Source organism: Miscanthus floridulus, chromosome 9 (assembly GCF_019320115.1).
Source record: "Miscanthus floridulus cultivar M001 chromosome 9, ASM1932011v1, whole genome shotgun sequence".
NCBI lineage: Eukaryota > Viridiplantae > Streptophyta > Magnoliopsida > Poales > Poaceae > Miscanthus > Miscanthus floridulus.
Window position 1 is genome coordinate 134781752 of NC_089588.1, and position 72089 is coordinate 134853840.

A 72089-nucleotide genomic window follows, 5' to 3' on the forward strand; every position below is an offset into this window, starting at 1 on the left:
GTGTTTGTTGAGATCAGTGTAATCAACGCACATTCTCCATTCATTATTATTTTGCGTACAAGAACCGGGTTGGCTAACCACTCCGGATGATACACTTCTTTGATAAATCTGGCTGCCAAAAGCCGTGTAACTTCTACCCTAATTGCCTCCTTCTTGTCGCGAGCGAACCGTCGTAGGAACTGCTTGATAGGTTTGGCCTTGCTGTTGACATTCAAGGAGTGCTCGATCAAGTTCCGAGGTACACCGGGCATGTCAGCAGGTTTCCATGCGAACACATCCACGTTGCTCCTCAAGAACCTGATGAGCACGTCTTCCTATTTGGGATCCAGGTTGGCCCCGATAAGGGCCGTTTTGCTGGGATCACCGTCGACCAGCTGGATCACCTTGTGCTCCTTGGACTTGATGTTCTTGCGTGGAGCCTCGAGCTCTGGGATCTCCAGGTGGTCGGCTGAGGTCTTCTTGGCGTCGAGTATGGTCTCAGCCATGCGAATAGAGAGGTCGTGAGCCTCTGCTATTTTGAAGTTGTCGTCCTCGTAGGTATAAGCTGCGTATACATTGGCCCCTAAGGGTTAGAACTCCTTTCTCGGTAGGCATCTTGAGCACCAGATACCTGTAATGAGGTATGGCCATGAACTTGGTGAGCGATGGTCGACCAAGGATAGCATGGTAGGTGCTGTCGAAGTCAGCGACCATGAAGTTGACGTAGTCGGTGCGGAAGTGGTCTGGGGTCCCAAATTGCACAGGTAGCGTGATCTACCCGAGAGGTGTAGAGCTCTGTTCGGGGAGAACACCCCAGAACTATGCCTCGTATGGCTTGAGATCCGCCTGGGTTATCTTTAGGGCTAGCAGACTGTTCTTGAATAGTATATCAATGGAGCTGCCGCCATCAATCAGCACTCTGTCGAACTGAACCTTGTTGATACAAGGATCGAGGACCAGAGGAAAACGTCCTGGCTTAGGTATTGCAGCCCATTGGTCCTTTCTGCTGAAGGAGATCTCACGGTGAGACCAAGGAGGGAGCCACGGATCGGTGATGAGGTTGTCGGTGTTGGCCACGTTCAAACAAGCGCGGGCGAGCAACTTGCGTTCTCGTTTGGTCTCGATGGACACTTTGCCTCCGATGATGGTGTGCACGCGATCGGTTGGCTTGACGTACTTGTGACGGGGATCTACGTCTTCATCGTCGTTGTCCTCGTTGCGCTATTCCCCTGTGTCGTTAGGCTTGTCAGATGTATCCGGAGCCTGTTGACGCGTGTAGATAGACTTGAGAACGCAGCAATTCTCCATGGTATGGTTTGACTTGGGATGGAGCTGGCAGGGCCCTTTCAATGCTTTGGCATAGTCATCTTCGTAGTTACGACGTCCGCCACCTTTTTAACGGTGTTGACCTCACCATCGTCTTCCCGAGCACGCTTGCCCTTGTAATCATCACAGCGGTTACGCCGCTGATTACGTTGGTCGCGGTGGTCGCGGTGGTCATGGGAGTCGTTGCGCTAGTTGCGGCGGTCAAAATTGTCGTTCCGACCACAGTTGTCGTGGTAGTCGTCGTGGTGTGGGGGGTGGTCGGAGCGTGGAACCCTTGCTGCTTCTTCGATAATTATCTTTTTAGCGTCGTCGGCGTCCGCATATTTCTTAGCGGTGGCCAGGAGCGCTGTGACTGATTCAGGTCTCTTGCGGAGGAGCTTGTCCCTTAGGGCATCGTGGAAGCGGAGGCCAGTGATGAAAGCCTCGATTGCCTCGTTGTCGGAGATTGATGGGACCTTGATGCGCATCTCCGAGAAACGCCGGACGTACTCGTGCAGTGGCTCATCTTTCCGATCTCGAATCCGTTGCAGATCGTATTTGTTCCTCGGTTGCTCACAAGTTGCAATGAAGTTGTCGATGAAAGCTTGCTCGAGCTCCTGCCAAGAATCGAAGTAGTTCGCCGACAAGCTGACCAGCCATTGGTGGCCTGCATGGCCGACGGCGACTGGGAAGTAATTGGACATGACGTGCTCGTCAGCCATGGCTGATCTGCACGCGGTTTTGTAGAGCATAACCCATAATTCGGGGTTCTCCTTATCGTCGTACTTCTAAAGCTTCTCGAGCTTGAAGTTCTTGGGCCATATGAATTGGCGAAGGTGAGAAGTAAACTGCTTCAAACCCGGAGGGCCGTGGGTAGTATCGTATTCCATACGGCGATGACTTTCGTGGGATGCACGATCGTGGGCTCTCTGGTTGATGCGATCGCGCAGATCGTGTTCTCCGACGTAATGGCGGAGATCGTTATTGCCATCATGGCGATCCCGGATGCCACCCTGGTTAACCCTGCGACCGTGGATATCACGATGATTATCACGGTTGTCTCGGCGGTTGTCGTCCCGGTAGTTGCGGCGGTTGTCGTCCCGACCACCATCACGGCCACCATTTCCGCCTTGACGGTTGTCTGAGGGGCCATCGTTGCGCGAGCCACGTTGGTTGAGTAGCTGTGAGCGACTTGAGTACTGGCGGCTGTGGCTTGACTTGACTGAGACGGATGGAGCCCGAGCTTGATTTACAATCTCTGCGGTCTAAGCCATAGCAGCCGTCAGATAACCTTGTATATCATCGTGAACTGCCTGGGTTTCCGGGGTATTGGGTAGTCGTTGCATTGTCGCCATAGCGATGACTACGTTGGCGCTTGGAGTCCTAAAGACCTATTTGTCCCCCACCCTATCGAAGGCATTGTTGAGGTCGCGTGGCTGGACCCTTATGCGTCGTGCCTCCTCTTCTGCTTTGGCTTCGATTTGTTGGCGATTAAACCGGTCAATATTGCGTGCTTCGCGTGCAAGACTTTCTTGTTCTGTTTCACCAACTGTCGGTGGTTCGTCATTACTGACAACATTGATCAAGTCCCCTCGCCTTGGTGGGAAAGACAGGAATTGTGGGAACCCCGGGGCGTGGTCTGGGATATCCAGATCGTATTCAACGCCTTCATCGTCATGATGCTAGAGCTTGGTGTGGACAGAGGCATTAGATGCAATGCCAGACGAGGAGCTGGAGCACCCTCCTAGACTGTGTGGATGGATCCTTCTCGATAATCCTCAATCCGGACCATGTTGACGAAGTTGCGTAGGCCGTAGGGCTAGGCCTGGTAGTTCTCTGTCGAGGCTTCATACTCGGAGAGCCAGAGACCTATCGTGGAGGCTGGCCGGCGATGAGCGGAGCACCCTTTAAGAGTAGATGTGACCACGAGATCCGTACCGAGTCGTGCAGGACGACTGGCCCGAGCTGGTCGGGTAGATCTATTGTTGGTAGCGGTTACCTGCTCGTTAGGTTGACTTTGAATTGAACTTACCAGAGCTAGGGTTTCAGCAAGTTTGGTGCCGACCCGATCGATGGAGTCGAGCAGGTTGGTGTTGTCGATCTACTTCCCTTTGTAGCGAGGAAGCGGACGACGGGTTGTCAGCGTGGCTGAAGATGATGTGGGCGTGGTCGGAGCCAGATGTACCATGGTTGGAGCCAGATCCACCGTGGCCGGAGTCGTATCCACCGTGGTCGGAGCCGTAGCCGATGCAGGTGAAGCAGTGGTCGATGCAGATTGAATCCGCGCCTCCTCCGTGGTCATGGCGATGAAGTCATCGAAGCCGGTGGTCCAGGTGATCTGACCGACGGTGAACGTGAGGCCGTTCGGCGTAGCCATGGAGCCGGAGATGATGACCATCTTGTTCGCTTGGAGAGAAGTACGCACACCCCCTACCTGGCGCGCCACTGTCGACGAAGTATGGTCGGCAGTCTACCTAGGGGTATGCCCAAGGTAGTAGATTGTCGGCAGACAGATGCGCAAGCCACAAACAAGATGGTGACGCAAGACAGACACGAGGTTTTATCCAGGTTCGGCCGCCGCGAAGGCGTAATACCTACGTCCTGCGTCTGATTGTATTGCTGTATGTCAATGAGAGATGTTTTTTAGAGGGGTCCCCTGCCCGCCTTATATAGTCCGAGGGGCAGGGTTACAGATCTGGAAACTAATCCTAGCCAGTTACAATTGCCATAGGTGGCCGGATAAGGATTCCTATTCTAACCGACTAGGATCTTGCTTGATCTCCAAATCTGCCTTGACTCCTTGCGCGGGACTCCGAACAGGTTGGCCGAGCTATGCGTCGTCTTCTAGTGGACCGGACCCCCTGATCCGGACCGGCCCAAGCCTAGCCGTAAGGGTATAGGGGTTAATACCCCCACACACGGGGAAACATAGCATTGCGTCATCTTGATTTGGCAACTCCGTGGAAGCGCAGCTGCTTTTCAACTGATCAGGGGGGCTAATATTAATGTTGATTCCTAGATCTGATGCCTGCCTTTGGGCACTCATTGCTATTTGCACTTGCTTTATGATTTCGTCCTGTGTTCTAGCTTGCATGTCTTTTTCGCGCTCCTGTGCTTGAAGCAACACCTCCCGTGACTCACGAACCAATTCCTCCAACCTGCTGATCTGCGCTGCATCCTCATCCTTCCTTCTCTGCCGGCTTCTGTAGGTATCTCTGTCGTCAGGGAAACCATGCTCCCAAGAAATGTTCCGTCCTAAACCTCTCGTTCGGCCATTGTGTTCAGCGGTCCCGAGGGCATACGTCAGTTCATCCTTCTCCCTATTGGGCCTGAACGCACCAATATTTTAGCTTGTAGAGCATAAGAAAATCTTTGTGTTGCTCTTTCGAGTTTTGGGCCATGAACCATCTTCCCGGTCTCTAGGTCCAGTCTTCCCCCATGAGCGAAAAAACAATTCTTCACGCGTTTGGGCCAATTGAGTGATTCTGGTGTGATACCCTTGGCAAGAATGTCCACTTCCATTTTTTCCCACTTGGGAATGGCAGTCGCGTAGCCACCTGATCCCATGCCATGGTGGTATACCTTCCATCGGGCATTGTCTTGGTTCCTTCTCATCCGTTCCTCACCCTCTTCCGATGTCTTGTACTATACAAAATCATTCCAGTAGGGCCTCAACTTCGCGAGCGGGCCACTAGTATTGAAATTGGGCATTAGGTTCTTCTTGACGTATTTCATGTATAGGGATTTCTTCCAAGTCTGAAATTGTGTGGCCATCTTCTTCATAGCCCACTTTCAAACTAGTTCCTTCAATTCATCATCGTTGATAGCATCATAATCATCCGCTTGCAACGTGAAATGTTGAAGGATATCATCCCAAATTAAATTCTTATCAAGATCAGAGACAAAACTAACATGAGGCTCGTTGATCTTTTGCTTCCATTCACGGGCACTGATCGGAAGTCTGTCCCTTACAAGGCACCCACAGTGTTGCACAAATTTCTTTGCATGTGGACCAAGTGGTTCGCCTGTCTCTATATTGAATTCCGATATTATGTAGCGCCCCTCCAATGGCTTTTTCGGGCCTCGGTTTTTTTTGCTTTTCGCCGTTGTCGTCGTCGATCCAGAGGGCTACGTATAAAAAAGAATAAATCAATATCATGTGTACACATAATAGATGATAGATATTCAAATATATATATATATATATAATATTCAATTATATATATAAATATATATACCTCGCCAGTATTTTCTTGCACAATATTTTCTTGGTTATCTTCAAGAGCCAGGTATTGACTCCCGTCATCTACATCCTGCTGGTCACCATCGGCAAATTGAGTGCCGGTGTTGATAATATTCATCATTTCTTCATCCATGTTGTCTCTCGGGGCAGCCATCTAGCTTTTACACCACCAGATATATCTATAAAAAATAAAAACTATATCTATAAAATGAACTCCTACAGGACGAGCCACCTCAAGGATAGTAACATTTGTAAAAATCATTTCTGTATCTGTACTAGTGATAGAATCTAGCATAAGCCTTATTTAAGTGCCTAGCTAGTTTGAAGGGGAAATCTTAACTGACAAAGTTTAAAGGTTTCCAGAGCGTTTAACACTACTTTGCTTGCCGAGAAGGTTGCTAGTGTTGTGTCATTGGCATTTTTCGTGGCCGTGGCCATGGTCATTGTGTTCTCGTCTTTTACTGCGGCAGGTAAGTAATTCACATGATATTTCCGCAGGTTAACAGAAGAATGGGAGTGTACACACATAATAATCATTTATCGTTTATATTTATATATATACTACGTTTGGGTACGGTGATTGACAGACTACTACGACGATATCAGGACGTGTGAATAAATAACCATCCGTACGGATTTTCTACAATTTTCTAACTAGTCGTCATAAGCTACCGTGCAAAAAGGAGGAAACGATGAGACACCGGGCCGCACCCGTGCTCCACTGAGCTCGATGGCTCAGCGCAAAATCGCATTACAAGATTGCCGGCACGAGGGCTCGGCAAACGCATCCATCCGATTACAAAAGGTTGGAGCAATTAATCCATCATAAACGCGGTGGCTCACATCCAAGGTGTCAAACGCGAGGTCCAGCTCCTGCAGCCAAAAAACATGTTATAGACTTAGACTTTACTAAAAACATGTTATAGAAGTATGCACCAATTGGAAAGGCTAGAAAATAATTATCTATTTTTCTAATGCAAGCTAGAAGTGCATGTATAATTTTGTTTCAAAATAAATCCAATAACTATGAGTAAGCTAGAAGTGCAGAGAGCAGAAATTGGTGGTCTCAATCCAGATTTCTAAAAGATGGGTTTGTTTTTGGAGAATGTCTTTTGGTTTTGTGGTTCAAGTTTAAATTTCAGTCTATTTACATTCTATGTAGTCTCTGAAGTTTAGCAGTTATGCCACATGCACTTGATATTGGATGCCTGGGAACAATACCATTTGTGTAGCCTCTGAAGTTCAAAAATTTAGCAATGCCTTCTCTTTATTTAGTCATAACATTCCAGAAGACAATCTATACAATTTGCTCTTTATTCAGTCTGAACATTCCAGAAGACAACCTATACAATTTGCTCTGGTTTTCTGTTGCCATACAATCACGATTTCCTAGCACTTTTGCTGCCTAACTGTACAAATTGCTAAAACTTGTGCTTCCTATTCAGTTACTGCATAATTATTAGCAATGGCACAATTCATAGAACACAGTGCAAGCACAATCTGCAGAACACAATGCTTTCAAGCGCAGCAATTCCATTCTCCCAGTCCAAGCTCGATGGCCTCGATGCAACCAGTCCAAGCAACGGTGATCAACGTCAATAAGCTAGAAGTCCAAGCTAGAAAATAACTATGAGGGGATGGACGATGAATCGAAGCGATACATTCATTGATCAACGGTGAACGAGTTGGCCATACAGCAGCAAGAGAGTGCAGAGGAAGAGGGAGACCGGGCCAAACCTAGAGAAGACATGCCGTAATAGAGATGCTGTGGCCTGCTGTGGATCTTGGAGAAGACTGCTTGGGGGCGAGGTGGGCCGGGGACGAGGACGACACGAGGCGTGCGCTGGCCAGCCAGAGAAGAAGCGCACATGCGCATGGGGCCGGTGACAGCGTGCGCGCGTGACGAGGCGAGGCTAGGGTGGTCGCCTGGGGGCGGCGGCGCTGCTGGATCGGATTGTTCTGGTGGAGAAGATGAGGCGACAGAGAAGAAGGCGGCGGAGACAGAGAGGAAGAGAACAAGAGAAGGGAGAAGGGCGGGGTTTATAAAGGGGGACCTTTGGTCCCGGGTGAATCCAGGGCCTGGGACTAAAGGCTCTTTAGTCTCGGGTCATGGTTAGAACCAGGACTAAAGGACTAACCTTTAGTCCCGGGTGTATCCACAACCCGGGAGTAAAGGGGATTTTGGTGGGCCGCGAAAACGCAACCCATCTTTAGTAGTCCCGGGTGATGGTTAGAACCAGGACTAAAGGTTCTTTAGACCCGGTTGATTGTTAGAACCGGGACTAAAGGTCTGACCTTTAGTCCCGGGTGGTTGGTCCGCCCGGGAGTAAAGGTGGGCTGCAGTTTGGCTTCCAGCCACTTTTTAGAAGTTTTTCCTTTTTTATATATTTCTTGTATATAAATATGCAGAGAGTTGTTAATTGCCTAATAAATAAAATATTGTCCAAAAAATTATAAAAAAATTCCTGGACTTGGTTTTGCATTATTATACACAACAAAAAATTATAACCTAAACTCTTTTGTTTTACTGTATAAATATTTGACATAGTGTAAATAATAATTACAATTTGCACCATGCAAAAATATACTACTTAATTAAAATCATTAAAACTATTGCTTTTCGATAGGAAATTAGTTTTCACATCTTATTAACGTTGATCATTTGGTTTTTCATCACACATTCTCCACGGGAAATCCACCGTCTAGCAGAAAATTCATTTAAACCATAGAAAATATGAAAACACGACAAAAAAATCTGAAGTCACAATTATTACATAATAGGTCTAATACATCACTATATATATCAAGGGGGCACAGTAGTGAACTTCTTCTTAATGTATATCCCTTGGTTATGATCGCGCCGTAACCATGAAGTGTCCTCATCATTTAGCTGGATGCTTGGGTCTTTATTCACTGTGAAGGGTGGAATTCGGTCATCCTTTTCATAATCTTCTGATATGTCTGACTTGTCTTCAATTCCAACGATGTTTCTTTTCCCTGTAAGAACTATGTGGCGCTTTGGCTCATTGATTGGGTCGTTGTTGTTTTTCCCTCTCTTCGGTTTTGTCGACATGTCATTGACATAGAACACCTGATTCACATCCTTGGCAAGGACGAACGGTTCGTCTTTGTACCCAATATTGTTGAGGTCCACGGTTGTCATTCCATACTGGTTGTTGACTACTACCCCGCCTCCAGTTGCCTTTACCCATTGGCACTTGAACAAAGGTACCTTAAAAGTAGGTGCATAGTTTAGTTCCCATATCTTCTCTATGCGGCCATAATATGTTTGCTTATTTCCATTAGGGTTGGTGGCATCTATGCGGACACCACTGTTTTGGTTGGTGCTCCTTTTATCTTGGGCTACTATGTAAAGTGTATTCCCATTTATCTCATACCCTTTGTATGTGAGGATATGCCACGATGGCTGCCTAGCCAACAAATACAGTTGCTCATCAATACTCTCATCACCCTGACATTCTTTTCGCAACCAGTCGCTGAAAGTTTCCATGTGCTGACGCGTAATCCAAGCTTCAGACTTCCCTGGAAACTCAGATCGGAGCAACTCTTTATGTGTCTCGATATACGGATCCACCAAGGAGGAGTTTTGCAGAACTGTGTAGTGTGCTTTATTAAAATAATTGTCCTGCGTACCAATATATGTTTTCTTCCCTAGTGTCCCCTTTCCACTTAGTCTCCCCTCGTGTCGTGATTCAGGAACACCAATCGGGTCAAGGTCAGGAATAAAGTCAACACAAAACTCAATGACCTCCTCTGTTCCATAGCCCTTGGCGATGCTTCCTTCTGGCCGAGCACGGTTGTGAACATATTTCTTTTGGACTCCCATGAACCTCTCAAAGGGGAACATGTTGTGCAGGAACACAGGACCGAGAATGCTAATCTCCTTGACCAGATGAACTAGGAGGTGTGTCATGATATTAAAGAAGGAAGGAGGGAACACCAACTCAAAGCTGACAAGACATTGAACCACATCATTCTATAGTTTAGCTAGATCCATTGGATCGATTGCCTTCTGAGAAATTGCATTGAGGAATGCACATAGCTTCACGGTGGCTAGACGTACATTTGGAGGTATAATTCCTCTTAATCCAACTGGAAGCAATTACGTCATGAGCACGTGGCAGTCATGGGACATTATGTTTAGGAATTTCTTCTCTGGCACATTTATTATACCCTTTATATTCGAGAAGAATCCAGATGGTACCTTGATGCTTGCTAGGCATTCAAACATGCTTTCCTTCTCTTCTTTGCTAAGAGTGTAGCTGGCAGGACTTAAGTAATGGCGTCCATCATCTGTCTTCTCTGGATGTAGGTTTTCTCGTTCTTTCAAACATCGCAGGTCATGTCGTGCGTCAAGTGTGTCCTTAGGCTTCCCATACACACCCATGAAGCCTAGCAGGTTCACACAAAGATTCTTCGTCAGGTGCATCACGTCGATCGCGCTACGGACCTCTAGGACTTGCCAATAGGGTAGCTCCCAAAATATGGACTTTTTCTTCCACATGGGTGCATGACCGTCGGCGTCGTTCGGAACAGGTTCGCTGCCATGTGCCTTTTCAAATACTACTTTCACATCCTTGACCATATTGAGTACATCCTCACCAGTTCGGCTGCCCGGCTTGGACTGGTGGTCTGCCTCACCTTTAAAATGCTTGCCTTTCTTTCTTAGGGGGTGATTCGTAGGAAGAAATCGACGATGGCCAAGGTACATGACCTTTCAATATTTTTTCAAGAATATACCTTTAATGTCATCAAAACAGTGCATGCATGCATTATATCCCTTATTTGATTGTCCTGAAAGATTACTTAGACCAAGCCAATCATTGATTGTTACGAACAACAATGCTCGCAGGTCAAAGTGCTCTTGTTTGTGCTCATCCCACACACGTACACATGGTCTGTTCCACAAAAGTAGAAGTTCTTCAACTAGTGGCCTCAGGTACACATCGATGTCGTTGCCAGGTTGCCTTGGGCCTTGGATGAGCACTGTCATCATAATAAACTTATGTTTCATGCATAACCGGGGAGGTAGGTTGTAGATACATAGAGTAACAGGCCAAGTGCTATGACTACTGTACTCTGCTCCCCGAAAGGATTCATACCATCCGTACTTAAAGCAAACCTTAAGTTTCTTGCGTCATTTGCAAACTCCGGGAATTCTCTATCGATTGCTCTCCACTGGGACCCATCAGCAGGGTGTCTCAACATATTGTCTACCTTACGGTCTTTTTTGTGCCATCGCAATAACTTTGCATGGTCTTTGTTTCTAAACAGACGTTTCAAGCGTGGTATTATAGGAGCATACCACATAATCTTGGCAGGGATTTTCTTCATGGGACGTTCGCCCTCAACATCACCAGGGTCATCTCGCCTGATCTTATACCGCGATACATGACATACCGGGTATGCATCTAACTTCTCGTACTCCTCGCCACGGTAGAGGATGTAGTCATTAGGACATGCATGTATCTTCTGGATTTCTAATCTCAAAGGGCAGACTACCTGTTTTGCTTCGTACGTAGTGACAGGCAATTCGTTATCCTTCGGAAGCATCTTCTTTTGGATTTTCAGTAACTCCCCAAATCCCTTGTCAGATACACCATTCTTTGCATTCCATTGCAGCAATTCCAGTGTGGTACCCAACTTTTTATGTCCCGTATCACAAGTTGGGTATAGCAATTTCTTGTGATCCTCTAGCATGCGCTCGAACTTGATCTTCTCCTTTTCACTTTCGCATTCTCTTTGTGCGTCACGAATGGCCTGACCAAGATCATCAGCGGGCTCATCTTCTGCCACTACCTCTTCTTCAGCTTTCCCCATTGCAGTATCATTGAAGGCACCATATTCAGCAATAATGTCATCATCGTCCCATTGTTCTTCTTCACCTTCTTCCATTACAACCCCGGTTTCTCCGTGCTTCGTCCAACAAATATAGTTTGACATGAAACCCGACTTCAACAAGTGTGAATGAAGACTCCTTGAGCTATCATATTCCACAAAAGTCTTACATATGGCACATGGGCAGCACATGAAAGAATGCACGCCCTCAATGAACTCTTGGGAGCAGCGATCAGCATTGTACATCCAATGCCGGCTCATCTGCATTACATGACATACATACCATATTAAAACCTAGAATATAATTAGTTAATTATACGACATGCATGCCACCACACAAGGTATTAATTTATGAAAGTCTCGCTACAATGTAGACAATCCCAACTACCACTAAAAAAACTAAAGCTAAAATGCACTTCAGCAGCATAAGGATTTCACTACCAATCCCAACTAAAACAAACAGATCATGCGTTTGTTCAACATCTATGGGCTTCTTCCACAGGATCACAGCCTCATCAGCTGCCGTAGCCGCCTGTGCAAGAGAGTTTTGCATGTGTTCAACGTACTCTTCCTCCCAGTACCAGCCTAAACATCCAGTGCCATCCCACTGAAATTAAAAGTAAAAATTAAAACTTTAATCACAATCATCATGAAAATAAGTATAAATTAACCATAATCATCAAATGCGACAAAATAACTCGCATTACGATCCAGACACTTGTAGAAGATACGGCCCTTGTTGGGACACTCCTTCCTCACTCGGTACTCCATCACAATCTTCTCCTCACACTTGCCGCATGCAATGAGAGGAAGGTCCGGCCTCAGTCGCTTTGTAACCCGATGAGAGACCGAGGACCCAGAAGCAGTTGCCATCTACTCTCTATACTCATTTTTAATATAATATAAATTTCTCATTTTATAAACAAATAAAATTAAAAAAACTCTAAAATCCTCTATATCTCTAAAGCATGAAGCGTGATATGCATGTTAGAAATGAAAGCTCAATACTAGTTTTGAATAACTACTTTAACCTTCCTTCATCCAAATACGCAAACTTTAAAGTGATTTTGAGCTTAAATGGCTTACAAGTAAAAAAAATCTACCATAAAAAACCACATATATCTAGTCCACAAAATGAAATAAGCTACTGATGAAACATAAGAGTATAAAGTTGGTAACCTTTGAACCGAAGAATCGATGGAGGAATGGAAGAAATCTTGTGATACACCGGTGATGAGGAAGAAGAGAGGCCGGCGATGAAGCAAAAACACTAAGCTCGAAGTGGCTCGGGCTCGGGGAGGAACAAGTGGTATATAGGAGGGGACCTTTAGTCCCGGTTGTAGACAGAAACCGGGACTAAAGGTCCATTTCTAGTCCCGGACGGAGCCTCCTGCCGGGAGTAGACTTTTACTCCCGATTGGAGGGACCAACCGGGAGTAAAAGTTAACCTTTAGTCCCGGTTGGTAGTTCCAACCGGGACTAAAGGTCCCCTGCAGCAAAAGCCTGCCGCAGTAGCCGTTGGGCAGGGACCTTTAGTCCCGGTTGGATCTACAAACCGGGACTAAAGGTCTCTCTAGTCCCGGACGCGAAAAATACCAGGACTAAATCCAAATTTCAAGCTGGATCAAATGTCGTTTCTCTACTGGTGCATCGATCTGTCGCGCAGGAGCGTCGGTCGGCACGTGCTCTCGAGGAGTTTCTAGAATGTGCTGACGTGCTGCCGCAGTGGCGTCTGGCGTACATTCTTGTGTACACGTACAACTTGCATGGGCCATGCACAAATCATTTCCTGGAGGCCCGTAATTAAGATTAGTGACCGCTAATGGCCGGTGCTAATCAGCCCAAATAATCTTCACGAACCCGGCTCTGCATGCTAGCGCAAACCGGGCAAAATAATATACAATTCTTATGCCACAATGAATGTGCATTTGTACACGTATACGCCGGGCAATAGGCTTAATTAACCACACGCTAATTATTTTATCCAAAAGATCTAGGCCTAGAAGTAGAGATGAAAACGGTTGGAAAACCTCTCAACCGTTTTACTTCTACATTTGAATACGAAGACGAAAGCGAAAGCGGTAAAGCCGGACACAAACTTATGGAATATCAAGAATTTTGAAAACGAGCTAATTCGAGCAGAATTACGTCGAACACGGTCAGTATACGAAAAATCAATACGGAATATTGACCCGTAGAATTAAGTGCATAACAATTAACAACGGCATAACCAAGTGAATAACAATTAACAAATCCTAGAACTTCCATAAAAAGTATCTCCATTTCACCATTTGACACTATATAAGAAAGATATGACTTTTCTAAGCCAACAAGCACCTGTACGCGATTAATATACTGTCGAAGCTTTGTTTAATTTTTTTAACATCTTAAAGACCTCAAATGAAGAAACTAAAAACTAGAAAGTTGTAGAGCTCGTCGAGAGCTATAATTTTCATATAAAATCATCTTCATCCGAGAACGTATGAAAAAGATACAATTTTTCTAAGGCTGGACATTTAGGGGGCCAAATTCGGTTTAAATCGAATTTTGAATTTGGGATATTCCGAATTACAAGTAGAAAAGTAGAAAACGGTCGGAAAACGGCTAAACCGTTTTTGTTCCGATTTCAAATTTGATGTTCTAAATTTCAAACCGAATTCGAATTTGTCCGAAAATACGAATTCGATCGGATCAAATATAGAAAATGATGTAGTTCGGTACGGAATATTTCCGTACCGTTTTCATCCCTACCTAGATGTCTCAGCAAGCCACACGTGAGAGAGAACACTTGGATGGGCCATGCATGAGCCCAATATTGTTAATTAGCCATTGTGCTAATTGATGGTTATTAGGCAACTCGTTCATCTTTAAGGCCCAAATGTTTATATAGCCCATATTTCGTAGGCATCACGTAATTGTCAAATTATTTTATAGGTCTCATTCGACTCATGCTAAATAGGCTATGTAATAATATTACAACATGCCAAAATTCCATCATACAGTGGGTTAAAGGGGCGGGCCAGGTGGGTGGCACAGCGAGGCGGCAGGAGTGGGGGCCAGGGAAGGGGCCAAGGCGAGGATGACGCTGGCGGAGCCATCGTGCTGGAGGTTAGGGGAGGCCAGGGTTGAGGGGTGGGGGCGGAGCAAGGACAAGCGCAAGCGCAAGCGTGAGGAGGAAGACAATGGTCGTAGGGTGGAGTCGGGTCGCACGTGCTCCCAGAGCGCGTGACCAATGGCGCTTTATCGCGGTCCTTCTCTAGGACCTCAAAACTACATTCAAACTTTGGTAGAGTGAATACAAGAGAGTTATTTCTTCCTTTTCGTCAGAAGTGACTCTGGGGTAAAGTGGTGAGGGAGTAACACGCGAGGGAAACTACACTTGTGCATATATGGCATAGAAATGGAATAATTGTGAAAAAGACACATGTAACTGCCCAAATTAAAATAAATTCCATGACACGACAGCCGTGACAACGTTCGTCACTACAATTTAAATACATCAATAATACAATAGCCAAGATCATAGCAACGAAGTGAATGAAAGTGCTAGCTTCACCAGTTGGAGAAATTCCACAAAGCAAACTGGACCCCCGATGGAGCTCTTGAAGATGGGCAGGCATGCATGCATGCGGAGGCACACGAAAACCAAATTTAAGCCTCATTTAACATAAACACACATATCATTTATGTTCCAAACATACTCGTAGGTACCCCAACAATAAGTGCTAGAGCAAAATGAAATATACTAAACAACAGGCATGATCGTCGTCGATCACCATTATTAGAGGTTTAAAGCACGCAAAGGTCCATCAAGAGCGCACAGAGATAATGTGACCGTGTAGTAGACTGACACCAACTCCATGCATGCGGCAATATAGGGGACAGCAGACAGGAGTACCAAAATGCTCCGAACGTCCTGAGATCCACCAACTTAAGCCGCAAACTCCTCCCATGGAGGATCAAGAGGCAAAAGGCTGAGTCTCCGAAGACTGAAATAAAAATCGTAAGGAAAAATAATTTTGATTAGCATTATCAGTCTAGCATTGATGATTCGTAAGGTCAATGGAAATGATGGATGAAGTCGGCTAAAACAATCAACGACAGACTATGGTACTTCGAAGTGTGTGTGAACCGTTGTTCTAATAGTAAATTATTACATATTACCTATTCTTATAAGAGGTAATAGAAGAAACACAGAATAAATAGAGAGAACGTCTACTTATTAGATAGATCTAATATACATGCACGCATGATCTAACTTTGGTATTTGATGCAATAATGTGACATGTGGATGAGATATAAAGTATCTTGCTTTACTAACAAGTTCTTTTCTTGTAACTTGACAAATAAAGATCAAGAGTGATATACCTGTAAAATTAATTTATTAAATGTGGAACGACTAACGTTATCCGTAATGATCTTTTCAACAAGAGTAGATCCATTTTTAACAGCAAAATCATGTTGATGGTATACGTGATTTATTTGTCACTAGCCATATATAGCACAACACTTTTAAAACCAACATCATGTTAAAAATTAATGTTCTTGCGTACTCAAACATATAGTCCGTACGTAACAACAGTAACAAGTATATACTTAACTGTATCTATTTTCTGAGAAAAGCAATAATAATTACTTCATATGTACAGTAGCACAGGGAGATGAAATTAAACAAGGAAGCTAGGATGCCCTGGACGAAATTTAATTGTCCTACTAATTCTAAAAATCAAGGGCTATGATTTTCTGGGCATATTTGTTACTATAATAATAATATAGTAATGGAGAAGTAGTAGGTGTTAGTGCCTTAGTGGAATGGGGAATGGAATGTGGTTATTAAACAAGTTAGGCAGCTGGTATACGTACCTCTTCATCGTCGTTGTGTACTGGTCGTGCCATCCTACGTTGATTAATTTTAAATACGTCGAATCTGAGTGCGGAACTATTGGGATGGAGTTGTACTATGCGCCTGAGCTCAGCCTCTGCCTTGTTCACGTCATCAGCCAAGGCATCCTTATAGTCGAGATATGCCCAGACATAGTATAGCGAAGGGAGGCACTCCAAGTCCAAGCCGAGATTGTCAGAGGTAGCGTGCCCATCCTTGTACAAAGCCCTGACTGGGACAGTGAACCCAAGCTCGTGGAGGTTTGGCATCACAACAGGGGCCGGCGCTACTCTGCTACTGCAGCCCGCGTCCTCTGCTTTGGAATCAACTACCATAGCATCCTGTCCTCCCCTCCAGATGCTAAATGAATCACTAGTCGACTCATCGTTGGTCGCCAACTGGACCATCCAGCCATACAACTTGAAGATTCTCAACTTGGGGAAGAAATCATGGGCAGCAATATTAACCACCGCGGCCTGCTTATGAGAAGCCGTCCCATAATCCGCCAGTCGAATATAGAGGTAACAGAGATTTGGCAGCCCACCCAAGGCTCTCAGACCTGCCTCATCCATATGATCCACACACAAGTCCAAGTAGCAAAGGTTGGGGAGAAGCATGGGATCTATGAATGATGGCACACAAGGGAACCTGATGCCTTGTATACGCAGGTGCCTGAGATGTTCCGAAAGCACGGCTTTGTCCCACTCTGTTGAGGCAGGGGTAATTCCAGTGAGCAGATTACAATCCAGATCCAGATGCTCGAGCTCCCGCAGATTGCCTAGTGACTTCAAAAGTTCTGCCTGCATGCTCTCATCCAGCCTGCCTATGCCAATCACACCAAGCACCCTCAGTAGGCTCTGGTTGCCCAGCTCCTTCAAAAATTGAATCTTGGACTCAAAAGACAGCATGCGAACACTTATCTGTAGCTCCTCCAGTGATGTCACCTTCTGGAGGAACCCATCGGGCACCTTCGTGTATTCGTCACATCTTATGCAAACCAACCGTGTTAGTAGGCTAAACGCTCGATGGCAGTTGGACTTGCATACCATATCCTCTGATACATCTTATGTACTCCAGTGTCTGTAGAAGCTTTAGAGCTCCTATCGCCTCGGGGAGCTCTTCGACATCTATACCTCGTAGCCCTAGGTACCTTAGATGAACTAGTTTCCCAAGATGCTCAAGCCAGCGCCTGCCATACTCAGGTGATGTGCGTCTCTCTAAAGCTAGCACACGTAAGAGTTTAAAGCTCGGATGCAAGACAAGACCACGAATATCACACCCATGGGCAACCAATGACCTCAGTTGTGTCATGTCCCTATGACCAGTCAGGATGGGATTGATCCAGTAATATCCTATTCTGGTGTGCTATCCGGCGCACCTTGTGTCGTGATGATGTTCCTCCATCCTCATTTGAGATAGTGATGAAGTTTTCTTCGCTTGCCAGACCACGAATAAGATCAAGGACCATGTCATGAACACGGCAGCAATGTATGATGCCTTCCTCTTCTGACTCTACCCCTTGGATCATGTTTCTGTTTATGAGCTGATAGAAGTATTCCTCTCCCCGCTGAAACAGGCTTGTTCCTGTTTTCTTCTCTATGAAGCCTTCTGCTACCCATTTCCATATCAAAGAATCTTTCTCGATCTCATAGTCTTCGGGATACACACTTAGGTACAGTAAGCAGGTCTTAAGATGAGAAGGCAGATCATAGTAGCTAAGGGACAATATCCACACAGTATCATCTACTTGCTTGTTCTCTCTGCCACGATAGAAACCAGGAGAGCTGCAGACCTCAAACCAATCCTCTCTTGATTTGCCCACCAACAAGCTAGCCATTGTGATGATAGCTAATGGCACACCGCCACATTTGTCCAGAATTTTTTGGGACGCCTCTTCAGGATGATGAGCAGGACATTTGTCTTCACTACCATATAGCCTCATATAAAAGAGCTTCTTTGAGTTATCATGTGAAAGAGGGCCAAGCTGGTAAACTTCATCGCCACAGGCTACTTCAAGATTTCGAGTAGTTTTGACTACTCTACTTCCGTTATTGTTCCGATGCAAAGCTGATCCTATTGGTTGCCAGGAATTTATGTCCCATACGTCGTCAATAACGATGAAGTACCTACCAAAAAGACAGTACAAATGAATAGGCAGAGTTAGTAAACCCTAGAGCATCTATCGTCTATACTATACTATACTGTAGAAAGGAGAAGAAGAAGAGCGGCACTACATCTGTACTATACGAGTATTGAATATGGGTGATGTCTCACTTTTATTTAGTCTTTGAAAATTACATACTAGTGGTACTTTATAGATTTTTAGACAAAGGATGAAAATCCGGATTCCTCTACTCAAGGTAGAATCTGACAGTGGTACTTTATAACTTTGTATTATCAAATATAAATTGCCTAGCAAAAAAGGAGTATTGTGCCACAACTGCAGCTTTGATTCATAATGAAAAAAAACAAACATCTTAGATTTGTTTATCAAATATAAATTCCCTAGCAAGAAGAAGTATTAATTGTACCACAACTGCGTCATCGATACATAATGAGAAAGAAACATCTTCAAATTAAATGGTAAATGTATGTATGCTCCCCAATAGTATGCACACAGCACAAGCAGTGTAGCAGATATATATACATACATATATATACATACATATATATATATATATATATATATATATATATATATATATATATATATATATATATATATATATATTATATATATATAATATATAAATCATAAATTGTGAAACAGAGAACCTATAGGTAATCTGGTGACAACTGATTAATGCATACCTCTTGTTTTCTAGGAATTTTCGGAGTTCGCCAATGAGCAGTTGTAGGTCCTTTACATCACGAATGGCCTGGTACATAATTTGATCGAGACCAAAGAAGATGCTGGTGAAGACTTGCACCAGGTCAGGATTGCGGCCAACCGAAACAAAGGCTCGACAGTCATATCCCGGACTCAGCTCGTCGTACACCACCTTGGCAAGAGTGGTCTTGCCCAGACCACCAGCTCCCACCACAGAAACTATCTTGGTCCGGTTGTTGCTGCTGGAGGCACCAGCATCTCCATGGCCGTGGGTCGATGACTGAAGCATGGCTATGAGCTCCGCCCTCGTCCTCTCGATGCCGATAATCTGTGCTGCCTCTTTGTGCATGTCCACAAGGCGAGGATCCAGTTTGGTGGCCGGCGAAGGCACCGCAACGGGTATGGAGTACCTGTCGCGGCGGGCCCGACACCTCCTGGAGTCGTTTCTTCATGTCCTCGATCGCGCCGGCGATGTCGTGGCGCGCCTTGCTCTTCTTCAACAGCCTGGCCATCTTCTTCTTCAGACGTTTAAGCAAGCCTTTCTTGCTTTTAGTCTCAGCAGGGGCGGCCCCCTCCACGACATCGACGAGGACGGCGTCGAGGATGTCCTCCATGTCGTAGGACGCCTCTCTGACCTCGCGAGCCCAAAGCAGGACCTGTGGACCCAGCTGCTCCGGCGGCCTTTCACCCAAGTTGCGGAGAGCCGTGTGCGCACTCTCGAGCTCATTTTTCAGAAACTCGATTTGCTCCGGCAGGCCCTTCTGCAGCTTGTACTCTGCCTGCAGCAGCTCGCCGAGCTTGGACACGATGCTGCCCACTGCCCCGGCCACAATATCCATGCCAACGCCACGATGGAAGATTGGTGACGTTGAAGACCAAGAGAGACTCCGCACTTGCGGATTTGCGGAAGCTATAGGGTGTGGATGACGAGAGAGACGTGATGGTGCTGTGTAGAGGAGAAGGTGGCGGTATGTCACCTTGCTTGCTAGGAGAGGAAGAAAGCAGAGCTAGGAAGGCAAGCCTGTGTATAAAGCTGTCAGTCTTGACTCTTGAGCGATCCATGCATTCTGGCAGATGTGACACACACAGCTGTCAGTCTTGAGCGATCCATCATATGCCTTGCCAGGACGACATCCATTCGACAAGTGAACTCTTGGATCCTAATCGCAAAAAAAAAAAAGGTCATCTCTTGGCTCCAATAAGAAAATATCTAATAATGCATCATATGTGCTGACATTAATTTTAAATTATATCAGACTTGCTTGCATTTGTGTCCGTTAATTGGCAACTTGGAACTATCATGCTTGGAACTATCATGTTGTAAAGCATCTTGGTTAGGTGTGTTCATTTTAGGTGTAGGCCTGCAAGGTCAAAGTCGTCGAGGGAACTACTAGATTTTTATTTCTTACGAAAGGATGGAAGAAGCATCCAGCGAGTTTGTACAAATTGTCATCATGTCCGATGGTTTGATATGGTTGGTTGTACGTTTAGCCGTCCTGTAAAGGAGAAAAACAGCAGGCTAGGGTTAGATCTAGTAGTTCCCTCATGTGCTCGACTGCTCATATATATGTTGACCATTTGCCTATAATACACACTATTGGGAGCATTTTGTGTCTGCTAATTGGCATCTTTAATGAACTAGGCATTATGTGTAATAATACTCAACTTCAATTTGGCACTATCAAATTGTAAAGCATCTTCGTTTTAAATGTACGTATTACTATCTTGTAAAGTTTTTCTTAGTCTTAGAAATCACCAGGGCAGGGCTTGCTTGTCTCTCGCTGATAATAGCGCATTGACTTGCAAAACTGGCACTGCAACGTTTCTGATGCGATGGATATGATCATGTGCGCGCATTGATCGGCGCATGTGGCTTTGCCGTTAAGTGTGGATCTCTGTCAGGCACGCAAATGGCAGGCATACAATACAACCAACGTTAACGTGCTTCACTGGGTAGTCGTCATCGTTTCCAGTGTATAATACAATGCTTTAATAGATAGGCATATTTCAGGGTTTGAGGTATAATAAAATGAGAAAGAAACGATGACCTACTGCTGCGGCTGCTCTGGTAGTGGTAGGAACTATATTAGGGAACCGACAATGTGCTAAAAAGGTGAAATTAGGCATTTATTGCTGTTACAGGAGTAGACTATAAACATTTGTGCAGCTTCACCACAAGAAACTGACATTTAAAGTTAACCACAAGCTTAAGGTGCATCCATAATAAATAAAATAAAATTTCTTTCTCTTCTTTCACCCATCTTTGCTTCTTCACACGCCCAACCGGTGGTGTTGGCTCCACCGCTAGCTAGGAGCTCACCTGAAGATGCGGTGCGTAGTCGGGCACCGCTGCCCACGGCAATTGAAGAACGAGAACAACAAATCCAGGAGCTTCAGCTGCCGCGGCGGCAACTGCAATGGGTGGAGCCACAAGCTGAAGGATGAGATGCACGGCTCCCTCTGCAGCTCCCACACCCACCACCATATTCCGGCCGCTTGTGATTTGTTTCTCACTATCACACCGGCTAAGTATATCTAAACCAAAACAGTGCGTCTACTACGGCCCTCTCTTGTGGATAGTGAGGATGGTCACCACCCTTTGACTAGGCTAGTACGTGCGGACAAAGGACGCGCCTGATTGCATATGACATGGACCGCAGAAAGTTTCATGTCATCCTTGCCCCTATCATCGATCAAGAGGGCGTCTTCATATGAATAGACCTTACTATTTTTCTTATGTTCCCTTGTTCATGGAGTTATTAGCAAAGTAAAGGTGCATTTATTGTATTTCGTCGTTACGACATTTCTTTGTTTAGGTAGAGAGTTGTCTTGATTCTATATATAGGTCAATTTTGGCTTGGTAACTAAAGTAAGTTTTATATTTTTTTGAGATCTACGACTATGGCTTTGGACATTTCTTCATCCAAGGTTGTTTGAAGAATTTGGATTTCCAATGTGAGAAATTTAAACGTAATTTTGCATGGATAGATAATTTCAAATTAAAAAGCTATCGACTACAAAGTTTTATAACTTTTCACGATCTACATCTTTTATTTTGGTCGTTTCTCCATCTGAGGTCTTTTGAAAAATTTGAATTTCAAACGTATTTTTCCTTGGATAGGTGATTTGAATTGAAAAACATGTCAACTATAAAGTTGTACAACATTTTGTGATCTACAACTTTTGTTTTGGTCGTTTATCCATCCGAGATCATTTAAAAGTTTGAATTTCAAACATGAGAAGTGAGAAATTCAAACATAATTTTCCTTGGAAAGATGATTTCAAATGAAAATATTGTCAGTTACAAAGTTTTATAACTTTTCGAGATCTACAACTTTTGTTTTGGTGGTGTGGGATGGAGCATGCTTTCCGGGGCCGAGGGCGCGAGACTAGCTGGGCCGCTCCTTGTTTTTTTGTTTCGTTTTACAGTTTCGTAGAGTTGTGTATAAGTAGGAACCCTCAACAGAGTGTTCATTGTGTTCTGGAGAGTTCAGTGGTGATCAGATCGTCCTCGTCGGAGTTTCGATCATCGCCGGAGAGAGTTCTGGATGACATAGCTTGGTGCGTGACCCCGCTCTCATCGGTTGAATATGATGTGAAGATGTCAGTCTTGAGCGATCCATCATGTGCCTTGCCAGCACATGCATCTGACAAGCCGACTCTTGGCTCCGATAATGCATCATTTGTACATACTGACATTATGAAACAAATTTGAAAGTATCGACTTGCAGGCACTTGTGTCTGTTAATTGTCGTAGTTATTGAATGAACTGGACACATGGGAACGAATTGAATTAGGCACTACCGAGCGGCGAAGTACGGGTCGGAGAGGAGGGACCGCAACAGCCGGCAGACCAGGCGGAGGCGGCATAGCTCCTTCGCCTGGAGGCGCAGCAGGACCTCGGACAGGGCGTCCAGGGGCAGAACGCCGATGTCGGATGCGGCTGGAGCCGGCACGATGCGCCTAAGGAATGGCGCAGCTTGGACAAAGACCCCACCGTCGTCTTGTTTGGTTCGCGCCGGACCCGCGAGGCACGGCCGGTAACCGACGCCGGACGCGGCAGGGGACTGCCTGCATCCCTGGTCGCGGCGGCGGCCTGGCCCCCAAGTTGCGCGGACCCCTAGACGCGACGGCGTCGCACGGCCTCGGAGCGGCGGCGCTCGCCCATCACGATCCAGATCTCTCGGATCGCCCATCATGAGCGGATATGTAATATTTTAAATGTCTGAGGCAGCAGTAAACTGAAACTTTTGAGAATCAATCCAAGAGGGTGCATTATTGGACAGTTACAGCAGCAATCTTCTTCCATCAGGCATTTGTGTCTTCTCCCAAGGCGGGGCTCAAGCATCTTGCACCGGGCAACGACTCCACGCTCGCCGACTGGTGGCTGCTGACTCGCGACGCGGTCCCGAAAACCTTCAGGCGGGCATTCGACTCAATCGTCCTTCTAGTCGCCTGGGTCATCTGGAAAGAACGGAACAGCAGGACCTTCAGCAACGTAGCCAAGACCAGGACACAGGTGATTGCCGTGGTCACCGAAGAGCTGGACGCCTACATCGGTGCTGGGTACAGGCGCTTGGCGTCGCTGTTCGTGGCTGGCGGATAGAGCGCGCACCCACCTCCAACGGTCGCAAACAATGTTTAACGTTTAGTACAACTGCTTACCACCGCCGTTAAAGTCGGCGATCATTGTTAGTGCGCCCGGTTTGCATATCACGGCAACTCGCCGTGGTGTGCACTCCTTGGTGTAACAACTCTTTCATCGCTTAATGAAGCACTGCACGTGCAGCGCACGCTTTTGGGAAAAAAAAAAAGCTTCTTCCATCAGCAACTCGGGTCTGGAAACATGGTTATTATCAACGAATCTGCGAGAGAGCAAAAGTAAGTCAAGAGGAAAACTCTTAAATTACTAGCCCAGCTGAAATACGAGACAAAGCAGAGAACGCAATTAGACGATGCCATCATCGGGTTTAACAAGATTGAAACGTACCACCCAATAGATTGCTAGCTAGCTAGCAGCCGGGTCTCCTCTCTCTCCTCCACATCATATCTTCATTCTGTGGATGTAATTGGATTTTTTTTTTTTGTTAAAACAACAACCGGGGAGCAGCTCAAGGTTGGATTGGCTGGAATTTACAACGAAGAAATAAATGTAAGTACGTACGTACCTCTACATATATTTTTTACGAATTTATTCAATTTGGAGTGCGGGACGGTTGGGATGGACTTCAAGTGCGTGTCTTAGTGAAGCATGCGCTCTCCCCACATCCCGAGCGTAGACACCTTGACAATAAAACTGAACTTTGACTTTGCGAATTGATGGGAAGTTCTCCAACCCGATGTCCGCACAGCTAATGTCACTACTGCATAAATCTTTTTTTTGAGGTGGTCAAAAATAATTTACGGAGGCAGACAAAGCAACCGTGTCGTATCCGGTTTCAAGGATAAAACCAGATACACACTATATGTGAGTCCAGAAAATCAAATCTCACATATAACTACAAATAAAGGTAATATTAATAGACAATGCTTAATATATAGCATACTTGGTATAAAGGACATAACATTAGATAGCAAACAACAAAAAGACAACTCTGATCCTCGGGTGAAGACTCCAATTCCACGGGAAGAACTGACTGGTTGATCACAATCCTAATTCCTCCAAACTCTAGCAATCTAGTACCCATCTGGGATTTTTATCCAAATAATTAAAAAGTGAAGCAAGCGTAAGTACATATCGTACTCAACAAATATAACATGGGGTTCATGAGGCTCAAAAGGCTGACACTGGTTTAACTACGATTAGCTTTTAATGAGTCATCTTTTAGCAACTAGGTGGCAACAAGTTTATCACAAGCCCTTATAAACGCATGATCAGGTAAACATGAATAATGAATAGCATAAACAATTATCATTTAATGAGCATCTTTATCATCAGTGTTCATCACCTATTCCGTAAGGGTCCAAGACCACTCGTGACCGTGAGCACGGCTGATATACCAGTTTTACACTCTGCAGAGGTTGTACACTTTCACCATGAGTCGTGTTGCCCATATGCCCGGGTTAATTACTCCTAAAACACTTCCAAGGTGAGCAGGCAGGGTACACTACGAAGTTTTTCCCCAGTCGTTCTAATAAGGAGCAGCCGCTAAGGATTCCATCTCCCTAGTGTTATAGAGTCATCTCCAAAAATGGCACTAATACTCGCAGCATAGTACACACCCTATGGATGAGGCCCATACCTAGCCTTGTATGCCCCTCTTGCCCTTTCGGCAAACTGCTACAAACTAGAAAGAGCAAGGTACTGGACTAAGACCAGAGCCATGTAGTCCTCATTGTTGTACTATAAATCTCGGATGTTCGCTTACAGATAAGTTCTTAGGGAGAGGAATTTAGAGCACCATAAAATAGCCCCCTGATTCCATGTTGCAAAAAGCATCTTTTAAATGTTTATTGCATATACCATTAGTCAAGCTACAAGATCATGGCTTTAGTTGAGCAATAGCAAAGCTACCTAATGCAAAAACCCAAAGGTATCAAGGTACAAGTGCAAAAGACTAGGATATCCTTAGTGGTAGTCAAGGTAGACACATGCAACATGAATTAAATGATTAAATGTGTATAGGACAACAAGGATGATCCCATGCTATACTTTTCTTTTACTCTTGCTCGCATTTTCCTCACACTTTGCTTCTGGACATCACCTTCTGATCATCAGCGCTCACAAGCGGTTCTCGTTTTACTCGTAGCAAACACCATGCATAGGCAAACATACAAGCAATAGATAAAAGCAACTAAGAACAGTACACCACACAAGGTAAAATGACGTACTAAAAGAGAACCAATTGCTACGGTCAGCAGAATGCAAGAGACGCCGGAAACAGAGCTACGGTTGAAAAGAAACGACTACCGGGAGTTTATATTATATAAAAGAAAAGCCTACAACTACAAGCTTGATTTAATTTAGTTAAACATTAACATGGAAGAGTCATTATCTCAGATCGGACAAATCATATTTATACTTAAAACTGAGTTGAAGCTAACCATTATTTTATTTTATAAATGTTCTCACATAATTTATTAAGCAAGTTAAGCTTTATCTTCGCAAAAGAAATAATTGTGAGAGCATCTAAACAAACCGTATATGATGGACATTTAAGCTAAGCAAATTATATATTAAAAACCAATTCATGTTTCCATTAATCAAGTTACCAAGTAATTATGAAAGATCGATATATTTACTTATAATGCTTTTAATTATAAAATTTGGTTTTTAATATAGAAAGACATGTGGACACTAACATATAGATCACATCGATACGAATCTAACGCAATTGGAACGACTCAAAAGAAACTTAAAACGAATATACGACGACGATATTACGAACCGGTGGTAATTTCGTAATTACCTCGTCTTCATCCTTTGGCCTCCCGTGCAGCCACCACACGGCCATGGCAACAGCAGCTGCGTAGGGGTGGGCTCGACTTGTTGCACGAAGGAGAAGATGGTCGGGCTGGGCAGCGCGGCGACGACGTCGATGGCGAGAGAAGAAGGAGAAAAATCTAATTTACTACACGAGAGATTCCCCAAACTAGGGGCTCCCCTTACGGTAGTTTTGGTGTGCTTTAAACAAGGGGTTGGTAAATATTTATAGGGAGAAAAACTCCCAACATCTACATCAACTAGCAATATGGTACTAATTGATTTTGCACCCTCCATATTTACTAATAGGCCTAAATAATCATTAAAGCCCATTAGTAAATAAATGCATAGGCCTTTAGGATTTATTAGGATTATTGCACATGGGCTTTGAGCGTTGGGAAAAAATGAGAGATTTATTATTTTCAGAATTAATTAATTTCGTGGATAAAATAATTCTAGAAAAATCTAGAATTATTATTTAAGCAGCGACAAATACTACGAAAGCTCTGAAAATTCGGAGAAATTCCCAGAGACACTTTGGAACATGATGAACCCAAATAAAGTATTGGGAGCCCATGATAAGATAATTTGGAGCATCTAAAAATTAAATTATGCTCAAAGACAAGTAGGAACAAGTTCCAGAAAAAGCTAGAAAAATTTTCGAGAAGTTTGTAGAAATTGATTGACGGATGAGGAACTAAAAGGAGTCATTTGCGTAACAAAGAAAAGATTTTAGGAAGCTCCCAACGAAATGAGCCGAGAAACAAATAATTTAATTGTAGAAAAAGATAAAGGCATGCCGGGGAAGGAAACTCGACCTAATAACGTATTTTAAAGACTTTGCTCACTCTCAACACACAAAGAAGCAACAAGCAAACATCACATCATCCAAGCGCCCTTCAAAATTAGAAAACTTTGAGAACTCACATTTTTCCTATAACTAAATTTGCACTAGCTCAAACTAAACTTGGTAAATTTTATCTAAATATTAAAATAATTTATTTTATTTAGTGTTTTTATGCACAACCCAAAATCAGAAATTTTGGGGTGTGACAAACTACCCCACTTAACAGGAATCTCGTCCCGATATTCGGAGAGACTAGGGAGAAAGATAAAGATCTTCATGCCTCCACACTTCCTTGATTCGAGATTCATGAGATGAAGGAATGAACTTGCATGATAAAGTGGATTTGGGAGTTGCACAGGATAGCAAGGAAGATAAAGGTCAATGATGCTTTGTAGAGGATGCTACCCCACTTAACAAAAGTTTTGCTAAACTTTAAATATTCCATGCGAAGATCCTTGTGTTGGTGTAGTCTTCAGGGCCTTCCTTTGGATCACAAAGATAGAGATGACAAACAAGCAACACACCAAACAAGACAAGCATGCATCACAACATCAAAACTACACGTGCTTCTGTAGCAATGGCGGGCATCCTAAGGAGTGGATTATGATGAAAGGCCATCGCAAATTTGAATAAGGTGAGATTAGAAAACTTTAGTAAACCAAAGAAATAAAAATCAAGGAGATAAGAAGCAATAGCTCAAAGGAAGCTATCAAGGAGAGAAGAAAATAGGACAAGGATAAGAAATAATCAATTCAACTAGTCAAGGAGATGACAAAGTAGTTTTGTAGCAAATTCTAAACCTTAGAACAACCAGTTTATACTAAGCTTGCGTCCTACAGTCAGCATTGCTCCGATACCCCTTAGTTGCACGTGATTTTAAGGACAAAACCAGATACACACCATATGTGAGCCCAGGAAGACAAATCTCACATATAGCTACAAATAAAGGTAATATCAATAGACAATGCTTAATATATAACATACTTAGTATAAAGGACATAACCTTAGATAGCAAATAGCGGAAAGACAACTTCGATCCTCGGGTGAAGACTCTAATTCCATAGGGACAACTGACTGGTTGATCACAAGCCTAATTCCTCTAAACTCTAGCAATTTGGTACCCATCTAGGATTTTTATCCAAATAATTGAAAAGTAAAGCAAGCGTAAGTACATATTGTACTAAACAAATATAACATGGGGTTCATGAGGCTCAAAAGGCTGACATTGGTTTAACTGCGATTAGCTTTTAATGAGTCATCTTTTAGCAACTAGGTGGCAACAAGTTTATCACAAGCCCTTATAAACACATGATCAGGTAAACATGAATAATGAATAGCATAAACAATTAACCATTAATGAGCATCTTTATCATCAGTATTATCAGTGTTCATCATATATTCCGTAAGGGTCTAAGGCTGCTCATGACCGTGAGCACGACTAATATACCAGTTTTACACTCTGTAAAGGTTGTACACTTTCACCATGAGTCATATTGCCCATATGCCCGGGTTAATTACTCCCAAAACATTTCCTAGGTGAGCAGGCAGGGTACACTACGAAGCTTTTCCCCAGTCGTTCTAATGAGGAGCAGCTGCTACGGATCCCATGTCCCAAATGTTATAGGGTCATCTCCAAAAATGGCACTAATACTCGCAGCATAGTACACACCCTGGGGATGAGGCCCATACCCAGCCTGGTATGCCCCTCTTGCCCTTTCGGTAAACTGCTACAAACTAGAAAGAGCAAGGTACTGGACTAAGACGAGAGCCATGTAGTCCTCATGGTTGTATTGTAAGTCTCGGATGTTCGCTTACAAATAAGTCCTGAGGGAGAGGAATCTAGAGCACCATAAAATAGCCCAATGCTCTAGACCCCTGGTTCCATGTTGCTAAAAGGCATCTTTTAAATGTTTATTGTATATACCATTAGTCAAGCTACAAGATTATGGCTTTAGTTGAGCACTAGCAAAGCTACCCAATGGAAAAACCCAAAGGTATCAAGGTACAAGTGCAAAAGACTAGGATATCCTTAGTGGTAGTCAAGGTAGACACATGCAACATGAATTAAATGATTAAAGGTGTATAGGACAACAAGGATGATCCCATGCTATACTTGTCTTTTACTCTTGCTCACATTTTCCTCACACTTTGCTTCTGGACATCACCTTCTGATCATTAGCACTCACAAGCGGTTCTTGTTCTACTCGTAGCAAACACCATCCATAGGCAAACACACAAGCAATACATAAAAGCAACTAAGAACAGTACACCACACAAGGAAAAACAACATACTAAAAGATAACCAATCGCTACGGTCAACAGAACACAAGAGACGTCGGAAACGGAGCTAAAAAGAAACGACTACCGGGAGTCTACATTATATAAAAGAAAAGTCTACAACTACAAGCCTGATTTATTTTAGTTAAACATAAACATGGAAGAGTCATTAGTTCAGATTGGACAAATCATATTTATACTTAAAACTGAGTTGAAGCTAACCATTATTTTATTTTATAAATGTTCTCACATAATTTATTAAGCAAGTTAAGCTTTATCTTTGCAAAAGAAATAATTGTGAGAGCATCTGTATTCATGTTTCCATTAATCAAGTTAGCAAGTAATTATGAAAGATCGATATATTTACTTACATTGCTTTTAATTATAAAATTTGGTTTCATGTATATTAATCAATTTAATATTTAACTATATATAGAAAGACATGTGGACACTAACATATAGATCACATTGATACGAATCTAACGCAATTGGAACGACTTGAAACGGACTTAAAACGAATATACGACGATGATATTACGAACTAGTGGTAATTTCATAAGTACCTCATCTTCATCCTTTGGCCTCCCGTACAGCCACCACATGACCATGGCAACAACAGCTGCGCAGGGGTTGGCTCGACTTGTTGTACGAAGGAGATGATGATTGGGCTGGGCAGCGCGGCGACGACGGCGATGGCGAGGGAAGAAGGAGAAAAATCTAATTTACTACACGGGGGATTTTCCAAACTAGGGGCTCCCTTTACGCTAGTTTTGGTGTGCTTTACCCAAGGGGATGAAAAATATTTATAGGAAAAAAACTCCCCACATCTACATTAACTAGCAATATGGTACTAATTGATGTTGCATCCTCTACATTTACTAATAGACCTAAATAATCATTAAAGCCCATTAGTAAATAAATGCATGGGTCTTTAGGATTTATTAGGATTATTACTCATGGGCTTTGAGCGTTGAGAAAAATGATAGATTTATTATTTTTGGAATTAATTAATTTCGTGGATAAAATAATTCCAGAAAAATCTAGAATTATTATTTAAGCCGCGACAAATACTCCAAAAGCTCTGAAAATTCAGAGAAAATTTCCAGAGACACTTTGGAACATGATGAATCCAAATAAAGTATTTGGAGCCCATGAAAAGATAATTTGGAGCATCTAAAAATTAAATTATGCTCACAGACAAGTAGGAACAAGTTCCAGAAAAAGATGGAAAAATTCCCGAGAAGTTTGTAGAGATTGATTGATGGATGAGGAACTAAAAGGAGTGATTTGCGTTACAAAGAAAAGATTTTAGGAAGCTCAGCCGAGAAACAAAGAATTTGATTGTAGAAAAATATAAAGGCATGCCGGAGAAGGAAAATTGACATACTAACGTTTTTAAAGACTTTGCTCACTCTTAACACACAAAGAAGCAACAAGCAAACATCACATCATCCAAACTCTCTTAAAAATTAGAAAACTTTGAAAACTCACATTTTTCCTATAACTAAATTTGCGCTAGCTCAAACTAAACTTGGTAAACTTTATCCAAATATTAAAATAATTCATTTTATTTAGTGTTTTTTATGCACAACTGAAAATCAGAAATTTTGGGGTGTGACAAACCGCCTCCAATCAAAGGCCACGGTTAATACTGATTAACCGAGGTGGTTGCTAGCCCATCCAGGGCCTGGCGTCGAGACTAAAGGTCTCTCTAGTCCCGGACGCGAAAAATACCAGGACTAAATCCAAATTTCGAGCTGGATCAAATGTCGTTTCTCTACTGGTGCATCGATCTGTCGCGCAGGAGCGTCGGTCGGCACGTGCTCTCGAGGAGTTTCTAGAATGTGCTGACGTGCTGCCGCAGTGGCGTCTGGCGTACATTCTTGTGTACACGTACAACTTGCATGGGCCATGCACAAATCATTTCCTGGAGGCCCGTAATTAAGATTAGTGACCGCTAATGGCCGGTGCTAATCAGCCCAAATAATCTTCACGAACCCGGCTCTGCATGCTAGCGCAAACCGGGCAAAATAATATACAATTCTTATGCCACAATGAATGTGCATTTGTACACGTATACGCCGGGCAATAGGCTTAATTAACCACACGCTAATTATTTTATCCAAAAGATCTAGGCCTAGAAGTAGAGATGAAAACGGTTGAAAAACCTCTCAACCGTTTTACTTCTACATTTGAATACGAAGACGAAAGCGAAAGCGGTAAAGCCGGACACAAACTTATGGAATATCAAGAATTTTGAAAACGAGCTAATTCGAGCAGAATTACGTCGAACACGGTCGGTATACGAAAAATCAATACGGAATATTGACCCGTAGGATTAAGTGCATAACAATTAACAAGGGCATAACCAAGTGAATAACAATTAACAAATCCTAGAACTTCCATAAAAAGTATCTCCATTTCACCATTTGACACTATATAAGAAAGATATGACTTTTCTAAGCCAACAAGCACCTGTACGCGATTAATATACTGTCGAAGCTTTGTTTAATTTTTTTAACATCTTAAAGACCTCAAATGAAGAAACTAAAAACTAGAAAGTTGTAGAGCTCGTCGAGAGCTATAATTTTCATATAAAATCATCTTCATCCGAGAACGTATGAAAAAGATACAATTTTTCTAAGGCTGGACATTTAGGGGGCCAAATTCGGTTTAAATCGAATTTTGAATTTGGGATATTCCGAATTACAAGTAGAAAAGTAGAAAACGGTCGGAAAACGGCTAAACCGTTTTTGTTCCGATTTCGAATTTGATGTTCTGAATTTCGAACCGAATTCGAATTTGTCCGAAAATACGAATTCGATCGGATCAAATATAGAAAATGATGTAGTTCGGTACGGAATATTTCCGTACCGTTTTCATCCCTACCTAGATGTCTCAGCAAGCCACACGTGAGAGAGAACACTTGGATGGGCCATGCATGAGCCCAATATTGTTAATTAGCCATTGTGCTAATTGATGGTTATTAGGCAACTCGTTCATCTTTAAGGCCCAAATGTTTATATAGCCCATATTTCGTAGGCATCACGTAATTGTCAAATTATTTTATAGGTCTCATTCGACTCATGCTAAATAGGCTATGTAATAATATTACAACATGCCAAAATTCCATCATACAGTGGGTTAAAGGGGCGGGCCAGGTGGGTGGCGCAGCGAGGCGGCAGGAGTGGGGGCCAAGGCGAGGATGACGCTGGCGGAGCCATCGTGCTGGAGGTTAGGGGAGGCCAGGGTTGAGGGGTGGGGGCGGAGCAAGGACAAGCGCAAGCGCAAGCGTGAGGAGGAAGACAATGGTCGTAGGGTGGAGTCGGGTCGCACGTGCTCCCAGAGCGCGTGACCAATGGCGCTTTATCGCGGTCCTTCTCTAGGACCTCAAAACTACATTCAAACTTTGGTAGAGTGAATACAAGAGAGTTATTTCTTCCTTTTCGTCAGAAGTGACTCTGGGGTAAAGTGGTGAGGGAGTAACACGCGAGGGAAACTACACTTGTGCATATATGGCATAGAAATGGAATAATTGTGAAAAAGACACATGTAACTGCCCAAATTAAAATAAATTCCATGACACGACAGCCGTGACAACGTTCGTCACTACAATTTAAATACATCAATAATACAATAGCCAAGATCATAGCAACGAAGTGAATGAAAGTGCTAGCTTCACCAGTTGGAGAAATTCCACAAAGCAAACTGGACCCCCGATGGAGCTCTTGAAGATGGGCAGGCATGCATGCATGCGGAGGCACACGAAAACCAAATTTAAGCCTCATTTAACATAAACACACATATCATTTATGTTCCAAACATACTCGTAGGTACCCCAACAATAAGTGCTAGAGCAAAATGAAATATACTAAACAACAGGCATGATCGTCGTCGATCACCATTATTAGAGGTTTAAAGCACGCAAAGGTCCATCAAGAGCGCACAGAGATAATGTGACCGTGTAGTAGACTGACACCAACTCCATGCATGCGGCAATATAGGGGACAGCAGACAGGAGTACCAAAATGCTCCGAACGTCCTGAGATCCACCAACTTAAGCCGCAAACTCCTCCCATGGAGGATCAAGAGGCAAAAGGCTGAGTCTCCGAAGACTGAAATAAAAATCGTAAGGAAAAATAATTTTGATTAGCATTATCAGTCTAGCATTGATGATTCGTAAGGTCAATGGAAATGATGGATGAAGTCGGCTAAAACAATCAACAACAGACTATGGTACTTCGAAGTGTGTGTGAACCGTTGTTCTAATAGTAAATTATTACATATTACCTATTCTTATAAGAGGTAATAGAAGAAACACAGAATAAATAGAGAGAACGTCTACTTATTAGATAGATCTAATATACATGCACGCATGATCTAACTTTGGTATTTGATGCAATAATGTGACATGTGGATGAGATATAAAGTATCTTGCTTTACTAACAAGTTCTTTTCTTGTAACTTGACAAATAAAGATCAAGAGTGATATACCTGTAAAATTAATTTATTAAATGTGGAACGACTAACGTTATCCGTAATGATCTTTTCAACAAGAGTAGATCCATTTTTAACAGCAAAATCATGTTGATGGTATACGTGATTTATTTGTCACTAGCCATATATAGCACAACACTTTTAAAACCAACATCATGTTAAAAATTAATGTTCTTGCGTACTCAAACATATAGTCCGTACGTAACAACAGTAACAAGTATATACTTAACTGTATCTATTTTCTGAGAAAAGCAATAATAATTACTTCATATGTACAGTAGCACAGGGAGATGAAATTAAACAAGGAAGCTAGGATGCCCTGGACGAAATTTAATTGTCCTACTAATTCTAAAAATCAAGGGCTATGATTTTCTGGGCATATTTGTTACTATAATAATAATATAGTAATGGAGAAGTAGTAGGTGTTAGTGCCTTAGTGGAATGGGGAATGGAATGTGGTTATTAAACAAGTTAGGCAGCTGGTATACGTACCTCTTCATCGTCGTTGTGTACTGGTCGTGCCATCCTACGTTGATTAATTTTAAATACGTCGAATCTGAGTGCGGAACTATTGGGATGGAGTTGTACTATGCGCCTGAGCTCAGCCTCTGCCTTGTTCACGTCATCAGCCAAGGCATCCTTATAGTCGAGATATGCCCAGACATAGTATAGCGAAGGGAGGCACTCCAAGTCCAAGCCGAGATTGTCAGAGGTAGCGTGCCCATCCTTGTACAAAGCCCTGACTGGGACAGTGAACCCAAGCTCGTGGAGGTTTGCCATCACAACAGGGGCCGGCGCTACTCTGCTACTGCAGCCCGCGTCCTCTGCTTTGGAATCAACTACCATAGCATCCTGTCCTCCCCTCCAGATGCTAAATGAATCACTAGTCGACTCATCGTTGGTCGCCAACTGGACCATCCAGCCATACAACTTGAAGATTCTCAACTTGGGGAAGAAATCATGGGCAGCAATATTAACCACCGCGGCCTGCTTATGAGAAGCCGTCCCATAATCCGCCAGTCGAATATAGAGGTAACAGAGATTTGGCAGCCCACCCAAGGCTCTCAGACCTGCCTCATCCATATGATCCACACACAAGTCCAAGTAGCAAAGGTTGGGGAGAAGCATGGGATCTATGAATGATGGCACACAAGGGAACCTGATGCCTTGTATACGCAGGTGCCTGAGATGTTCCGAAAGCACGGCTTTGTCCCACTCTGTTGAGGCAGGGGTAATTCCAGTGAGCAGATTACAATCCAGATCCAGATGCTCGAGCTCCCGCAGATTGCCTAGTGACTTCAAAAGTTCTGCCTGCATGCTCTCATCCAGCCTGCCTATGCCAATCACACCAAGCACCCTCAGTAGGCTCTGGTTGCCCAGCTCCTTCAAAAATTGAATCTTGGACTCAAAAGACAGCATGCGAACACTTATCTGTAGCTCCTCCAGTGATGTCACCTTCTGGAGGAACCCATCGGGCACCTTCGTGTATTCGTCACATCTTATGCAGACCAACCGTGTTAGCAGGCTAACGCTCGATGGCAGTTGGACTTGCATACCATATCCTCTGATACATCTTATGTACTCCAGTGTTTGTAGAAGCTTTAGAGCTCGTATCGCCTCGGGGAGCTCTTCGACATCTATACCTCGTAGCCCTAGGTACCTTAGATGAACTAGTTTCCCAAGATGCTCAAGCCAGCGCCTGCCATACTCAGGTGATGTGCGCCTCTCTAAAGCTAGCACACGTAAGAGTTTAAAGCTCGGATGCAAGACAAGACCACGAATATCACACCCATGGGCAACCAATGACCTCAGTTGTGTCATGTCCCTATGACCATCAGGATGGGATTGGTCCAGTAATATCCTATTCTGGTGTGCTATCCGGCGCACCTTGTGTCGTGATGATGTTCCTCCATCCTCATTTGAGATAGTGATGAAGTTTTCTTCGCTTGCCAGACCACGAATAAGATCAAGGACCATGTCATGAACACGGCAGCAATGTATGATGCCTTCCTCTTCTGACTCTACCCCTTGGATCATGTTTCTGTTTATGAGCTGATAGAAGTATTCCTCTCCCCGCTGAAACAGGCTTGTTCCTGTTTTCTTCTCTATAAAGCCTTCTGCTACCCATTTCCATATCAAAGAATCTTTCTCGATCTCATAGTCTTCGGGATACACACTTAGGTAGAGTAAGCAGGTCTTCATATGAGAAGGCAGATCATAGTAGCTAAGGGACAATATCCACACAGTATCATCTACTTGCTTGTTCTCTCTGCCACGATAGAAACCAGGAGAGCTGCAGACCTCAAACCAATCCTCTCTTGATTTGCCCACCAACAAGCTAGCCATTGTGATGATAGCTAATGGCACACCGCCACATTTGTCCAGAATTTTTTGGGACGCCTCTTCAGGATGATGAGCAGGACATTTGTCTTCACCGCCATATAGCCTCATATAAAAGAGCTTCTTTGAGTTATCATGTGAAAGAGGGCCAAGCTGGTAAACTTCATCGCCACAGGCTACTTCAAGATTTCGAGTAGTTTTGACTACTCTACTTCCGTTATTGTTCCGATGCAAAGCTGATCCTATTGGTTGCCAGGAATTTATGTCCCATATGTCGTCAATAACGATGAAGTACCTACCAAAAAAGACAGTACAAATGAATAGGCAGAGTTAGTAAACCCTGGAGCATCTATCGTCTATACTATACTATACTGTAGAAAGGAGAAGAAGAGCGGCACTACATCTGTACTTTACGAGTATTGAATATGGGTGATGTCTCACTTTTATTTAGTCTTTGAAAATTACATACTAGTGGTACTTTATAGATTTTTAGACAAAGGATGAAAATCCGGATTCCTCTACTCAAGGTAGAATCTGACAGTGGTACTTTATAACTTTGTATTATCAAATATAAATTGCCTAGCAAAAAAGGAGTATTGTGCCACAACTGCAGCTTTGATTCATAATGAAAAAAAACAAACATCTTAGATTTGTTTATCAAATATAAATTCCCTAGCAAGAAGAAGTATTAATTGTACCACAACTGCGTCATCGATGCATAATGAGAAAGAAACATCTTCAAATTAAATGGTAAATGTATGTATGCTCCCCAATAGTATGCACACAGCACAAGCAGTGTAGCAGATATATATATATATATATACATATATATATATATATATATATATATATATATATATATATATATATATATATATATATATATATATATAAATATAAAATCATAAATTGCGAAACAGAGAACCTATAGGTAATCTGGTGACAACTGATTAATGCATACCTCTTGTTTTCAAGGAATTTTCGGAGTTCGCCAATGAGCAGTTGTAGGTCCTTTACATCACGAATGGCCTGGTACATATTTTGATCGAGACCAAAGAAGATGCTGGTGAAGACTTGCACCAGGTCAGGATTGCGGCCAACCGAAACAAAGGCTCGACAGTCATATCCGGGACTCAGCAGCTCGGCGTACACCACCTTGGCAAGAGTGGTCTTGCCCAGACCACCAGCTCCCACCACAGAAACTATCTTGGTCCGGTTGTTGCTGCTGGAGGCACCAGCATCTCCATGGCCGTGGGTCGATGACTGAAGCATGGCTATGAGCTCCGCCCTCGTCCTCTCGATGCCGATAATCTGTGCTGCCTCTTTGTGCATGTCCACAAGGCGAGGATCCAGTTTGGTGGCCGGCGAAGGCACCGCAACGGGTATGGAGTACCTGTCGCGGCGGCCCGACACCTCCTGGAGTCGTTTCTTCATGTCCTCGATCGCGCCGGCGATGTCGTGGCGCGCCTTGCTCTTCTTCAACAGCCTGGCCATCTTCTTCTTGAGACGTTTAAGCAAAGCCTTTCTTGCTTTTAGTCTCAGCAGGGGCGGCCCCCTCCACGACATCGACGAGGACGGCGTAGAGGATGTCCTCCATGTCGTAGGACGCCTCTCTGACCTCGCGAGCCCAAAGCCGGACCTGTGGACCCAGCTGCTCCGGCGGCCTTTCACCCAAGTTGCGGAGAGCCGTGTGCGCACTCTCGAGCTCATTTTTCAGAAACTCGATTTGCTCCGGCAGGCCCTTCTGCAGCTTGTACTCTGCCTGCAGCAGCTCGCCGAGCTTGGACACGATGCTGCCCACTGCCCCGGCCACAATATCCATGCCAACGCCACGATGGAAGATTGGTGACGTTGAAGACCAAGAGAGATTCCGCACTTGCGGATTTGCGGAAGCTATAGGGTGTGGATGACGAGAGAGACGTGATGGTGCTGTGTAGAGGAGAAGGTGGCGATATGTCACCTTGCTTGCTAGGAGAGGAAGAAAGCAGAGCTAGGAAGGCAAGCCTGTGTATAAAGCTGTCAGTCTTGACTCTTGAGCTTACTAGAGAATAGATTTTAGAACGATGTCCCAATTTGGCATTAGCCTCGGCATTTTTTTGCCCCCGGGACTAGAAGGCCTTTAGTCCCGGTTGGTGTCTCCAACCGAGACTAAAGGTCCCTACTCAATGGCTAAACCGGGACTAAAAGTCCTCCAACCTTTAGTCCCGGTTGGTAATACCAACCTAGACTAAAGGTAGACCCTTTAGTCCCGGTTGGTAACACCAACCGGGACTAAAGGTCCCCGGATGGGTTAGTTCAAAAGGAAAGCATCCCATCCATTGTTAGATGTGTTGTGTAGGTGGGGTGGTAAGCTACGCGCGAGGCAGTACATGAGGTCTTGGGTTCGAATCTCACAGGACAAAGCTGGGAGAATCTCACACAGCTGTCAGTCTTGAGCGATCCATCATATGCCTTGCCAGGACGACATCCATTCGACAAGTGAACTCTTGGTTCCTAATCGCAAAAAAAAAAGGTCATCTCTTGGCTCCAATAAGAAAATATCTAATAATGCATCATATGTACTGACATTAATTTTAAATTATATCAGACTTGCTTGCATTTGTGTCCGTTAATTGGCAACTTGGAACTATCATGCTTGGAACTATCATGTTGTAAAGCATCTTGGTTAGGTGTGTTCATTTTAGGTGTAGGCCTGCAAGGTCAAAGTCGTCGAGGGAACTACTAGATTTTTATTTCTTACGAAAGGATGGAAGAAGCATCCAGCGAGTTTGTACAAATTGTCATCATGTCCGATGGTTTGATATGGTTGGTTGTACGTTTAGCCGTCCTGCAAAGGAGAAAAACAGCAGGCTAGGGTTAGATCTAGTAGTTCCCTCATGTGCTCGACTGCTCATATATATGTTGACCATTTGCCTATAATACACACTATTGGGAGCATTTTGTGTCTGCTAATAAGCATCTTTAATGAACTAGGCATTATGTGTAATAATACTAAACTTCAATTTGGCACTATCAAATTGTAAAGCATCTTCGTTTTAAATGTACGTATTACTATCTTGTAAAGTTTTTCTTAGTCTTAGAAATCACCAGGGCAGGGCTTGCTTGTCTCTCGCTGATAATAGCGCATTGACTTGCAAAACTGGCACTGCAACGTTTCTGATGCGATGGATATGATCGTGTGCGCGCATTGATCGGCGCATGTGGCTTTGCCGTTAAGTGTGGATCTCTGTCAGGCACGCAAATGGCAGGCATACAATACAACCAACGTTAACGTGCTTCACTGGGTAGTAGTCATCGTTTCCAGTGTACAATGCTTTAATAGATAGGCATATTTCAGGGTTTGAGGTATAATAAAATGAGAAAGAAACGATGACCTACTGCTGCGGCTGCTCTGATAGTGGCTATACACTACGTCAAAAAGCATTTCTAGGGGTGGTTGTAGACCATTTGTAGGGGCGGTTTGCCCAGCCGCCCCTACGCAAAGGTCTCTATAAATCATGCATTTGTAGGGGCGGTTCCCAGGCCGCCCCTACAAATCGATTTGTAGGGGCGGCTGGTGTGTTCACTTCATAGACAAAATACAAGTGACGTTTTTTTCTGAGTTTCTGATGACCATCTAGAAGCGTCTCTAATCTGGGAGTCTAAGGTACTGAGTATTTCCTTTCCACTTTGTCCTTAACAATATCAATTTCACTTCTGAACCAAAACTTGTATTACTCTTTGTTTTGTGCTTGCTGATTGACAAAGCAGTTCTTAAGTGTGAAGCAAGAAAGAAAAAGAAGAAATAAATGAATGAACAACTCTTAACTGAACTTGCATGTGTTGGGTACCCTGAAATTGGAGTCCTCAAATACGAGCCAATGAGCAGCACCTACGAGCCAGAGCATTGGTAACCATGTAGTTTTTGAATGTGATCTCAGTAGCAGATTATAAACTGGCATCCTTAGGCCATTTGATAATTAGTAGACTAAACTACTACCACAGTTTTGGTTGAGTACCCTGAAGTTTTTTAGGTAACAACAAAGGATTTCCAGCTTCAACTCCTTTTTGTTCCAAAGATTGCATCAATTCAACACTAATACACAAAAGGTGACGTCCCTCTACAGGTTTAGCATGCCAACAACAAGCTCTCAAAAGGAAGGAACATGACAATTGAAATGTTATTCATAAGCAGTATCGAACCACTCCACATGTTAGATATATACAATTTATTTTGTTCATAGGAAGCATTTCCAATTATTAAGTGCGGTGTCATATTTTGTTTAGTGTGCGCTTAAGCCCTTTGTCCTAGTTGTGGTAGCAGCGTTTGCCTTTGCAAGGCATGGTTCAACAGTTGATGAAAATGGAAGTATGGAGATTATATAGATGACGAAGAAGATTAAAGGTAGTGTATTGTATATTTGATTATATTTTCACTGAATCATTATCCTTTAAAAAAAAATTGAGTCATTTGTTTGCATTTTCATTTAGCCCGTTGAATAGTAAGGATCTTATTAAAGACTTGAAGTCAAATGGTGTATTTTGTCTATTCTAGCACTCTTTTCTTAGTGCTACACCAAATAGTAACCAATATTATTAATGGGCTTCTTCATTATGGCAAATACTTTTTATCACTTCCTTATCCTCACACCCGCTCAATTTTACTCTAGCTTCACCACTGTCCAGTACTACCCATAAACATGGAGCAATATAGATTACTTAGGATTCATGACGCCCCTTGCATTTTTTGAGTTTAACATTTTATTATTAGGTTCTGAGTTTAGTTGAAGTTATGTTTTTGCAAAACATGACTGTACTTCTACATATGGGCTGGTTAAAACATTCAACCTCCTTAAATTGGAGAGAGCTTTCATGTACGAACTTAAATTGGAGAGAACTACTTTCATGTACGAATTCAATTGCGATCTAAATTTGACATAGATAATCTTTGAAACTGTTCTAAATTTAAGTGAATTATAATGCAAGTTGATTGCACCTACAAATTTACTAGCACACATAATAAACTCTGATACACAGGACATGTATATCCAAATTCAACATTGCCGCTTATGGATGGCGCCGTACGAAAGGTTTAGGGCACATCGCATCACGACCTCATCGTCGTGTAGATGCAACCTGCAGTATGACTCTTCCGACATATTTGTATGCTAAATGTAATCTTATTAATCAATCAACAAAACAGCTACATTGAATAATCGAACCTTTGTCTTGTTTCCCTCCAATTTTTCAAATCCAAAAATATAACAGGATTCCCATTAATTTGCTAAAACATCCCTATCAGTCTCACCGCGTACTGCTGGTAATATATGGATTTCAATATGAGATGCCCTATATATAAATAGTCAAGGCCGAGTTCCATGTCCTTTGCATGAACCGGTAGTTTGAGGCATGCATTAGAAATGTTGTCGCATGCTCTTTCACATCACGGATGGCCGACTGACAACATGATACTTTTCTCTAAACTATCCCAAGAAATAATTCACAACATCCATGCCCATTGTTCATGCATATTACCATGTATGCACCAACAATTCCTTGTGATTTGTCGTTCACTGGGTTCCCATCATTAGTACTTTCCACCGCGGGACGTTCCGCCGCACGCCAAGGCTGGCGGCCACACGCCTCAAGCAGCCGCACAGGTCCACTCGCTCACAATGCTCCGGCCATGCACTTGTCGTCGAGCACTCGACTGGAGAGGAGAGCCTTTGGCGGCGCCATGAACTCCTGCCATGTCTCCGTGAGCATCTTCATTCACAGTATACGCGAGGTTGCACGCGCCGCTGAAGGCCGTGCGCGGACGGACGGTGGGAGCTCTGCGTCGTTCGCGGCCAAGCTCACCGTCGTCCTATCGCCGACGCCGTGGCGCGACGAGCTCGATTGGGTGGCGTTTGGCGGCACGTACGACTTCACGTACATGGTGAAGATACTCACAGGCGGACGGCCACTGCCGGAGACATGGCACGAGTTCATGGTGCAGGCAAAGGCTGATCGGCTGAGCCACAACCAGGCAAATCCTAGTAATTAGAGGCAATAGGTGTCAGAAACCTGATCGGCTGTTGGACCAGCCAATGGTCAAGAGATGAGGGCTGAACCGTACGTCTGGGGCCTACAGAAACAAGCAACGATACAAAGGGCAGCACCAACGGAGGTCATCATCGTGGAAACGACCAGACGGCCATCCCGGCGGCGGTGAGCTTAGGATCGAGGCAAGCTCTTGCTCGATTCTATCCCCTTTACCCTTTCTTCTCTTCCTCTAGTCCACCAAAGTACCCGAATACTTCTTGAACCTTCCAAAAACTAGTTTGCATTGTTTGTATTTCTGTGGAGTGAATCAGTAATCTGGTATATAGTTTTTCTTTCATGAGTGCCATCAGGTATTTATTGTAGGATTTAACGATGTTTTTTTTAATGGTAGGCGACAATGTCTGTCTGCAGCGAGGCGTCTATGGTGACTTCATCAATTTTGACATTTGCCGATCCAACTCATTTCTTTGGAGGTGCTCATATGGAGAGATGATATATGCATGTGTCTATACGATGAGTGTGCACTTGTGTATATGAGTATATGTGTTTGTACTATAGATCTCGAAAAAAATGTAAATAAAGGGATCGGTGGTTAAAAGCAACCTTCGGAGCTCGAGGTGCTGTCCAATGCAGGGGAGGCGAGCAATGGAACCACGTAGGATGGATAGCCCAGCTTGTCAGCCAGAGACAGAGTACAATAGATGAAAAAGTGAAAGAATAGGAGGAAATAAAGGAAATGGTCGACCCTTGGCTCCAACCGCTAGGTGGCTTCCAGACGGTGGCGACTAGATAGGTGCAGACCGTAGAATAGTGCTCTCTTAGTCTCTATTTTAGATTGTAAGTCTTTTCACTTTTATCTGAAGTCATTTTTAATTACTTTAATCAAATTAATTGTCAAATATGTTGACATTTGCAACTTGTCTTGAAAATGTTGATATTTTTTAAACAAAATAAATATGTTACCGATGCATGTTTGAAGCTTAATCTCTACTATAATGGACCAATCAAAATTATACTAGGTCTCCCTAAAAAACGTCCCCTGCTGAGAGCCTCCAACCATTGTGCACCCAGCAAAATGCACATAGGAATTCGTCTCCATTAAAATCTGAAGGGCTAATAAAACACCCAAACCAAATATGTGACCATTGTTTAATGTTCGATGCCAGGCTTTCAACGCAGCCGCATCCCAAGCGCCCTCCGCATCATCACACGAGGCTTCAAATGCGCTCCAATCTCCTACATCCTCACCCAGCGCCCGCAGCCACGGTTCGATCGCTAAGGTCGTTTTCTTCTTCACGTCTATTATTCGCTGGAGCAGCCGGCGTGGAGGGCCGCTCCTGCTTCTTCCTCAGGCAGCAGCCGGGAAGCAGGCCGGCCGCGCGGGGGCACCAGCCGCGGGCGGAGGCCATCGCCGGCCGTGTGCTCAGGTCCGCTGGCATGGCTGGCAGTGAGGAGAGGTCGGGATGGCCACGAGCGGAGGCCGTGCATGGCCACGGTGCAAGGCTGCACTGGGAGATGGATCCATCACTGCCATGTCCTATAGAGGTAGCCACAAGAAGGATATGGGTCGTTGTCGAAGGAAGCCCATGCCCTCCTCCATCCCCAGCGCTTCCTAGCAGTCCTGCCCCTTGAAACCCTAGACCAAATCATCCAATTTCTTTGGAGAGAATTCCTTATTTGACACCGAACAAATGATCCGTTCCTTTCTTGGCCCTCAAAAAATTTCCGTTCCCTATTTGACACCGAGTTCATCTTTCATTCCTCATATGACATTCCGTTGGATTCTCCATCCGTGAACCGTTAACTGCCATGTGAAAAGACGATTTTGCCCCTGTGGGCCCCACCACCCTTCTCCCTCCTCTCCTCCCCTTCTCCCTCCTGTCCGCCCACGATGGAGCGTGTGATGCAGCTCCTGGAGCGGGAGGCGGCGTCGGCCAAGCAGCGGGAGATGATGAAGATGCTGGAGTTGCTGGTCCAGCAGACCAAGGAGCTGGAGCAGGCCAAGATCGATCTCGAGGAGGCCAGGCTCGAGGTCACCGCGCTACGGCATCAACAGCAGCAGGGCGAGGCCGCCGCCACCGGGCCGGCCGCGCAGGCGCAGACACAGACACAGCAGCAGTGGAGCGTCATGGACCTCATGTTCGGCGGCGTGGACGAGGAGATCAACGGTCTTCGTGCCAGGCTCCGCGCGTCGGCGCAGGACGAGGAGCGGAGCCGGAAGGCGGCGGACGAGCTCACCGCGGCGCTGTCCGCGGTCAGTAGGGAGGCTAAGCAGGTCAAGGCGTGGCTCTACGACGCGCAGGACGAGCTGGAGGCGGCCCACGCCGAGCGCGACCGGCTCCGGGGCCTCCACCAGGGCGCTGAGGCGGAGCTGTGGTCGGCGATCGAGCGCGTCGACGCGCTCATCGCCGACTGGAAGGACGCCACAGATGGGTGACGCGCTAGGGAGAAGGCGCTGCTGGAGCGCGCGCGTGGCGCGGAGGAGGAGGCCGCCGCCGCGCGGGCGGACAGCGCCGCCGAGATCGACGCGGTGCGACGGGCGCTCGCTGACGACAACGCCGCACTACGCCGTGAGCTGGAGCAGGCGGTCGAGGAGGCTAACGCGGCCGCTGAGGCGCTCGAGGCCGCGACCGACGACAACGCCAGACTGCAGGAGGCCGTCGCGGAGAAAGAGCGCACCCTGGAGGCTCTGCGACGAGAGAACGAGGGACTCAGGGCCAGCGAGACCGCGGCCAGGGAGCGCGCCGAGGAGCTCCAGGTCCAGCTCACGGCGGCAAGGAAAGAGCGGGAGATCCCGCTGGTGGAGAAGTGGAAGCGGGAAGAAGCGCAGGGCAAGCTGGGCGCCGGAATGTTCCTGGACTCTAGGAGGAAGAGGAGAGGGAGGGAGGAAGAGGAAGGAAGGGGCGTGCTACTTATACGGGCGCGGACAGGAGGGAGAAAGGGAGGAGAGGAGGGAGAAGGGTGGTGGGGCCCATAGGGGCAAAATTGTCTTTTCACGTGGCAGTTTACGGTTCACGGATGGAGAATCCAACGGAATGTCATATAAGGAATGAAAGATGAACTCGGTGTCAAATAGGGAACGGAAATTTTTTGAGGGCCAAGAAAGGAACGGGTCATTTGTTCGGTGTCAAATAAGGAATTCTCTTATTTCTTTGGCCGCCTCCAATCCATACATCCATATTGGTATGTTCTTTCTCTTTTCTTGTTGATTTTATTTTATTTTGGATCCAGATATAGGCGTGCTGTTTTGGTCAATTACTCAAAATTGGATGGTGCTTTTGAAGTGAGAGGATCAAAAGAGAACAATCTAAGATGGGTGAGGACGTAGGAGATTGGAGCGCATTTGAAGCCTCGCATGATGATGTGGAGGGCGCGCGGGATACGGTTGCGTTAGAAGCCTGGCATCGAATATCAAACAGTGGCCATCGGATTTGGTTTAGGTGTTTTATTAGCCCTTTATTTTAATGGAGACGAATTCCTGTGTGCATTTTGCTAGATGCACAATGGTTGGAGGCTCTCAGCAGGGGACGTTTTCCTGGGGGACCTAATATAATTTTGATTGGTTCATTATTATAATACCCCAAGAATCACACAACAACAAAGCCTTTTAGTCCCAAGCAAGTTGGGGTAGGCTAGAATTGAAACCCAACATGAGCCCCTAGTCACGGTTCAGGCATGCCAATAGTTGTTTTCCAAGCACTCCTATCTAAACAAGGATCTTTAGGTATATCCTAACCCTTTAAATCTCATTTTATTGCCTCCCCCATGTCAGCTTCGGTCTTCCTCTACCTCTCCTCACATTGGTATGTCGACTTAGAACCCCACAATACACTAGTGCCTCTGAAGGTCTCTTTAGGACATGGCCAAACCACCTCAACCGATGTTGGACACGCTTTTCTTCAATTGGTGCTACCCCTATACAGTCATGTATATCATCGTTCCGAACTCCATCCATCCTTGTATGACCACAAATCCAATGCAACATATACATTTCCACGACACTCAGCTGTTGGACATGTCGTCTTTTTGTAGGCCAACATTCTGCTCCATACAACATAGTGGGTCTAATCGTCGTTCTATTAAACTTGCCTTTAAGCTTTTGTGGTACCCTCTTGTCACATAGAATGCCAGATACTTGGACCCACTTCATCCACCCCGCTTTAATCCTATGGCAAACGTTTGCATCAATATCTCCATCCTTCTGCAGCATCGAACCTAGATAACGGAAGGTATCTTTCTTAGGCACCACTTGACCTTCCAAACTCACCTCTACCTCCTCATGTGTAGCATTGCCAAAGTCGCATCTCATGTATTCTATTTTAGTTCGACTTACTCTAAAACCTTTGGACTCAAGGGTCTGCCACCACAACTCTAGTTTCCTATTTCCTACTGCCTGGCTTTCATCAATTAGCACTACATCGTTTGCAAATAGCATACACCAAGGGATATCCCCTTGAATGTCCCTAGTCACTTCATCTATTACCAAGGCAAAGAGATACGGGCTCAAGGCTGACCCTTGATGAAGTCCTATTTTAATCGGGACGTACTCAGTGTTACCATCATTTGTTCGGACACTAGTCACGGCATTGTTGTACATGTCTTTGATGAGGGTAACATACTTTGTTGGGACTTTATGTTTGTCCAACGCCCACCACATAACATTCCTTGGTATCTTGTCATAAGCCTTCTCCAAGTCAATGAAAACCATGTGTAGGTCCTTCTTCTCCTCCCTAAACCGCTACATAAGTTGTCTTATTAAGAAAATTGCTTCTATGGTTGACCTTCCGAGCATGAAACCGAATTGGTTCATAGATACCCGTGTCGTTCCTCGCAATCGATGCTCGATAACTCTCTCCCACAGCTTCATCGTGTGGCTCATCAACTTAATTCTCCTATAATTAGTGCAACTTTGGATGTCTCCCTTGTTCTTGTAGATTGGTACCAATATGCTTCTTCTCCACTCCTCAGGCATCTTATTCGATCGATAGATATTGTTGAACATCTTCGTTAGCCAAACTATGGCTAAATCCCTGAGACACCTCCACACCTTGATCGGAATACCATCAGGGCCCATCGCTTTACCCACTTTCATCCTCTTCAGAGCTTCTCTAACATCCTGCACTTGCACTACTACAGAATGGACTTGTTGTCCCGGGCGGTAACGGCCTTTAGTCCCTGTTACCGCGCCGGGACAATGATCCCGGGACTAAAGGTGCCACCTTTAGTCCCGGGTCATCGAGCCGGGACTAAAGAGGGACCTTTAGTCCCGGTTGGTGTTACCAACCGGGACTAAAGGCCCTCCAGCCGAGCAAACGTGGCCGCACCCTTTAGTCCCGGTTGGTAACCCCAACCGGGACTAAAGGTTCCTTTTCTTTTTCTTTTTTTTAATTTGTTTTTAGTTCAGTTACACGTATTTGTTTAATATATAATATGTTTTTATGTACGTATTCTATGCTGCTAATATAAATACACGCACGCATATAATTACATCTAATTCTCATCTCGAGCATTATTATATTCGAATAAAGTATGAACCTATATATATTATAGATATATATATGTATATATACAACACTTTCATAATCTTGTTCTCGAAAATAACGATATCAATAAACATTTAATTTACATCATTTATTCCTTAGGATCAAAGTAGAACTCGCCGTTGAGATTTAGCACTTTTTCTAGAAGATATCCTGCTATTGACTCCTGAACTGCTTTCAGATGGTCTTTTTGCATGACCCTTCGTTTCAACCATTCAGTCTTGCATTTGAAATAAAAGGAAAAGTATTAATACATATATATATATATTCATTTAAAAATAAATAAAAAAATTGATATATACGTACTCTGAGGACATCTTTAGGAGTTCTTCTTATGTGCGCAGTGATAAATTCACAAACGTAGTATCCACACAAGTTATTACCTGGTTCCTGCCGCAAACACCACTGTACGAGAAGAAGATTATTCTCATCATCTCACACGTAAATTGAAGTACGATATAGTAATTAAACACGTGGGGAAGTGTATATAGTACAACTTACTGGTATTTCAACTACATTAAGTGGTGCCTTGCAATCCTTGCGATGTTGCCGAATAAACTCTTTTCAAACCCTATGCGACCAATAATGTACGATCGTTAATAAATTATGGCAAAGTCTATTCAATAATAGTTGTGCGCGAGAGATCGAAATTACCCCTGGATAATGTCTATCATATCTTGGTATAGTGCCCGCTCTTTTCTCAACGAGTCAAAGATTACTAACCGACTTGAGTTTAACTCAATGACAATGAGTATCCAGTGAAACCTGTATTGGTTTATACACACACGTACATGCATATAAGTTGTATTGATATTACATAAAATGTGTAGACTACATTATTATTAACACTTACTCAAAGCTGTATGGGAAAAGTATTGTTGTCTTGTCGTGCTGCTTCACGAAGAACATCATGATATTCTCCTGTGCTTCAGATACCCACCGCTCCTTGACAATAATACCGGTTTTGAATACGATATAAGGATCAATGAAGCCAACACTGGTGTCTTGTATTCTTTGGAGCTCTGACATCTGGAATCTGTATATAAATATAAGTTACATGTGAGGATAATTATATACACGTACGCATGGAAGTGAGTTTATTAAATAAAAGTAAGAATCACTTACAAACAAAAGGAGCTAATGATTGATTTGTCCAGAGCGTCCAAGTGGAATAGTTGATGCAATTCTTTGAAACTAATATGTAAGATGTCATCGCCACGGAAGTAATGATGGTCTCTAAATCTGACAAAGATCCACTGCTCACCCCTGCCACACGCCTGCATGTACCACTTGTTGAGCAAGTACATTTGCGTACCCAATTCATTCAGAGCCGTAGGGTTGTACAGACTTTTGCCATATTTATAAGTCTTCCAGGTATCAACTTCCAGGTTCTGGATTGGAGCTTTGCCCGTCAATTGATCCAAGGTTAAACCAGTATCTTTAAAAAAAGCATTAAGGGCTTGAACCGACACTTCTCCAGAGTTGTCTGGTCGATAGACTTCTATGTTGGAACCAAATTCATTAGCAACAACAAGATTTTGCATTGGTTGCTTCTGTTGTCCGAGCTGTGGGACATCCTTCCCTGATGGTCTTTTCCTTTTCTTACCTGCATCATGTGACTTCACGAGGGAGCGGTCATAGTCTGATAGTGGCGAAGGCTTACGAAGTTCAATCATCTTTTTCTTGTGAGCATCAACCTTCTGCCTCAGCACCTCTCGTGGTAGGTAAAAGTACGGCTTCTCCTTAAGCTTCGCTTGACTCTTGTTTTTGGTATCTATAAAAAAATCTTTCACTTTTTTGTCTTCTTTAGCTGCTATTTGCTCATCAGTCTTTTCAGGAAGTATTTCTTGAGAAATAACTCTTTTTCTCAGGGTCTTCTATGCCGCCGGGACCTTAGACGTCTTTGTAGTGCGTCGCTGTGGAGGGGGTGGGGGCGGTGTTGGAGACCGGCGTGGAGGCGATGTGGCCGGTGTTGGTGGAGATCGGCGTGGAGGCGTTGGAGATCGTTGTGGAGGCGGTGGGGCCGGTGTAGGAGTTGGAGATCGTTGTGGAGGCGATGGGGCCGGTGTAGGAGTTGGCAATCGCCATGGGGATGAAGTCGTCTCGCCCCCCGCGACGCTGTGATGAGATGGGGAATGAATGATTAGGCTAGGCTGGGGGAGACCCTGCTACAAAAACAAGTTGTGTGTCAATTATTTTTGAAGCCAATAGAAAATTAATGGAAAATAATATTTCATTCACTTTCATTCGTACCTAGGGTGAGGTAGGGGAAGCGGTGGCGCCCCAGGAATGATGATGAAGCGTTTGTGCCATTGAATAAATGTCTTCTCTGCTTCTCCTAGTGTCTTCTCCCCATCACCGCCTTCAATGTCAAGAGGAACATTGCTGTAACATTTGAGCACTCTATCGACCGAGACGCTAGCATATCCAGGTTGAATAACTGACCCATGGATTCTTGGTGTCTTCGTTCGGTCTATTGGAGATACAACCTCGACAGCCACCATGATTGATGCATTATTACCATCTGGAATGTGCAGCTCACATGTTGTTAGAGGCTCGATAATGTCATCAACAAGGAAGCGCAACCCAGCGTCGTCTTGAATAACTGGCAGCTCCGTAGAAGCACAACTGCTTTTCATCTGACCAACGGGGCTAATGGTGACTCCCGGCGTTGATTGCGATTGCATTTGACTCATTGCTAGCTGCACTTGCCTCTTGATCTCCTCCTGCATTCTTGCCTCAAGAGATTTTTCTCATTCACGTGATTCAAGCAATGCTTGTCGTGACTCATCAACAAATTGCTCCAATGCACGGATTCGTTCTGCCTCCTCATCCTTCTTTCTCTGGCAGCTTCTGTAGGTATCCTTGTCTGCTGGGAATGCATGTAGCCACGGAACCGCCCCATAGCCTCTTGTTCGACCACCGTGTTCGGGATTCTCTAGGGCATATGTCAATTCATCCTTCTCTCTGTTGGGCTTGAAAACACCACTATCAGCTTCTTCCCTAGCACGAGCTAGTCTCTGTGTTGCTCTCTCAATTTTTTGGCCGAAAATTAGCTTGCCAGTGTCTGGGTCTAGGCTTCCCCCATGAGCGTAGAACCAATTCTTCGCGCGTTGAGGCCAGTTCTTCTCTATTGTTCAGGTATGATTCCCTTGGCAGTAATCTCTGCTTCTAGGTTCTGCCACTTGGGAATAGCACTCCTATAACCACCTGATCCCATGCGATGATGGTATTGCTTCTGTCGGGCATTCTGCTGATTCCTCATCACACGTTCCTCACTGTCTTGAGATGTCTTGTATTCTACGAAGGTATCCCAATGGGACTCCAACTTGACAAACGCCTTAGCATTGAAATTCGGCGTAGCATTCTTCAAGATAAACTTTTTATACAATGTCTTCTTCCAACTCTGGAACAATGTTGCCATCTTCTTCATTGTCCAATCCCTCACTAGCTCCTTCAAAGCATCATCTGCTTGTAACGTGAAATGCTGAGTGATATCTCTCCAAGCTAGGTTCTTGTCACGATCAGATACAAAACTAACATTAGGAGCGGATATCTTCTGCTTCCATTCACGAGCACTAACTGGGATCCTATCCCTTACAATGAACCCACATTGATTGACATATGTCTGAGCATGTGGTCCCAATGGTTTGCCGGTGTCGATGTCGAATTCTGATATTATGAAACGGCCCTCTAATGGTTTTTTTGGCCCTCAGACTTTCCTACTTTTGTCGGTGGTTGATGTAGATCCAGAGACCGGCTACATGAGTAGAAACACAACGATTAACAACAAATATACGTACGTATGCATCTATAAGAGATGATAGATAATCGAATATACCTCGCCAGTATTTTCTTGCGCGACAATTTGTTGATCTTCAACCACCGGCATATTCAGGATATCCTCATAATCAGCAAAGTACTGACTCATGTCATCTACATCCACATTGGTGCCGGCGTTGATAATATCCGCCATTATGTCATCACTCAAGTTATCATCCGGAGTAGCCATTTGTATCTTCAAGATAACACATAGATAGAATTACTATGGTACATAACATAAGTACATGTGATAACATATATAGAATTACTAAATCCAATTAAATATAATAATACATAATATTTCATAAGGATAAACAATAATAAGGTATAGGCTTTGGAATCGAATCAAAAACACTTTCGATCCAAAAACATGGAAATAAGTACATGTATATATATACACATATAATGATACAATATATTTTCTCTCTCTCTCAACACATAGAAATAAGTGCATATGTCTATATCTCTAGATATGCATGTGTTACACATAGAATGTCTCTCTAGATATAATTTTCTCTCTCTCTCAACACATGAAAATAAGTACATGTATATATACATATAGAAATAATTAAGTACATATGTATACATATAGAATCTCTCTCTAGATATAATATATATAGAGAGATATATAGAATATATAATTACTAAATCCAATTAAATAAATCTAACATGAAATTAGATAAACTAGTAATAGATAATACATTTTAATCTAACATATATCAAAAACTATAATAAAAAACTATCTAAAAAAACTATCTAAATAAAATACTAATTAAATTTTAATACATTTAATCTAATATATCAAAAACTACCTAAGAAATAACTAAAAAACTAACAATAATAAACTACTAATTAAAATTTAATACATTTTAATCTAACATACAGCCGAGACTTTGTAAAAAAAAATCTAAAAAGCATAGCCGATCGAGAGCATGCAGCAGATCAAGCAGAGTACTCAACGGAGGCCGTACGGTGGGCGCGCGGGAAGCGTCGGCGACGGAGGGTGTGGTCGGGTGCGGCGGCGGAGACGGGATGCGGCGTTGCGGGCCGGGAGAATGGCGCGGCTGGGCGGGGGTAGACGATGGCAGCGCGGCACAGACGAGCTCGACGACGGCGGATGGCGCGGCCGGGCGGGGCTGAGCAACGGAGGCGAGATCGAAGATGAACAGAACATACGTTCGATATATATAGGCCGGGACCCTTTAGTCCCGGCTGGTAACACCAGCCGGGACTAAAGGATATTTAGTTCCGGCTGGTGTTACCAGCCGGGACTAAAGGTATTTTTGGGCGGGCACTGAAATTGCCGCCAACCCTTTAGTCCCGGTTCTTGGTCTGGGCCGGGACTGAAGGCCTGAAAATTTTGGCAACCCACCAGCGTAATTGGAAAGGCCTGGGATTTTGATTTTGTTTAATACTAGGTTAATCAATTAATTCCATAGCAACTTCAATACTTTGCAATATTTATTTTAAAAAATACTATTGATTAACTAATTATTTATTGTAAATAGGAAAATTTTGTAACCTAAAGTTTTTAATTTCTTTTATGAATATAGAATATAAATGTTACTAATACTAAGTATTTTGTTAATGCAAAAATATATTTGTAACTTAAAATTAATAAAACTAATATTATTCGATAGGAAATTTATTATCACATTATTGTAACGTCAATGTTTCAATTTTGTCTCGGTTTTTGACCAAAATTGACAGGAAATTTTTGTTGAACCTATAAAAATAAAGAAAATATAGTATTTTTTGTTTTACAGCTTTCTCAAATGAAAAAATGGCCTATATAAGGATTGTAGATATTGATGAGCTTAACAAACTTGGTATTCAAAACTTTTCAATTTGAGACAATCTAGGGTCCCGAAAACTAGTTTGTAGGCGTTGAAATTTAAAAATCACAAATTTGAACCATCCAAACTTTCTCAAATGGAAAGTTGACCAAAACAACAATTGTAGATCTTTTTGAGTTTAACAAACTTGGTATTCAAAACTTTTCAATTTGAAGTCATTTAGAGTTCATAATACTAGAGTCAAAGTGTTGTTTTTTCATTTGACCAAATTTGACTTGGTCAAACTTGTTCAAATGAGACACTAAATGACCTCAGATGAAAAAACTCTGAATACCAAGTTTGATCATCTCAGCAAGATCTACAATTGTTACATAGCTCATTTTCCCATTCGAGAGATTTTTATCAAACACTAGTCACAACTTTCTTGAATCTCATATAGACTTTCTAAAACTATGTCACACACTTGTGAAATTTGAACTACATTTTGTTCAAGCTTTCTCAAATGAAAAAATGGCCTATATAAGGATTGTAGATATTGATGAGCTTAACAAACTTGGTATTCAAAACTTTTCAATTTGAGACAATCTAGGGTCCCGAAAACTAGTTTGTAGGCATTGAAATTTAAAAATCACAAATTTGAACCGTCCAAACTTTCTCAAATGGAAAGTTGACCAAAACAAAAATTGTAGATCTTTTTGAGTTTAACAAACTTGGTCAAACTTGCTCAAATGAGACACTAAATGACCTCAGATGAAAAAACAATTGTGAAGTCATAACATATTACATAATATCCGTCTCTAAAATATAATATATTAAACATGCATCGTTGTATCATGCGGGCACAACAGTGAATTTCTTCTTGATGTATGACCCTTGGTTATGATCTTGTCGTAACCATGGAGTGTCTTCATCATTTAACATGATGCTTGGATCTTTCTTCACTATGAAGGGTGGAATTCGAACATTTCTTTCGTAATCTTCTGACATGTCTGACTTGTCTTCAATTCCCACTATATTTATTTTCCCAGAAAGAACTATGTGGCACTTTGGCTCATTGATCATTGAGTTGATGTCTTCGTTTTTTCCTCTCTTTGATTTTGTAGACATGTCTTTCACATAGAACACCTGACTCACATCGGCAGCAAGTACGAATGGTTCGTCTTTGTACCCAATATTGTTGAGGTCCACTGTTGTCATTCCATACTCTTTGTCGACTGTTACCCCTCCTCCGGTCAGCTTCACCCATTGGCACCGGAACAAAGGGACTTCAAAATTAGGTGCGTAGTCTAGTTCCCATATATCTTCTATGCGGCCATAATATGTTTGTATATTCCCATTTGGATCTGTGCCATCTATGCGAACACCACTATTTTGATTGGTGCTCCTTTTATCTTGGGCAACTGTGTAAAATGTATTCCCATTTATCTCATACCCTTGGTACATGCGGATATGCCATGATGGTTGCCTAGCCAATAAATACAGTTGCTCATCAATATTGTCATCGCCTTGACATTCTTTTCGCAACCAACCACTGAAACTTGGATCGTAAGAACTCCTTATGTATCTCGATGTACGGATGCACCAATGATGAGTTCTGAAGAACTGTGTAGTGTGCTTTATTGAAATAATCGTCTTCCATGCCAATATATGTTTTCTTCCCTAAAGTTCCTTTACCACTGAGTCTCCCCTCGTGTCGCGATTCGGGAACGCCAATCGGGGCAAGGTCAGGAATAAAGTCAACACAGAACTCAATGACCTCCTCTGTTCCATAGCCCTGGGCTATGCTTCCTTCAGGCTTAGAACAGACTTTCACATATTTCGTCAAGACTCCCATAAACCTCTCGAAGGGGAACATGTTATGTAAGAACACAGGTCCAAGAATACTAATCTCCTTCACCAAATGAACTAGGAGGTGTGTCATGATATTAAAGAAGGATGGAGGGAACACCAACTCAAAGCTGACAAGACATTGAACCACATCATTCTGTAGAGTAGCTAGTTCCACTGGATTGATTGCCTTCTGAGAAATTGCATTGAGGAATGCACATAGCTTCACGGTGGCTAGACGTACATGTGGAGGTAGAATTCCTCTTAAAGCAACTGGAAGCAATTGCGTCATAAGCACGTGGCAGTCGTGGGACTTTAAGTTTAGGAATTTCTTATCTGGCACATTTATTATACCCTTTATATTGGAGGAGAATCCCGATGGGACCTTGATGGTGCTTAGACATTCGAACATGCTGTCCCTCTCTTCTTTGCTAAGCGTGTAGCTAGCAGGACTTAAGTAATGACGTCCATCATCTATCTTCTTTGGATGAAGGTTGTCTCGTTCTTTCATGCCCTGCAAGTCCTAACGTGCTTCAAGTGAATCCTTTGGCTTCCCGTACACACCCATGAATCCTAACAGGTTCACACAAAGATTCTTTGTCAGGTGCATCACGTCGATTGCGTTGCGGATCTCTAGGACTTGCCAATAGGGTAGCTCCCAAAAGATGGACTTCTTCTTCCACATAGGTGCGTGCCCCTTAGCATCTTTGGGAACAGATTCGCTGCCTTGTCCCTTTCCAAATACTACTTTCACATCCTTGACCATTGCGAGTACATCTTCCCCGGTTCGATTATGAGGCTTCTTCCGGTGGTCTGGCTTACCTTTAAAATGCTTACCTTTCTTTCTTACTTGGTGATTCAAAGGAAGGAATCGACGATGGCCAAGGTACACGACCTTTCGACATCTTTTCAAATATATACTATCAAGGTTATCAAAACAATGTGTGCATGCATTATATCCTTTGTTTGTCTGACCTGAAAGATTACTTAAAGCAGGCCAATCATTGATTGTTACGAACAACATTGCTCGTAGGTCAAAGTGTTCTTGTTTGTACTCATCCCAGACACGTACACCTAGTTTGTTCCATAAAACTAGAAGTTCTTCAACTAATGGCGTCAGATAGACATCAATGTCGTTGCCAGGTTGCCTCGGACCTTGGATGAGGATCGGCATCATAATGAACTTCCGCTTCATGCATAACCATGGAGGAAGGTTGTAGATACATAGAGTAACTGGCCAAGTGCTATGACTAGTGCTCTGCTCCCCAAAAGGATTCATACCATCTGTACTTAAGGCGAACCTTAAGTTTCTAGCCTCATTTACAAACTCTGGAAATTCCCTGTCTATCGCTCTCCACTGGGACCCATCAGCTGGGTGTCTCAGCATATTGTCTACCTTACGGTCTTCTTTATGCCACCGCAACAACTTTGCATGGTCTTTATTTCTGAACAAACGTTTTAAGCGTGGTATTATAGGAGCATACCACATAACCTTGGCAGGGATTTTCTTTCTAGGACGTTGTTCACCCTCGACGTCACCAGGATCATCGCACCTGATCTTATACTGCGATGCTTTACATACCGGGCATTCATCCAAATTCTCGTATTCATTGCCATGGTAGAGGATGCAGTCATTAGGACATGCATGTATCTTCTGGATTTTTAATCCCAATGGGCAGACAACCTTTTTTGCTTCGTACGTAGTGGTGGGCAATTCATTTGGCTTCGGAAGCATCTTCTTTATGAGATTCAATAAATTCCCAAATGCCTTGTCGGATATACCATTCTTTGCCTTCCACTGTAGCAATTCCAGTGTTGTACCCAGCTTTTTTTGCCCCTCTTCGACCGTCGGGTATAGCAACTTCCTATGATCCTCAAGCATGCGCTCGAACTTAACTTTCTCTTTTTCACTTTCCAATTCTTGTTGTGCATCACGAATGGCATCGCCAAGAGCATCACTGAGATCATCTTCTACCGCTACCTCTTCTTCATCTCCCCCCATTGTAGTATCATCAAAGGCACCATACTGAGCAATAATGTCATCAATGTCTAAATCTTCTCCTTCACCTTCTTCCATCATTACCCCGCTTTCTCCATGCTTAGTCCAACATATATAGTTTGACATGAAACCTGACTTAAGCAAATGTGAATGAAGACTCATTGAGCTTGAATATTCCTTTAAATTCTTATATAGGGCACATGGACAGCACATGAAACCATCCCGCTTATTTGCCTCGGCCACACCTAAGAAATAGTGCAAGCCCTCAATAAAGTCTTGGGAGCGGCGATCGGCATTGTACATCCAATGGCGTGACATAATCTGTATTACACGACAAATTATGAAAACCTTAAACATAATTAAGTATTTTATTACACAACATAAATGACACACACACGGTTGATTAATTAACTAAGTCTGGCTACAACGTAAGTAATCCCAACTATCACTAAACAAACTAAAACTACAATGCACTTCAGTAACATAATTATTTCGTGATCGTACGCAACTAAAACAGACAAATCATACTTCTGTTGAATATCAATAAGCTTCTCCTGCTGGCTCACTGACTCATCAGCAGCAGCCGCTACCTCAAGCGCACCCAAATTCTGCACGTATGTAGCATAATCTTCCTCCCAGTACCAACCATCGCATCCATTGCCCTCCCACTGAAATTAAAGCCAAAAAATATTTAGTCAAAAATATTCAAGAAAAGCAGGTCAATTAGCCATAAATAAAAAATGCGTAAGAAACTCACATCGCGATCCGGGCACTTGTAGAAAACACGACCCTTGTTGGGTCCCTGTCTCGGTACTCCATCACAATCTTCTGCTTACACTTGCCGCAGATAATGAGAGGGAGTTCTGGCCTCAGTCGTTTCGCAACCGAACGAGAGGCCGAGGATCCGGTACCAGTTGTCATCTACTTTCTATACTTATTTTTGCAAACTAGTGTAAATTTTATATTTTCTAAAATGATATATTTAACCTAAACTAGTACGGATTTCACATGTTTCAATAAATAACCATCCATACTAGTTGACCTTGCTTACGTGATCATCTCGCGAGCATTTCTCCACCGGACGGCATCGTACTTGGCCAAGAAAGAGCTCTGATTCTACGAGAAAGGGAACACGGTCTTCCACGACCGTTGCCGCCCTCCCTCGTAGAATCAAAGCTCCTCCTTGACGTCCGTTACTGCTCGGCAGAGAACATGCTCGCCGAGATGAACACGGTCCGCAAGTTCAACTAGTACGGATTTTCTACAATTTTCTAACAATTTTCTAAGTTTTTCATTTCATGGAAAAAATTAATTCTAAGATCACGTAAGCCACCGGGGACGAGGATGGCGCGTGCTCCAGCGAGGACGAGCGAGGCGTGATTTTGATGAACTAATTTAACTTTTGTTTATCCAAACATATATGCAAATCATCATGTGATTTTGAGCTAAAAATGACATATAAAATCATAATAAAGTCCAACATATAAAGTTACACATGCATCTACATCGCAAAATGAGATAAGCTACTAACAAAACATAAGAGGATTAAGTTTCTTACCTCCAAAATCGAAGAGCAACACCAATGGAGGGGGAGAGAGCAAGAACAACAGCAAGCTGAAGAACAGAGGCAGTGAGTTTGAATGCAATGGCTCGGGCTCGGGGAGGAAGAAATGAGCTAAATTATAGGCCGGGATAATTAGTCCCGGTTAGGGGTCCAAACCGGGACTAAAGATTAATCTTTATTCCCGGGGCATCACTCAAACCGGGACTAAAAGCTTTAGTCCCGGTTGGTATTACCAACCGGGACTAAAGGTAAACCTTTAGTCCCGGTTGGTAATACCAGCCGGGACTAAAGATCCCTGCCCCACGGAGGACCGTTGGGCAGGGACCTTTAGTCCCGGGGGCAAAAAATGCCGAGGCTAATGCCAAATTGGGACATCATTCTAAAGTCTGTTCTCTAGTAGTGTTGGATCCTACCACAAAGCACCTATTGGTGTCATCAAACGAGTCATCCAACCGAACGGTGGAGTTTTCATTCTCTCCATTGAATAACTTATCAAAATACTCTTGCCATCTATATCTGATCTTATCCTTCTTCACCAAGAGCTGCTCTCTCTCATCCTTAATGCACTTGACTTGGTTGAAGTCCCTTGTCTTCCTATCTCGAGCCCTAGCCATCCTATTGATGTCCTTCTCTCCTTTCTTTGTATTCAGATGTTGGTAAAGACCCTTGTAAGCCCGCCCCTTCGCCTCTCCCACCGCTCGTTTTGCAGTCTTGTTTGCCACCTTGTACTTCTCTATGTTGTCTACACACCGGTCCTGGTACAAGCGCTTGTAACATTCCTTTTCCTTGATAGCCTTTTGCACATCTTCATTCCACCACCAAGCGTCTTTGAAGTCGCATCCACTTCCTTTGGTCACTCCAAGTACCTCTGCCGCAACCTTACGAATGCATGTTGCCATCTTCTCCCACATATTGTTTGCATCGCCTTCGTCCTTCCAAGGGCCCTCTTCAATAACTCTTTCCTTGAAGACCTTTGATGCCCCCTTCTAGTTTCTACCACTTTGTTCTTGCAATCTTGGCTTGTTTAACCCTATGAGCTCATACCAGAAAGCAGAAGTCAGGCACCACTAGCATGTGCTGGGAAACCACGTACTCACCAGGTAACACCTAACAATCCACACAAGCACATTTATCCACACAAGCACGTGTAAGAACAAAGTCAGTCTGACTAGAGGAATGTCCGCTCCTAAAGGGTACGAAATGAGGCTCTCTTCCTAAAGAAAGTGTTAGCTATCATCATAATATTATTTTTATTGTGGGTCAAGTGTTTTTTAGTAAAGGTTGACTGGAATTAAGGAGAGACCAAAAATTTGACTTTTTGATCCATTGCTCGAATAGATGAATCGAGACCACCAATACATAGAGCTCTTCAAATACTTGTTGTTTGACTGTTCATTCGCTTTAATCGGACTGTGAATAATGAAGTTATGTTAATTCTTAGTTTTAAGAAGAAAAAATAAAAAAAAATTTAGAAAACATCACGTACATGATGGGGGGGGGGAGTCAATCCTCTCGTGCGTTTCCTCTCTTCCTGCCCGACGTTCTCTACTGCACAGAAAAAAAAGAGAAGAGGGAGATGGGAGAGGAAGGGAGGTTCTAGGGTTTGTTGTCATCGTCGTCCGCCTCCGTCGTAGGCCACGGTGCCATTCTTCCTTGGATTGTTGGTTAGACATCATCTCCTCTCATCGTTTTGCCCTCAAATATCTTATTCCCTCGCTGTTCGTGAGGGATATACCATGTTCGCCGTAGATCGGAATGTTGAGATGGTCATAGCGGCGTAGATCACTGAGGTGGAGAAGAGAAAGTAGGGGAGGAGTGGATCGCTGAGAACTTGTCGTCGTGTTCATTGTGGTTGACCTAGGTGAGATGCCAAATCCTAATCCCCTTCTTTGGAGCATGTTTCATGGATCGAATCATTTAATTGGAAGGGTTTAGTCAGAGTAATTCCCGAAATTGATCTCATTCACGTTCTGAATTTCTGTCAGACTAAGCAGTTTCAGATCATCACCGTTTTAGGGTATCTTAATAGCCTTAATAAATTTTATCGCTATGGACAAGGTTGTAGAGGACTTCAATACATTTCGTTTGACACCAGGATCACCCTCATAGCCTCATTATATTGAAAGATATGTTCATTTAAAGTATAGTGTTTTTAGGGACGAGATTTTTGGACAGTTCTGGATCTTATAAGTTTTTGGTCTTTGTAATGGACGGATCTGAACTTGTGATCTAAACAAAAGTTGTAGGGAATTTCATAATATTTCCAGATTCTTAGAGAACACTATTTTTGGATGAGTATGTATTCAGTTATGAATTTTAAAACCTTGCCGTCTTGTTTTGATCGTCAGAAAAGTTTAGTTATGTTAAGAGGATGTTTAGGCTATCTCTTTTGCCAAATCTTATTATATCTAAGTTGTAGATAATGGAGTTTTCTATCATCTAGAAAATTTTAAGAGTTTTTGAATATACGGTTAAAAGGCTATGAAAAAGAGAAGGGAGAGAGCTCCTGTCATGAACAGCAGCACAGCTTATACGCTTGAACGGCGGGTTTGGGGGAATTCTAGTGTGTTATTTGTTGTTTGTACTTGTTGGTATGATGATGTTGGTACTGAGGTTCGCTTGTGATTAGGTGGTTTGCCTTCACAACATTCCTAGCTCTTTCACTTGATCGTCGGTAAAGGCAAGTAAACGTGGCGTTGTGGTCCACACGCTTTATCTTTGTTGTTTGAATTGCCTCAACTAAATTTTCAGTTTCTCACACTAGCCATATAATCTGAAATTTGAAGTTATTTGCTTTACATTGAAATATATTATTTCATATCTTGTGGTATTACCTTTGAATTATGAAGTATATGATATATGAAGTGCATACGTTGCAACATTTGCATTTGCACTTTTTCCGTTGATATGCATATGAAGAAACCGTAGCCAAATTGGTACGGTAAATACGGGTAAAACAACGTACGTTGATGAGCAATGTGGTTGCAACAACGCATATTGATGAGCAATGTGGTTGCATCCCTCACTCCCTCTTCTTGGGATGTGTGGGTTGAAGTGAAGTCATGCATTGCATTGCATCATTTGCATTGCACTTGGAAGTTATATTTGTATTACTATGAAGCAGTTGATGTCTCTATTATTATGCTATTTAAACCTGATGCTTAATTGAACTGTGATTTGAATTACTTGGTTGAAGCAGTTTGCTTGCTGAGGTTTTCCATAAACCTCACATGCTTGTTCCCTCATCTCAGGTACATGAGCTTCAAGGATGCTTGGCGGGATGGGAGTAGCTGCATGAGTGCACACTTGTTGGCCTAAAGTTCAAACAAACACATTCGTTACAATATATTAGTTGGTTGTTGGAGATTTTTTTTGTACATTGTATTAAACACCTTAGTTTTGCTAGTTGTCTTTGAAGATACCTTTGTTTATGTCATTGTAGAAGACTTATTTAATGTTCAACTTAGATAATGTTTGTTGCTTCCGTGTTCTCTGATGATGTGTTCTTGTTAGATTGTAGTGTGGTAATACTCCAGAAGAAAATTTATGTTGTTGTTTTCTTCTAGGGTGTTATAATTATAGTAGAGATAAAATTACTTAATTAGCTAGCTAATAGCACTAACTATTATCTATATCTAGTTAACGGCGGTGAGCCTGGCGACGAACGCTGCTGAGCTCACTCCGTCCGTCCGCGTGCGCCGCAGAGCACGGCCTTCAGCGGCGCATAAGACTTCGCGTATATAGGACGTGATTGGTTGCCCGAATGAGACCGAGCCAGGCTCATGGGATGCAGTGTTTGGGTGTTTGGATGCCTGCGCAGCAGCTTGGGCCTGGTTGCACGCGTGCAAAAGCCGCCGCTCGGTATACTTGGCCATCGGGCCGGCCCGGGCACGGGCAAGGCACGGCCGGAGGATGTCGGGCCGGCACGGCACGCCGTGCCTCCCGTGCCGTGCCGCTGCAGACCTCGTGCCTTGCCATCAGCCCAAGCACGGGCCTGTGGGACATTTTTCGTGCTAGGCCGGCCCGAGAAGCATGGCTAATCCAGCGTGCCGGGCCGGCCCAAGGCCCACTACACCAAGAGAGAGAGAGACGGGGGGGGGAGGCCAGGGCGCCATGCTGTCATTGTTGCTTCGGAAGGCCATGGACGACGCGACCTCTCCATCCGCGGAGGATGAGCGATGAGGAGGCCGGATCCGTGGAGGATGAGCGATGAGGAGGCCGGATCCGCGGAGAACGAGGCCGGATCCGCGGAGGATGAGCGATGAGGAGGCCGGATCCACGCAGAGGAGGCATGTGGAGGAGCAGCAGTGCGTGGCGGTGAGGAGGAGGTGGCCACCATCGGCGGAGGCGGGTTGGAGTGGAGGTGGGATTCGGCGAGCCGCGGGGAAGCAGGAGCTCGAGGCGTCGGCGGCCGGCGGGGCGGAGCTCGAGCACGCCGCGCTCACACCCAAGGCGCGGCCTCGTGGAGGGACGGGAGGAGAGGAGCCCGAGGCAGGTCACGGATGGCCGCCGTGGCATTCTACAGCTTGTGCGCGGGGAGGAGGTGGGCGGCTGTAGGGCGGAGAAGCAGGTGAACGGCGGGGAAGGAGAAGGCCGCGTCCACGCCGCGCGTGTGCGGAGTCGCCGGTCGCGTTGCGGAAGGTAGTTAGGGTTCGGCCGGGGGTGGGACGTGGGAGTGTGCTGCGGCTGCGCGGGCCGCGGGGGCGGGGCCATATGAGGAGGGGGGAGGCGGGGATGCTGGGCCGGCCGCACTGGGCCGCGGAGAGGGGAGGAGTGAGGAGGGGGAGGGGGGGTGGCCGGGCCGCTGCTGGGCCGGTTGACTCAGGCCGTGCCTTGCCGTGCCAGCCCACGGGCCTGAGCAGCAGCCCAGGCATGGCCTGCTGCCTCGGGCCGGGCCAGCCCGGGCCCGCATGTCACCGGGCCGTGCCGTGCTCGTGTCGGGCTAAAAAAACGTGCTTCGTGCCGTGCCGTCGTGCCTCGGGCTGCATGGACAACTATACCGCTCGGCCTGGCTGAGGAGGAACGCAGTTGAAGTCCGTTTCCTTTGGGGCAGGCTCGCGCGGGCGCAGCTCACACGTACGGGCGTGCGTTTCCTTCAGTCGTCGAGCCAAAAAGCTGTTTCACCCATGCATCCAAACAGCTGCGCGCTCTGGCCTATCTCTGTTCGCCTGACCATCCAAACAAACCGGCTTGCATGTTACGAGCCTGGTGCTCGAGAGACAGGCTGGGTAGGTACGCACCTGGCTGAGTTCCAACGTGAACCAATCACGCTCATAGTGAATGAAGATGCTCACGGAGACATGGCACGAGTTCGTGGCGCCAGCAAAGGCTCTTCTCTCCAGTCGAGTGTTCGACGACAGTACATGGCCGGAGCATTGTCAGCAAGTGGACCGGTGCGGCAGCCTGAGGCGTGTGGCCGCCAGCAGCCTGGGATACCCAGTGAGCAACAAATCACAAGGAATCGTTGGTGCATACATACAGGGTGATATGCATGAACAATGGGCATGGATGTTGTGAATTATTACTTGGGATAGTTTAGAGAAAAGTATCATGTTGTCAGTCAGCCCATCCGTGATATATGTGAAAGATGCATGTCGACAACATTTCTAATGGATGCCTCAAACTACCGGTTCATGCAAAGGACATGGAACTCGACCTTGGCTATTTACATATCGGGCATCTCATATTGAAATCCATATAGCAGTATGTGGTGAGACCGATAGGGATGTTTTACCAAATTAATGAGAATGCTGTTATATTATCGAATTTGAGAAATTGGAGGGAAACAAGACAAAGGTTCGATTATGCAATGTGGTTGTTTTTGTTGATTGACTAATAAGATTGCATTTAGCATACAAATATGTCGGAAGAGTCATACTGCAGGTTGCATCTACATGACGATTAGGTCAAGAGGTACGTGTCCTATCCCTTTCGGACGGCGCCATCCATGAACGGCTCATCGATAGCCTGCAATGTTGAATTTGGAGATACATCTCCTGTGTATCAGAGTTTATTATGTGTACTAGTAAATTTGTAGATGCAATGAACCAACATTATAATTCACTCAAATCCGAGACATGTTTGGAAGATTATCTATGTCAAATTTTAGTAATACCGCAGTTGAGTTCATACATGAATGTTCTCGATCTACAATTTAAGTTCGTACATGAAAGTCCTCTCCTATAATTTAAGAAAGTTTTAATATTTTAATTGCCCCATATGTACAAGTACAGTCAAGTTTGGCGAAAACATAGCTTCAACTAAACTCAGAACCTAATAATAAAAATGTTAAACTCAGAAAATGCAAGGGACATCAAGAATGTAAAGTAATCTATATTACTCCATGTTTATATGCATGGGTTGCACCAGACAATGGCGAAGCTAGAGTAAAATGGAGGGGGTGTGACTAAAGATGTGATAAAAAAATATTTACCAAAATGAAGAAACCCGTTGATAATATTGGTTACTATCTGGTGTAGCACTAAGAAATGAGTGTTAGAATAGGCAAAATACACCATTTGATTTCAAGTCTTTAATAAGATCCTTGCTCATCAACGGGCTAAATAAAAATGCAAACAAATGACTTAACTTTTAAATTTTAAAAAAAGGATAATGATTCAGGGAAAATGCAATCAAATATACAATACACTACCTTTAATCTTCTTCATCATCTAATCTCCGTACTTCCATTTTCATCAACTGTTGAACCATGCCTTGCAAAGGCAAACGCTGCTACCGCAACTAGGACAAAGGGCTTAAGCGCACACTAAACAAAACATGACACCACACTTGATAATTGGAAATGCTTCTTATGAACATAATAAATTGTATATATTTAACATGTGGAGTGGTTGTTCGATATGATATTGCTTATTACGAATAACCTTTCCATTGTCATGTTCCTTCCTTTTGGGAGCTTGATGTTGTCATGTTAAACCTAGAGAGGGACGTCACCTTTTGTTTATTAGTGTTGAACTGATGCAATCTTTGCAAGGAGTATCAGATCAGAGCCAACGTATACAACGATTCCAGGCTGCTGTATTCTGGACGAACCAAAGCCAACGAAGCAGCCGGCTGATCTTGTATTTTCAGGCGGCCCGACTTGCATGGACCAACCGATGCAGGCATCCCAAGGCGACCCGGCAGTATGACACTGGTGAGCTTACGAGTCAACCACCGTGAAGAAACTTGGCAAGAGAAGGCGGATGTCGGGGAGATGGGGACGACGACGACGACGACGACGACGGGGACCAATGCAAGAGTAGTCCGAGACAGAGCAACGTGACGAAATGGCAGTTGTCGTTAGTGTAACGCGAAACCTGAAGACACCTGCATGCTTTGCAGGTTCAGATAAAAATAACCTGTGCTAGCTGCCTCTAGCTATATATCTTCGCGTCTCCTGCGAACGAGAATATACGATACACCTTCAGCCAACTCAACCATTGTACCTTTGCGAAAATAGGGGCCGGGGCGAAGGATCCCAAGGTCTCATGCACCGGCTCACTGCTCACCCCAAAGGAGACATTTATCAATCTTCTAATAACTGAAAATAGAATAACTCCGCTGCAAATGAAAATTAGAGTTTTTTCTTTCCTTTTGTTCGTCAGAAGGCGAGGAAAGAACAGGAATGACAGACCAATGCAAGCTTGTCGTGTGCCGGCCGAAAACGGCCCCAGCGGCCAAACAAAGAGACGCCAAATGCGAAATATCCAAATACTAATTTTCTTTTTGAATCACAGCACAAAAAGATTGATTTAGCACATCTTGAGATTGCAAAATCAATACATGCACAATTTCGATATTGACTCCGCCATAGGAACACCACTGTCTGACACTGAAAAAATAATGTCATCAAATATTTAAATAAACCTAGAAAAATACGAGCACGGCATAAAGTCAAGGACTTCAACATACATGGGTCGGCAGATTCCAAACAAGAAACCATCATCCGAACTAAGTACTTGTTTGGATCCACTAGCTAGTACTAATAGTTATAACAACAACAACAACATAGCATTTCAGTCCCAATCAAGTTGAGGCAGGCTAGAGTTAAACCCACCGAGAGCCCCAAGTCACGGTTCAGGCACTTCAATAGCTGCTTTCCAAGTACTCCTATTCAAACATAGATCTCTAGGTATGTCCCAAGCTTTCAAATATCTTTTTATTGCCTCCCCCATGTCAATTTCAGTCTTCCTCTACCTCTCCTCATATTATTAGCTTGGCTTAGGACTCCACAATGCATTGGTGCCTCTAGAGGTCTCCTTTGGACATGGCCAAACCACCTCAACCGATGTTGGACAAGATTTTCTTCAACTGGTGCTACCTCTAGGCAATCACATATATGATCGTTCCGAACTCGGTCCATTCTTGTACTGGTACTAATTTTAGCGGTTAACTATAGCTACTAATAGTGAACAGTTAAAATTAGTACTAGTACATCCAAACAAACCAACAATAGACCAACTAACTATTAGCTAATAAGAGGTTGCTAACTATTACTCCCACTAGCAGGTTGGGGCTGCTAATCGATACCAACTACTCCCTCCATCCCAAATTGTAAGTCATTCCAAGAATCTTGGAGAGTCAAAACTTCTCAAGTTTGACCAAAATTATAAAAAAAATTACAAAGATTTATGACATCAAATAGGTATACTATAAAAATATAATTAACAAAGAATCTATTGGTACTTAGTTGGTATCATAAATGTTATTATCTTATTATATAAACTTGGTCAAACTTAAAATGCTTTGACTCTCCAAGATTCTTGGAATGACTTATAATTTGGGATGGAGGGAGTACTTATTAGGAACATAAAGGTACGTTCACCCAAACAGCCCACTGCTAATAACTCCCGTCCTATCGGCAACGCCGCGGCGCGACGAGCTCAATTGGGTGGTGTTTGGTGGCACGTACGACTTCGCATACATGGTGACGGTACTCACAGGCGGACGGCCACTGCCGGAGACATGGCACGAGTTCATATGGCGCAGGCAAAAAGGCTGATCGGCTGAGCCACGACCAGGTAATTTCTAGTAATCAGAGGAAATAGGTGTCAGAAACCTGATCGGCTGTTGGACCAGCCAATGGTCAAGAGAAGAGAGCTGGACCGTCTGGGGCCTACAGAAGCAAGCAACGATACAAAGGGTAGCACCAACGGAGCTCAGCATCGTCAAAGGACCAGACGGCCATCCCGGCGGCGGTGAGCTTAGGCTCGAGGCGCGCTCTGCTCGATTCTATCACCCTTCACCCCCTTCTTCTTCCTCTTGTCTACCGAAGTACCCAGATATGTCTTGAACCTTCCAAGAACTAGTTGGCTTTGTTTGTATTTCTGTTGAGTGAATGAGTAATCAGGTTGCTGACAATAGGTTTCGGTTCTGCCTGCTGCGTCCTCCGACAACCACTAGAACAGGGCCCTTGTTTGCTCTCGTGTAGAAGTGTCAATCTTGCCGGTACTCAGTCAGAAGCTTCGATGGATGTGTAGCAGCTAGCAGCAGTACGTGTAAATTTCTTAAACTTCTCCAAGATCAAGAAGTAGAGAAGTGATTCTGTGACCCAAAGTGATTTTTTATGATTCCCCAAGATAAACTCTATACAAAGTGATTATGTGCTTAGAGTGAATCAGAAGAAACTACTTTCAGCACTCTGGCTTCCTACTTTTATTATTTTTATTAAGAATATTTGGCATGTTTCTCGGTAATAATAGTGTTATTTCTCCTCGTTTTATTCTTTCTTATGTTATTTTACTTTCTATATATTTCGTCCTAACCTTGAATGTACTTTTTTTAAACTTTTCTCTTTCTCTCTATGTTACTTCTATTTCAAACATCCCCTATTCGTGCTCTTGTTTCCCCATTATGTTTCTATATTGTGCTTACGTTACGAAGTACTAACTACATTCCAAATTATAAGCCAAAACGCCTTATATTTTTTAATGGAGGGAGTACTGAGTATTCCTACTAATTCACTGAGATTCACTACGGGATACAGTCGTTTCGCCGAGTGCCAGGGGCACTCGGCAATGGCCCAAAAACACTCGGCAACTGCTTTACCGAGTGTAACACACGGCATCTTTTTGTCGGCAAATAGCTATTTGCCGAGTGCTTTTTGTCGAGCACTCGGCAAAGCCTTTGCCGAGTGCCGGAAAAGCACTCGGCAAAGATTCACACTCGGCAAAATGAAAATACGAAAAAACCCAAAAATAATAGCAAAATTTTTCAAAATGTTTTTTTCGGGGGAGGCCGCCACCAGCCAGTGCCCGTCCGTCTTCATCAAAGTCGGTGCATTTTTTGCGCTAAATTTGCGGCTAACGCGGCTGGCGGGATTCGAACTCATTACCTCTCCATCGCGTGTCTGCTGCTCTACCACTGCACTACACTGTCACTTGTGTCTAGATTCCGTTATCTATCCTCATATATTATATTAAACTGAGAGTAAATTGCTTGTTTGAGTACCTAAACGAATTCAAATCAAAAAGTGGTCAACTATAAAGTTTCATAACTTTTCGAGATCTACAATTTTCATTTAGGAAGTTTTTCCATCCGAGGTCGTTTGAAAAATTCGAATGTCAAATTTGAGAGATTCAAACGTAGTTTTGCATGATAAGATTATTTCAAATTAAAAAGTTGTCAACTACATAGTTTCATAACTTTTGGAGATCTACAATTTTCATTTAGGAAGTTTTTCCATCCGAGGTCTTTTGAAAAATTCAAATTTTCAAATTTTCAAATTCAAACGTCGTTTTTGCATGACAAGATGATTTCAAATCAAAATGTTGCCAACTACAAAATTTCATAACTTCTCAAGATCTACAAAGTTTATTTTGGTCATTTGTTCATCCGATATAGTGGTAGTAACATTGTTCATAAATCTTATAAATCTCTCTTCTACTTTCATGAAACTAATATGAGAGATATGAGAGATGTAGATTTTATGAACAACGTTATTGTCGCTTTGTCAAATGAAGAAATGACCAAAATAAACTTTGTAAATCTTGAGAAGTTATACAACTTTGTAGCTGAAAAGTTTTTCATTTGAATTCATTTAGGGCCTCAAAAATTGCTTTGAAAAACTGATTTGCCGAGGGCCAAAAAATGCACACGGCAAAATGCCTCTTTGCAGTGTGCCAAAACAAAGGCACTTGGCAAAATACATCTTTGCCGAGTGCCAGAAAAAGGCACTCGGCAAAGACGCATTTTGCCGTGTGCCGAAAAATAGCACTCGGCAAAATACATATTTGCCGAGTGCCAGAAAAAAGGCACTCGGCAAAGACGCATTTTGTCGAGTGTTTTTTTTTTTTGCCGAGTGTATTTTATTTGGCACTCGGCAAAGACCGTCTTTGCCGAGTGCCCGATAAAATACACTCGGCAAAGCCTCCGGCACTCGGCAAAGTGCCGGTTTCGGTAGTGAGTCACTATTTTTTATTTTAAACATTTTTGTCATGGAGATAATATATTTTTCTCCTAAACCTCGAACATTATTGTTGTGGAACAAATTTCTCATGAATATAAAAACTTTGTCTCGGTGAAGCAAAAACTATTTTCTTCAAAAGCTTGAACGATTTTTGTCATGGAGATAACGTATTTTTTTCTCCTAAACCTCGAACTTTATTGTTGCGTTTGGTACTTTTTGGTACACTCCTAACTCACATGGGAGAAGACGCCAAACTATGACCATGCCACAACATTATTGACTTTGTCCTCCCTGAATACTACTAGACTAGAATAGTTCTGTCCATCACGATGTGCAGCAAAGATGGGTGCGTCCCAACGGAATGGCAATGGTCAAATGATTAGTCAATGCCTCACACCTGCCAAACACTACTACAAAAATTATTTTGTGAGACACTGCCCAAATATTAACGCAGGTGGTCACAAAATCTAACTGTTTTGTAAAATACCTAAGGACTTTCGGAGGTGTATGTTTCATTTACGGAGGTGGTCACAATTGGCTGTCTTGCAAAATTCATTCACGGAGGCAGACATTTTGTTTACGGAGGCGGTCAGGATTGCTCGTTTCGTAAAATCGATTTATGGAGGCGGTCCCTAACATCGATTTATGGAGCCTCCGAAAATGGAGGAGGCCATTTTCGGAGGCAGACCTCTTGGAAGGTCCGCCTCAAGAAATATACATTGAGGCCCAGCAAAGCCCGTATCCAATCCTTTTATCAAGCTTATATATACAACACATAGGGTTTCTCCTCACTTGTCCAACCCTCTCCCGCACATCTCCCGTCACCGCCATCTCTTCCTTCCCCCGTGGTGGTGTACGTGCGCAACCTCCAATCCTGGGCGTAGCCGGTTACCTGGCGGCGGCGCGCGCAGGGCACGTCTGGCTCCCCTAGCGGCGGTGTACGTGGGGCGGGGCCGGCTCACCCGGCGGCGTTGCCCTCCACCACCTCTAGTTCCCGATCTGGCGCTCTCCACCCTCTCCTCCACTCCAGATCTGGCAACGGGAGGTCACGCCTCGGCGGTGGGGAGCGCGCAGGGGTGGCGGCGCATCCAGGTCGAGCTCCACCAATAGCAGGGAGCGCGGCGGCGGCGCGTCCGAATCGAGCTCTCCTGGTGGCGGGGAGTGTGCAGGGGCGGCGACACATCCATATCCAGCTCCCCCGTTGGAGAAGAGCATGCAGGGGCAGCGGCACGTCCGGATCCAGCTCTCCCAGCGGCGTGGAGCGTGCAGACGCGTTCAGATCTAGCTCCCTTGGAGGCGGGTAGCGCACAAGGGCAGTGTCGAGTCGGATCAAGACTGTAATGGTGGCCATATTTGGTAATTCTCCCCATTTGGTAAGATCTGATCTCTCTATTAGTGGCACATGCGATGGTGGTGAGGAGGTTGGCAATGGGGAAAAGGTGCCCAAGAACAACAATGACTAGAAAGTGGAGCTTTCCTTGGGCACCATCACTTGTAGCAAGAGAGTTGTTGCTTGTTGAGGTGCCCAAGCTACCATCAACTGAGGAGAGATCCATGGCGGCACAAGACCTAACATTCCTCTGCTCCAAGGTCGCCTAGTATGGTGGCATGCTTGAGGGGATAGC

At 43.9% G+C, this 72089-nt stretch overlaps 2 protein-coding genes and 1 pseudogene across 2 annotated transcripts; 1 reads left to right on the plus strand and 2 right to left on the minus strand.

The window, feature by feature from the left end:
• Positions 1-34613: 34613 nt before the first annotated feature.
• Positions 34614-37976, minus strand: LOC136481014 (disease resistance protein RGA5-like). The gene is made up of 2 exons (XM_066478407.1): positions 37444-37976; positions 34614-36777 (listed from the first exon to the last, which is right to left on the minus strand). Exons 1-2 carry the CDS (start codon positions 37974-37976, stop codon positions 34614-34616), a joined length of 2697 nt encoding a protein of 898 aa, XP_066334504.1.
• Positions 37977-37992: 16 nt separating this feature from the next.
• LOC136481016 (putative disease resistance protein At1g50180) lies at positions 37993-38304 on the minus strand. Its single transcript, XM_066478408.1, has one exon. It carries the CDS (start codon positions 38302-38304, stop codon positions 37993-37995), a length of 312 nt encoding a protein of 103 aa, XP_066334505.1.
• A 6093-nt stretch (positions 38305-44397) lies between these two features.
• On the plus strand, positions 44398-45483 carry LOC136481017 (putative WEB family protein At1g65010, chloroplastic; annotated as a pseudogene).
• Positions 45484-72089: the final 26606 nt, after the last annotated feature.

Coding starts and splice junctions, on each gene's coding strand:
- LOC136481014 (XM_066478407.1), bottom strand. CDS start 37,976: ATGGCCAGGCTGTTGAAGAAGAGCAAGGCGCGCCACGACATCGCCGGC. Junction 36,778..37,443: donor AAATTCCTTGAAAACAAGAG/GTATGCATTAAT, acceptor CTTTTTTGGTAG/GTACTTCATCGTTATTGACG.
- LOC136481016 (XM_066478408.1), bottom strand. CDS start 38,304: ATGGATATTGTGGCCGGGGCAGTGGGCAGCATCGTGTCCAAGCTCGGC.